The following is a 70,931-nucleotide window of genomic DNA, read 5'->3' as shown; positions in this document are numbered from 1 at the left end:
TGGATGGATGGAGGGAGGGATGAGGGATGGATGGATGGATGGATGGAGGGATGGAGGGATGGATGGAGGGATTGGGGGTGGCAGCCCTACCCTGCCCACGCCAGCCCTCAGTCCTGCTGCTCCTGCTGCCAGGGTCCCAAATCCAGGCTGGGCTAGTCCCAGCCCCAATCCCAACATTGATCTGGGTCCTTTATGAGGGGAAGCTCACAATTTAACCACTCCAGAACTCAGGGGTTGGACTTTGATGATCCTTGTAGGACCCACATGCAGATGTCGGTTCTTGCAATATTGGGTGGGGATTGAAAATGCAGGGCTGGATCTGCGGAGAGGGACAGACAGACAGACTCCACTGCCCAGGGCAGGCCGGATATGGGGCTGCCCCTCCACCTCCAGCATCAGCTCCTTGGAGCAACGTGCTGCTCCCTTTTCCTCTGCCAAGAAAATAGCACCTATTTAGGAAGGCCTTTAAAGTTTCCTGGCAGCAAACCCAAACCAAGAAGAAAGCAAAATCCTCAGATCTTAAATATAAATGATCAAAAACCCTCCTAAAAAAAAAAAAAAAATCCTGAAAAATTAAAGAAAAAAAATCGAAAAGTACACAGCTGACTTTTAACCTCGATGCTCTAAAGTCCACGAAGAAACCTCTGTTGCTATTGATTTCCATGGAAAATGCTCTGATATGCTCTGGATGGGTGGTGGGATGAAACATGAGGATCCAGGCGGGGATCGCGACCCCGCGGCCTCCCACGTTCCACCCACGCCCCGCCAACGCCAGGGAGCAGGAGCTGCTTTGAAATTCATTTCGGTCTCAAACAAGGCTGGACACAGGATGCTCCTTCCCGTGGTTTCTTTGAATCCAAATGTTTTGCAGCTGGAGCTGGGGATGGGCAGAGGAGGAGCTGTGGCTGCTGCAGCCGGCGGAGCTCCCTGGGCTCCGGCTGACAGAGCTGGCCGAGTGTAGATACTGCAAGTTCCCAAAAAACCCCTCACTTATCTGGCTGGGGAGGAAGTGCTGCCTTAAATGCTGTGTGTTCAAACAGCAAACACTTGTCTGAGCCTCTGAAGGGCTTTGCACACAGCACAGCCTCGTTTTTAATTCAGGGATTTCCCCCCTCGCAATAAAAAGCATCCTCTACCAATATTCTTTTAGGATTTTCTTTCCTCAGTGCAGACACATTTTCCTCTTTCTTTCTCTCCTCTGGCTGTGCCATTGCCAAGGCTTGGAGCTTTGGGCTGTGTTTTCACAAAGAGTTTAGGGGAGGAAAAAATTCCACTGCTGTAAAACCACCAGGGTTAAAAACCCAATTTCCTTCCCAGCTCTATCACTGAGTTAAGAGGAGAATCCAGTCATTAGTGACTTGCAAAAGTTTGTGGTGAGAATGGCTAGAGCTGAGAGGGATCAAAGCCTGGGTCTCCAGTGAAACCCACTTTCACTCCCTTCCTTTGGCTCCAGACGCTGGGAATGGCCTGCACTCCTGCACTGAGTGAGCAGGGAATAAGGACTGACCCTCCTTTACTTGGCTAAATTAAAGAATATCTGAAAATGTCAAAACTTGCATCAAAATGAATGGGACTTAGATGCCAAAATAGCTTTGTGTGTGTGGCCCTTTAGGTCTTTATCTTGATTCAATATTCTTGGGAAGTCAGTGTGGAGTGAAGGATGGGTTTTCATCTCAGATTTTGCTGACTAAAAGTCATGGGCTGTAGGTAAATCTCACCTGGTAATATCTTACCCGTCAGAGCCCTTTCAAAAATCTAGGTAACACAGGCATCCATCAGGGCTGACACATTAATTCAAACAGTCTTATTTTCACATCATTTAAGGCCTCTCTTCCCACTTTTGTTTTGCAATTGGAAATATTTTCGAGGCATAACACAACTGCCATCCTCACACTGCTGCCTGCAACCACGGGGCCCGCAGGGACTGTTTGCATTCCAGTCAGAATTCACCATTTGAAGGGGGTTAGATTTAATCCCATCCAAATATGCATTTTGCTTAGGATAAAGGGAAAAATAATATTCTCTTGCTGAGACAGATGGAGCCCAGGTGATGCTGAGGGTGGTGGGGGTTTCTCTGCACCTCATCCCATCTGCAGGGGACAAAGATCAGTCACAGGAGCTGGGAGCTCTGGGTACAACCTCAGCTGCCACAGCAGGATTGATGCATCCACTGAACAGAGACCACAGCGTGTGTTCAGACACCAGATCATCCCAGGGAGAGGGGGCTGGGGAGAGGCAGGATCTGCTCTCACTGGGAGGAGATTCACTCTGCAGGCATGGGAGACCTACGGGCAAATCAGTGGCCAACATGACAAGCCCCAAACATCCCGGGTGGTCCTGCTGGGTCCCAGCAAGGTTTGTGTAGGTGACAGGGGACTTTCCTGTCCCTCCAGTGGGAGCAGAGAGGATGCCAAGGCTTGGGGCAGGGGGTGAGCAGAGTGGGAGAGGCTGGTGCTGTTCACAGAATCCCAATTTGGGTTGGAAGGGAACTTAAAGTCCATCTCGTTCCAACCCCCTACCATGGGCAAGTTCAGCTGCTGCTTCCAGGCAGAGACAATTCCTGGCTGCCACTCCAAGGCTATGCTCGTGGGAATGCCCCTCCCAACAGCGCTGCCTGCCAGGACACAGCACTGCTCCCCCAAAATCGCAGACCAGAGGCACCACAAACCTCAGCTGGTGGTGGTGTGGGGGGCAAAGTGTGGCTCTGGAGTCACTCACCCTCTCTCTGCCAGGTTTAATTCAGTTTTCCTCATTTTCAGCCAGATTTGGAATACCTAAAAACCAAATTGCCTTTGAGGATCTCCTTCCCTTTCCCACCTTCAGGCTCTCAGACACAAAATAGGTCCCAGATGGAAAATCAGGGACTGGCCATGAAAAAATCTGCTTTGCTCATGGGGAGAAGACCTGGGGCTCCAACAGTTGTGGACTGAGGTTTTCTCATTCTCTTCCTGCTGCAGCTTGGGAACAGCCTGCTCTGGAGCTGCTACATCGCCCCTAAGCAGCGGGAGAGACTGACACCAGCACGGGCTCCCCAGTAGGGAGTCTCATCCGGCTTGTTCGTGACAGGCAGAAAAGTCAAATTGCTGAAAATGAAATCTGGAAGTTAAAAAACCGGGGACATACCCAATGAAAAATGAAACATTTATTTCCCTAACATTGATTTTTTCATCAGTTTAAAAAACGTTCATTTGGAACACTTTCTTTTTCCCATCAGTAAAAAGAAATAAAATCACAGTATATAATAAACATTTCCCTGCTAAAAAAGTTGATTTTGATGCAGCTCCATAGTTCATTTGTTCAGCAGTAACTGCTCCGCTGGATATTTGGATGAACATTTAGGGATGAAATTTAAGGAAAAATAGTTTGCTGAGATTTTTCTTCTCCTGGGTCATATCCAGTCTGTATTTAGGGACCAATTTGCCTTAATGGAAAGTCAGCATTCCTCTTCCAACCAGCCCAACCAGCTGGATGTGGACACTGCTGCATCCGCTCATCCCCCGGGATCAGACACGACCCAGAGCTGCCCTGGTCACACCAGCTACAAACGACCTCCCGGCCAAAATGCCTCTGCTCTGCGCTCATTATAAAATTAACTTAAACAAGCATAAAATGAAGTCTATGGAGCTGAACTGTTGGACAAACAGGAGATGGAATTAAGTCCCAGGCAATGCGCTGCAGCCTGGAAGACTGGGATTGTTCAGCCTGGAGAAAGCCTGGGAGGATTTAATTGTGGCCTTCCAGGACCTAAAGGAGCTGTAAGAAAGATGGTGTGAGACTATTTACAAGGGATGGAGTGACAGGACAAGGGGGAATGGCTTCAAACTGGAAAAGGGGAGATTTGAGTGGGATATTGGGGAGAAATTACTTCCTGTGAGGGGGGTGAGGCCCTGGCACAGGGTGCCCAGAGCAGCTGTGGCTGCCCCTGGATTTCTGGAAGTGCCCAAGGCCAGGTTGGACGGGGCTTGGAGCATCCTGGGACAGTGGAAGGTGTCCCTGCCCGTGGCAAGGGTGGCACTGGGTGGGATTTAAGGTCCCTTCCAACCCGAACCGTTCTGGGATTCTCTGATGAGTGACCTTGTGCCCACACACATTTAGTGTGGGGAAATTCCCTGGATGTGACTCAGTTTCTCCTTGGCCACGAACCAGCCTGAGCCACTTCCCAGGGGCTGAAGGCAGTGAAAAAGACAGAGCAGAGAGGTCCCTCCGGGCTCCTGTCCTGCCCCACTCCCACTCCTGCTCCTGGAAGGGCCCACGCGTTGCTCCCGACAAACACAGCCCTGCAAACAGACACTTGATTAAGGGTTCTTTGCTCCTACACTGGAATTGAATACAAAGCTTTTTTTTCCTTTTCTTCTGTCCTAAGAAGCAGAAAGGAGCTCTCGGATCCACTCCTTTTCTCATCCCTTTGTGTGATCAATCATGGCAGCATTATTCTGGCCTCAAATGCTTCCAATGAGAGGGGATATCAAAGTGGGGTTTCCTGGGTGAGCTTTTAAATGTCTTGTGGTTTCTCAGCCCATTTTCTTCTCTTTGTGTGGTGCATCTCCCTCCCTCCTCTTCTTTTCTTCACTCCAGGAAAGCTGAGATTTCTTTTTAAGCAAAGAAAAAGTGGGGTTTTTTTTACTCTTCTTCGTTCTGCTGCTACTTCCTCAGTGATTCCTCCTTCCTCTCCCAGGCCCCTGTTCACCTTGCCCTGAAGCACCATGAAGGGTGAAATTCTGGAGAGTTTCAGGGCTCATGGGGTACTTCCCATAGGCTGTGGATGGAAATGGGTTGAAGAAAGGCCTGGCACAGACTGAGGTGAGCACAGCACAGGGGCATCCATGGGCAGAAATTGGGGAAATCAGCTGGGAGGCAATGGCAGGGGTTCCCTGGCTCTGCACTGGTGGCAGAAGGGCTGGAGCTCCCAGGTGAGCCCACACAAACACATCTCTCCTGGTCCTGAATGTCTCCAGAGAGGAGACTCCACATCCTCCCTGGGCAGCCTTCCCAGGGCTCTGACACCCTCATGGAAAGGAGCTCTCCCCGAGTTCCTCCTGCTCCTCCATCAGCTCTGCCACACCCTGTCACCCAGCACAGCAGGGCTGTGACCTCCAGCAGCTCCTCTAAAGCAATTAAGCACTCATTTCTGAGCCCAGTGTCATGAGCATCTCACCCTTGGTAACCCCAGCAGCAAATCCAGGTTTAGGGCAGCGTCTCCAGTCAGGATGATTTATTCTGGCAGTGATCAAATGATCTTAACAATTTTCCAGACAGCCATCATAGATCCAAATGTGTTTATGATGAGGACCAGGAAGAAAAAGCGATTTGTTTAGTTTGTTTTTATCAGGTTGGGCCCAGACACCCCTGAGTTGTTAAGAGAAGAAAAGTCAGCTCCAAAAAGCCAGAGCTGCTTGATTACAACAGGCACCACAAGTGGGCTTCCTCCAGCACAGCAAAAGACTTTCAAAGGGCATAAATCAAAAACCGCAGCAGCGTGAAATTCGACCAAAGCAAGTCAAATGAGGTGTCCAAAGCCCTGGGCACGAGGGGCTTTCTTTAATAGCTTTGGTGACCTTTAGGGGTGGGCAACCTCTCATGAAATGAGAATTTCTCTGTTTGCATGGTTTCTCTGTAGGTAAGCTGAATGCGTAAGCTGGGAGAAAGGGAATGAGGGAATGCTAGGAATGGGAATCAAGCTTTGAATGAGAACACCTGGGAGAGCTGGAGTGCCATGGGCACACATCAGCTGGAAGACCTGATGGCCTTAAACCACCCTGCAGGTCCTGTGCGACCTTGGGAAGTCAGAGTGAGGGCAGAGGTGGTGGTTAAGGAGGAAGCGGAGGGCAGCAGAGTTGGAAGACTTTGGAACACCCCATTCCAAAGGTGCCAAGATCCAGCTCTGCTCCTGCTCACAGCGCCCTGGGAATTGAATCAGCATCATCGCCAAAGCCTCAGGGCTCTGCTTTTCCCAGCCTGGCGCTGTCACATGGACGCATCAGACACCACACACACCATGTGCAGAAGAAGCTTTGGTGTCCCATCCCCAGGAACAAAGCCCTGTCGAACAAACCCGCGCATCCCGCAGAAGCTCGGCTTTGCCGGAGTACTCCCAGCCAGCTCCGGGAGTGCAAAAGCACTTTGCAAATCCACACCTCATCTTCTATTCCATTTAAATGATCTACCATCTTTAGCAGGGCTGAGCCTCTCCAGAGCCTGTATCCAAGGCAACGAGAGCTACCGGGGAAAAAATGGATCCAAGAAGTTATTAAAATCACAATATCCTCTCTGAGCAAGGTAGAGATAATGAGCGTGTTCCGCCGGCTCTGGCACCATGGGCTGGCTCCCAGCTCCTGCTGGGTGCAGCTCCTGGCTGCTGACCAAACTCCAGCTTGGGGGAGGCATTTAAGGTCCTAAAGTCACCGAGCAGCATGTCCACACCTCCAAACCTCAGCCCAAACCCATACAGCCCCGGATTTTATTCACTGCCTGAGGAATTGCTCTCCAGCGTGGGACAGCAGCGTTTCTAAGCGTTAGGAAGGGGCCTGGATTTCAAATTTACAGATATTTGGGGAATTTTAAGATGCTGAGGAATCAGTAGGTTGCAAAGAGGAAAATGCAATACTGTCCTTGTGGCGCCCCAGATTTGTGTGCCATAGATGAGGCTGGGACCCCAGGATTGTTCCCGGGTCCATTCCTTGGCACATTCTTCCCTTTTCCACACTGCAAGAGTGAGCACGGAATGTGGCGAGCCCAGACCCGGAGGCACCGATGGTCCTGATGTTTCTGATCCCAGAAATTCCCCAGACTGGGGAGCCTTTGCTGGGAGAGGTGAGGGGCCCTGGCTGGCGGCCTCTGTGTGCTGCTCCGCGACTCCAGGGCTGTGCTGCAGGAATGAATCACCTCCGTGTGAGCTGCCAAGTGCTTTTATAAATCCCAGGATTAGGGGAACATGTTCAAACGCTCGCGCTCCGTGTGCGCCGGGCACAGGGCAGCACCTCCCGGAGTCAGGCTGAGGGAGCGATCATGGTGTGATTTGTTTTGATGTCTCAGGACCCTGGAGCCTCTGGTTCCATCCCAGAAACTCCCGTGGGAGTTGAAGACAAGCTCCCACTGATTCTACAATGAAGGGCAGCTTTGCCTTGCAAGCTCAAAGTCGAAATCTGGGATTATCTTTCCTCCCCACCTCTCCAGAGCGACGCACGACGTTAAAGATTTGATTTGCAAAGAGATTGTGCAAACATTTCCCTTTATCCTCCCTCTGTTTGAGCTCAGAGGTTTTGAAGCAAAATGCTGATCTCTCCTGGGATTTATGCTGAAACCAAGAGAGTCGGCTGAGCATCAGTTCCATAAACTGCATCCATATTTGCTAAAAAAGGGAGTGGATTCTCCTCAGAATAAACCCAGGAGCAGCCAGAGAGCGGAGGTGACCATTGGAAGGGCTGCCAGTGCCTCCAGCAAACCCACAGCAAGTCTTAGGGCTGAGTTCCCAAGAATAAAGAGATTTTTGTGGATGCTGAATTTTGCCACAAATATTTACAGAGTCTCAGTAAGTGGGTTCCAAACAGACCCAGGTAATTATTAGCAATTAATGCCTGGTATTAACATGCAGGCTGACACCTAAACCACCTCCCTGGGCAAAACTGTGGCAGCTCCACCAAAGCCACCCCCCCACATCTGCATTTCCTGGCTCCACTGTGGGCACCAGAGCAATTTGTACCAACACCACTGCATCTGCACAGTCTGTCTTGTGTAATTACAGCAGCAAAACAACTGGAACACTTTATGATATTCCTCAGCTTGCAAAATTCTACCAGGATTGCTTTTAAAATGATGATCAGCCAGAATTCACAGCCTCAATCACTGAATCATTAATTCAGTGTTTTTAGTGTATTTTTCAAATGAAATGTTCAGCAAAGAGTATTTATTCATCCTTCATTGCTTTGTCGCTGTAAAAATAATCAAATTAAATTCCACTCTCAAATTCAAACAAGACTTTAGAGGCAGAAACAGCCAAAACACGTGTACGAGAACGGCACAAATGTTCATGGCATTTGCCCACCCATTTCGGATCAAAACTCCAGGCTTTGATCACTGGGTTAGTTTGGCAAATCCTGCTGGAATAATAGGAGCAAAATCCCCTCATTAGAAAAGTTTGGACCTTTTTCCTTGGTTTTCCCTCAGTCCAAAACCAAAATTGGTGGCAGTGCTTGTCAGACAATGCGTCAGCAGCTTCCCCGTCGCGCCGCAGCACCAAGTACCAGCACAACCTCTGTTTCTCTGAAGAGATGATCACAGCAATGCCCCAAAGGCCCAAACCCATATTTGTTTGTCTTCCTTTCATCCTCCCTGAGCTAAAATATTTATGAGGTTTCTCTAAACTGCAGGCCTGGAGCATTTATATCTGCCGGGTTAAACACCCACACACCTGCTCTGAGCTGGGCTTTGGGCTTTGCTGCCCCTCCAGCCTCGCTGTCTGCTCTGGAATGTCCCTGTGCTTCCCCCTTCTGCTTCCTGTGGTCCCTTCCCGGTGCCCAGCACCTCGGGACAGGCTCTGCACTGCTCTGGCACAAGGAGCATCACCCCAGCACCACCCCAGAGTGCCCTGGCTGTGTCCTGGGCAGGTTGGTGCAGTGACAGGGGGTAAAGCTGGCAAAGGAAAATGCAAAGATGCTGCCATCGAGGGAATCTTCCAAGAAGTCTCTGGGTCTCTTGTTGCTAGCCTGACTCGATGCTGAGTTTACTGGAAAGAGAAAAAAGAGGAACAAAGTGAAGGGACACGTCCCTCCACTGCCCCCAGTTTGTCACTGCCCAGGGGAGCAGTGTCTGCAGCCCAAGTTTTGAGGGGGAGATGGACAGTTTTGGGGTGCTCAGCCCTGTGTCAGTGATTGAAGAAATTTCCTCTGCCCTCAGACAGCGACAGGGCTTGCAAGGAACCAGGAGGGATCTCCTCTGCAAGGGGCAGGAGGGAGATTTTCGTGTTCCTTTTCCTTTTCTTAAAGGAATGCAAATAAGGGAAGCAGCAGCAATCAGGCTGCCGGCCCCAGGACAGATTCTCTGGAGCTTATTCCCCTCACCGTGGGGGTTTGATGAAGGCAAACTTTCCCAACTCGCTGCAGCACATGCAGAAAGAGCTCCTCTCCAAGGAAACAGCGATCTTTTGCATGTCCAGCATGTGGTCAGAGAAGGAGAAAGGTTGTGAAGACAGAGCCTGCCTTCCTACATGGCTGCTGCTGCCTTCCTTCCCTCCCTCCTTTGCAGGCAGGCACAGAGCATTCCCAGCTTCCCTGCACTATCGGGGTGCTTGTTTTAATTTGGAGCAGATGGACAGAGTTCGTCTCTGCATCACCTGTAAATTTTGGGGACCACAGCATCCCCCAAAAAAGCAACACCTGGAGCCATAAGGAGGCTGAAAGACCAGGCAGGACTGGGTTTGTCATTCTGTGTCCTGCCTGGCCAGAGCAAATTGCTCCAAACCAGGAGCCAACCCCCAGGTTTTGCCACCTCTCCAGCCAGGAATGGGGAACAGGAGCATTTTACTGGCCTGGCACTGAGGTGAGGAAGGTGTCACGCTCAGCCCTCTGCCAGGTGGAGGCTGCAGCAGCCAGAGACGTGTGACACCACAGCATCACCTACCCCAGCCTGCTCTGAACTGGGGAGATGCCAATTACCTGCTGTGAGGATACCCCGAGACCCTGCATAGTGAGGTGTTTACAGGGGCACAGGTTGGTTTTGGTCACCTTTTGGGGCCACCCTGGGCAGACACTGCCAGGACTGAGTGGCTTTGCCCACGGAGGGGCTGCAGCAGATGTGATCCAAACTCTCTCCTGCTGGGAAGCTCCTGGCTCCGAGCTGTGCGTGGCTCTGAACCCGGCTGCATCTGCAGCTCCGCGTTTTCAGACACTGTCTGTGTCTATAATTAATTAATGTTTGTACAGTGCTTTTAAGATAAAGTGGCATATAAGTACCAACTATCATTATTATTAGGCCCATCATGATTCAAAGCCATCAAAAGGCAGGAAATTGGGGGTTTAAGAGCCTGGCAGCCTGGTCACACGGCGCTGCTGCAACTCACGGCTTTGTGCTCGGGGTTTTACTCGGCGGAGTGAGTTAAGTCACGAACGTCATCTGGAGATTTGCAGACTGAGCCCGGAATTTACTGACTTTTGTGTCTTGAGGGGAGAAATCTCTGACGAAAGGGACCTTCGTCACGGAGTCAGGAAATAAAAATCTCCTTAATGCATCAATCCAAGGGACCTTCAAGGCCCCTTCCCAGGCATGTGCACCCAGGCTGGGTGGCAGCAGTGCCTGCCCTGCTCGGTGGCAGCTGGCACCTGACACCTCCTCCACGGGCCGCCACTAAGGCAGGGGTTTGTCCCCTCCATGTTCCCATTATCGGCACTGAAAATCAACTACAAAAGTACTAATTTCAGCTGAGTTCATTTTAAACGTCAGCCTCTAAGAATCGGAGAGGACTAATTAGGAAGTGGGAATGGGAACGGGGATGTTGGGAACTTTAATTTCACTCAGTGCAGCCAACCCTGAAGGGAATCCGGAGCTCATTATTAGCGACACACCTTTAATTTGACTCCAAATTTGAGTCACTAACATTGACAAAGGTGTGCTAATGCCAGGCCAAGGTGTTTTGGGGCCAGGTGCTAACTGGGGGCTGCAGTGGGTGAGGCTGGGGATGAACAAACCACCCCGATGACTGGATTCACTGGCTGAGCCCCCACCGGAGCAGGGAACAACAGAGGGGTGTCAGAAATTTCACTTAACTGCTCTTGCACTCAATCTATCCAAATTCTGTGCCAAGAAAGGAGAGAAAGAAAGGAGAGAAGGAGAGGAAGAGATAGAAGGGAGAGCTGAAAGGGCAGAGGCTGCCGCATCCTTCCCCCAAGGCAAGGCTGGCACACTGGTGCTATGAGCTCTGCCAGGTCCCCACCTTGTGCCTCACCTGCTGCTCTCCACCTGGTCACCAGCAAAAAGAGAACAATTTATTTCTTTTGCTTCCAGAACTGCTTTTATCCTGTTTCAAACCTTTTCATTTCCTGCAGGATGCTGGATTGGCACAGGCTTGGGAACATCTCCCCTCCCTGTCTACAAATTGCAGGTCTGGAGCTCAAATGGACACAATCAAGTCCTGCCAGCAACCCCTGCAGTCCCTTCCTCCATCTGTCCCACAACTCAGAGTGTTTCCAGCCTCTGGTCCATAAACCTTGTTCTGTCTCTCCAGTACCAGCATCCACGTGGGATTGCAAATGCACCAAAGGTTTGGACAAGGTGAGAACCTTCCCATGCACCCCCGTCCTGTAGGATCCTGGACATCCCAGCTGAGCAACTGGTGGTTCTCATAACCCAGCTGATGTGGCCCTCCTGATTCTGGGCAGATACCAGTGGGCAGTGGGACTGAGAAGGGAAAGGCAAGTGGTGGTGGGTCCTGGGGCTTCCTCCGTGTCTCAGGTTTTCCTTTCACCAAACACCTTCTAGAAGGTGATCCAAAAAGTTCTCGGATTTCTTGGATTTCTGGATGCTGTGGGACTTTGTGACACTGAACTCCTCAGGGATCCAGAGCCCTTTTGGAGTTCTGTGATCTCAAAAGCAGCCAGAGCCCCTCACCCCAGCTGTGCATCCGAAGAGCTTTGCTGGATTATTCCCAAAGCCTTTGTTCCTCTTCAAAACATTCCCAGGGATGGAGGGATCAATTTCTGAAGTCTCCACTAGTTAATTGCCTTCCCTGTTTAAAAAGTCGCCACTATGACTGGCTCGGATCAGTTGAATTTCCCTGTTCATTATTTTAACCTTTCTCTGACACATTTTCACACCCCGCTGGGTTCTCCTGGTGCAGGTGCCTGCTGGGCCCTGGAAAGGCTCCACAGAGCCCACTCACAGCTGGGGGTCTGCAGTGGGGTCCTCCCCTTGCCCCCAGGGCGAGGATGAAGGCTGGATCCTGCTGACACACCCACCCATCCCAGCTTTCATCTGCCAGGGCCAGGCCGTGGTTGCAGAAGCTGCCTGTGAAAACTGTTCTGAAATTTCAATGCTATAATTTTATCTCCCCGCAGAACTGACAGGCGTATTTCAACAGTGCTATATTATCAATTATAAGCCTAACAGAGCATGTTCTCCCATCTGATTGTTGGAAAAATCACTTGTCAAGGGCTGGTAAAGACCACAGCTGTCTCCTTGGTACAGACAGCCCGTATGTGTATCCTGTGGTACAATGCTTTCCCTTTTGCTTCCTTTCTTCCTTTATTCCCTCTCTGCTCTAATAGGGGAGAAATGAATAAGGTGATTTCTATAGTGTCTTTACCCCGACAACGTTTCTCACAGCAAAGCCTTAGATGCTGGCAGTGCAGCGACAACGTTAATCGAACACCGCCGTGGGCACAGGGACGGCTCCGGAGCCTCCGGGGGGAAGAGCCGAGACAGCCCCGTGAAGGACTCTCCCCTTCCTCCCAAAACAGGGTTTTTGCTGTTTCCACAGCAGTCTCTTACACCAGAGGCCATATCCAGGGCCCTCCAGTTCCTTCTGGGAGTGGAGCTGGAGCCCCATCCCTGTTTCACCTCCATCGGCCACCTCAGCTGTCATCTCCTGGAGCACCCAGGGGCTCATCCCTGGGACATCACCTCTCTCTCCCAACCCTGGGATGATCCTCCCAGAGCACAGGCCATGGGTCTCCCTCAGAGATGAGGAGTGACAACACTTCCCACCATGTTTTTGTGCTCTGGTGCGTCACCATCCATGAGGACACGATGCCAATTAGAGCTCCTTACAGGCAGGGTGATGCCAATTATAACCACTTACAAACAGGATGGGGGGATTTCTAATTATTAAAAAGCTTTAGTGCCTTAAAAAGCTACAAGAAGAGAGCGAGAAAGAAAAGACTTAATCAGTTTTTCTTTGGAGATGCCTCAAATTTGTAATTCAATCAAACCTCCCATAGCAGGAAGGATGTCTTTCTGATATTCACAGGAGCTTTCCAGGGGCTATAATCTCTGAGAGATTTATTCATACTTTCTGCATTAGCTTAAGACTGTTTTGGAAGAAACATCTCTCCCTCCCTCGCATCAGCAGAGCTCGAGAGAAGACATTAATATTAAAACAATTCAATTACTGTGACTTGGGGAGAACACGGGGCCTGGGGAAGGGCTGCTCGTGCCAGGCCAGCCCTCTGCTCTGTCCCGATTCCCCCTGCTCCTTGTTCTCAAAGAGTTCCCTGAAAAATGGAACAGAGCTCCTGAAGACTGAGAGGCGAGAGCCCAGCTCCCTCTCCTTACACACAGCTCAGGGTGTGGCACTGCTGTTTGTGAGCCCTGGGGTCCTGGGGAGACCCCAGGTGACACTGGGGCTTCCCAGCACTGCTTTGGGCTCCATGGCATCCTCCCAGCCCATGCTCTGCCCCCTGCTCCATCAACCCCAAACTAAGTCCCATAATCCCAAAATCCAAGACTGGTTTGGGCTGGGAGGGACCTTAAAGCTCACCCCATTCCACCCCTGCCATGGCCAGGGACACCTCCCACTACCCCAGGTTACTCCAAGCCCTGTCCAGCCTGGCCTGGGACAGGAAGCACCCCAGGATTCCAGGACTGTCTGTGCATGGCTTTGAGGTGTTTAAAAAAGCCAGTCCTGACATTTTGCTTCCAAGCTCCCTCGTGCAGCCCCCAGGAGGACTGGTCCAGCCCCTCGGCCATCAGCAGCACCTGGCAGGAAGCAGCTGGACTGAGGCTGGGATGAGGAGGAGGCGACTTTGTGGGGGGAGAAGGATAGGAAGTACTTTACACTTCAAAAGACACATCATCTCCTTGCTTCACAAGATCACAAGGAAGAAGGAATAGCAAGGCTGGAGGATAGATTAACCTTCTTTCTCCCTGCTGCTTCCTTGTTCCATCCAATCCATCCTTCATGCACCAGCTAATTAAACATGAAACAAGGAGAGGGGGTGCTGAGCCTCATCAGCTCAGCTCGACGTGCAGCACTCCTGCTCCTTCAGCCTTGCAGCACGGAATGCTCTGGTGGGGATGGTGCTGCAGGAGAGCCACAGCGCGGCCCAGAGAGGGACACGCCTGCACGTGCACCTTCACAGGCAGCCCTGCCCAGCCCTAACCACTCTGCTGTGCCTTCCTGTCACAGAATCACAGAATCCCAGGATGGTTTGGGCTGAGAAGGACCTCAAAGCTCATCCAGTGCCACTCCCTGCCATGGGCAGGGACATCTTCCACTATCCCAGGGTGCTCCAAGCCCTGTCCAGCCTGGCCTTGGACACTTCCAGGGATCCAGGGGCAGCCACAGCTTCTCTGGGCACCCTGTGCCAGGGCCTCACCACCCTCACAGGGAAGAATTTCTTCCCAATATCCATCTAGCCCTGCCCTCCTTCACTTAAGGCCATTCCCCCTTGTCCTGTCACTCCAGGCCCTTTCATGACACCGAGCTGAGAATCCCTCCCATTGTTGCTGTAATTTCTGACTGTAAGAACACAGCCTCAGCAATCGAATTAAACCCCACTGCTCCTGAGTTACAGCAGTACAAGAGATGGATGCTGAGCTGCCTCTGGAGAAGAAGATTCTCACGACCTGAGCTGGGTCCCAGCGGGGTCTCTGTGCTGCACGACACGGTTTGTTCTCGGCGAGATAAACCCAACACACGACCCTGCATGGCCAAGGGGAAAAGCCTTTGCAGAGGGAGGGCAGCTCAGACACGACACCTCTGCAATCAGGGGATGTCCACCAGTGCTGATTTTGCTAATGAGTTCACTGCTGAGGGCTGAGACCTGACAAGCTCATTAGAAATGGAGCCTCGAGTTCCACACAGCTCCCAGCTCTGCTGACGAACAAGTCAGGACGGGCATGAAAACCAGCTGATGGCAGAGAAGAGGGATCAGATTTTGCAATGGAAAGGAGTCAGACGCCCGGCTGTCACACTCATCTGCACATCTCTATCCATAAATCCGGAGCAGTGACATCTACAGCCCTCGCTATCAACATCCACATATGAAAACGCGAGAGGACTTTGAGAGGGAAATAACATCGCTGTGATGAGACTGTTTTATCTCCCTCCCTGGCTCTCAGGGGCAGCAGCCTGAGAGCTGGAGATGTGCAGAGCAACTGCCAGCAGAGGGGAGGAAGGTACCAACGTGGGAGCCTCTCTTTTCCCCGAGGACGCTGTTATTTTTCCAGCTTGCCAGTTCCACGAGTGCCTGCTGCATGTGTGTGCATATGCCAGCACTCTGCCCAGGAGGAAATGTGCCTCTGGAATCACCCAGCAGAGGCACAAACCCATCCTACCCACACAGCCAGGCTGAGGCTGCCCCAAACACAGCTTGGGGTGGGCACAGGCAAGAAGAGGAGCTGGGAAGTTGCTCCCTGCCGTGGGCATGGGTGCCTTCCTCCCATCAGGACACACCTCTCACCCTCCCAGGTGAGACCTGGAATTCTGCTGTGCCAGAGGGATGGGAAAAGGGGAGACTTCTTCATCTGTGCAGGCAGCAACAGCAGCTCCAGGCGTGGGAAAGGGCCAGGACCCGATTCACTGCCAGGTACCACAGACTTTGTGACTGTGAGCTTCTGTTTTCAACCTAATGATGGGCCCATCCTGTTCCCTTCGCTGGTGTGACCTCACCAGGGGAGTTATTACAGCAAATTCCAACCCAACACCCACCACTGGGATGAGGTGGCCAGGGATGCAATTGGGATTCTCTGCAGCCCACAAGGCCTGACCTCCCCCCTCACTTTGTGACTCAGAAAAAGGGGAGTGAAGAGACTTTGCAAAGTGGGAGGAGACCTTCAGGAGAATGACAGGTTTCTTTTGAGCATGTGTGAAGCACAGTGTATTCTTACTTACCAGAGGGTCTGGAACACAACTTGCTGCTCCCCACATCGACACCTCAACATGTTTGTCGTCAGAGAGGCAGCTCTGCAGAAGGGAGCCGCCTCTGCCACTCCAGATTTGGTTGCTTGTAAGAAAAGCACTAAGTTTTTTTCTGTTACTGCCACCCAGCCCATTTTCTCCAGTTCCAAGCCTTGCTCTCCCTCCCTCAAACACCAATGATTCACCTCAGAAGTATCCTCTCTAAGAGTTTCCAGCTTTTGTCCGCTTCACCAGAACAACCAACCAGATTTTTACTTTTTTTGTGTGCTAAAGACGTATTTACCTTGTTATAATCCTGAATGGGGCATTCTGAGGACTATCTAGACCTAAGGATTACATAAATCAAGCCAGCCCACACTGTCTGAGACCGAGCCTGGTTGTGCCCAGAGCAGCAGGACTGGCAGCTGATCAAGGGATGGAAATACCCTTTCAGGTCTGCTCTCACCTGGCTGTGGCAGCCTGGCTCAGCAGCTCCTCAGAGAGGGCTCTTCATTCTCAGGCTTTGCAAACACAGAGGTGTGGGTACTGCAAGGCAGCACAATGACCTCGGAAAAGACAACAGGAATGATTTGACTGGAATGGAATCAAGGGACTGAGCTGCATTAACAACAGGAAATTGCTCAGAGAAAGAGCTTGCAAAAACAGGCAGTTCTCCTGTCCCATGGCAACTGGGGATTAAGTGTGCATGTAGATAGGGGATAAACATGCAGATCTGATCTGGAAAGCAGAAATTTACCTAAAAACAGTTTCACTGTCTTCAATCCTCCCTTATCTGCGCTGTTTTTCGCAGCCCACCTGCTGTTCTCTCCAAGGGGCTGGCTGGTTCCACACGGGAGGGATTCACTAAGGAGGAAGGGCCGCTCCTGCTTATCCAGCGTCTTCTGTCTGCCCCAGAGGTGTAGCACATCTGGGAAGGAGCACTGGCACCCTCTGGGAGCTGCTCAGGCTCCCAAAAGAGCGTCCTTAGGAGCAAAGCATTTTGTACTTTCCCAGCAAGTTCAAGCCCCCTCCCTGCCCTTGTCTCCCAAAGGATTGGGCTATTTCCAGAGAATACCCCAAACTGTGGAAAACAAACTCCAGGATCGCACCCAATGATCCCCTGAAGAGGAAGAGGAGCCCTGGATGAACCACAGGCCCAGCTGTACTCCTGAAAAATGTCCTGTTTGGCACAAAATGGCTGCTGTCAGCCTTGACCATCTGTGAGGCCTCCCGAGTTCACAAAGTCCTCTCCCTGTTTACATTAAAACTTTGTCTTGAAAAGCCTGATACTGTTCTGAGGCTGATCTTGACCTTCATGGGCCTTGGAGGTAAATTGCCCCTGCTTGGTTCTGGCTTTACAACACAATTATCGGCCCATTCTGATGAAATTCACCCCAAGCAGAGAGGCAGCCTGAGGCTCCTCATCCTCAGCCAGGTTCTGTGCAGGGGCCATGAATGAAATTCAGCCTTTTGTTCATGTCAAGGCTCAATTCCAGCTCTTTCAGGTCTGGATGTGAAATCCTTTTTTAAACAATTGCCTGCCTAATCAGACAACTCTGGGATCATCCCGTGCTCTCAGGGCAGCAAAGTTTCCTGCAGCAGCTAAGGAAGAGTTCACTTCACTTTTTCCACACCTCTGGTGGCTAAAGCCTCCCTGGGCAAGGAACAACCCAAAATTATGGGCAGAGGGCTCTCGTTTCTGAAAGTCCTGGCTCTTGACAGCTCTCCACTCTCTACTGTCACATTGCTTCGGTCTTTGGTGATGTTTTCCCTCCTTTTCCAAGTGATCAAAACTGTGATCAGACAATAGTTTGAAAAGGTGTCCCCCACATTCTAAACTTCTCTTGAGATGGGGATTTTCTAAAAACCATCTCTTGTCTACATTTGGAGATGTAACTTGTCCCTTGCTGTCCTGTGATGCCCTGAAATGCCCAAGCATTGGTTCTGGGCTGGAAGGAAAGAATTAACGAGATAAGTGACACATTTGGGGGGTGCTCCTGCAGGGTGCCCCTGCAGTACCACCCTTCCCTGCCCTTGCACCTGTGGCTGGTACCAGTGAGGGACTCATGGAAGCAAGGAGGTTGGAAGGGGTCAGGAATCAGCAGTGAGACAAAACTGGCTGGGTTGAGCAAGAACAGCTCCCAGATGCTGCAGCCTCGTGCTGAGGAATGATGTCTGAGTGAGTCCCGCGGCAGCCACGTCTCCATTTCACTCAGTGCCTCTCCATCCAGCCCATTTTGCTTGGACAGTGTGGGGAGACAAGCAATTAGAGCCCTAATCAATAACATCCACAGCCCTCCCTGCTTCGAGCTCCTTAATTGGCATCCCAGCGTCAGGGGAAGGTCAGGCCGGGGCTGTGAAAGCAAACGGGAAGAATTCTCAGTGCAAAGTGCAAACAAATCCCAGAGCAGGAGGTTCTTCTTCAAACCAGGTTTTGTTCAATATCAGCGGAGAGGGGAGTGATGGGAGGAGATGTGGGTTTGGTGCTTCTGGAGAGGATAAACCCAACCCACAGCTGGCCAGGTGTGCCCTGTGCAAATCCCCTGCCCCCCATGGATCCCCACAAACCCCATTTTGTAGCATTCCCTGGGGGTGTTGCCAGGCCCCACAGCCTAAACAGCACCTCCTGCCAAGGGGCTGCAGCCTTGGCCCCTGTGCAAGCCCAGGATGTCTGTCTGAGGAAGCAGCTGGAGCCACAACTGGCCACGTGTGACCCCACCACAGCCTCCCCCGGGGCCGGGCACCCCCAACACCTCCGGACCACCATTGCAGAGGGGTCACATCACATCCCCTCCACATTCATGTGGACAAGCAGTGTTCAGGCTCCTTCCCTCAGCTGCTGACATTGGGAAAGGCTCCAGGCAGGACTGGACCTGCACCGTTCCCAGAGCTGTCACCAGAAAACACAGCTGGGGAATTCCCAGCCAAGCCAGCTCTCCCACATCCAAATGCTCCTCAGCTCCTCCCAGCCCCAGATAATCCTGATCAATTTTCTGAAATAGTCCACATGAAATGGGAAACAAGTCTGGAAGGTTTTGTCGCTGAGGTTATTTACTAAATAATCCATAAATGTCTAATTTAACAGGAGCCATCCTGCCTGGAAATCACTACCTGGAGAGTTCAGGAGCATATTTCTTTTTCTTGATGGAAGGGATAGAAAAAGAAATCCAGCAACCCCCTAAAACTGATGACTTTGTTTAAATTCCTTCCAGAACTGTGTTTTCATACCAAGAGACCCAGGCCTGCTACCAGGACATCTTTTTTCCGAGAAGATGACAATTTAATTGAGCCAGCATTCTCTGTGCAGAAAAAAGGGCACGGGGATATGTGAACTGACACAAGGAGTATTTCTGTAAAACACTCACACGCTTAATCCTGAGTGTGTGCTTAGCCCTGCTCCGGCTCCACGTGTCAGGAATGCGATGCCAGCCTGCAAACTCAAGCGCAGCTTAACAGATGAGCTTGAAGACCTCAAATGACCAACAGGCCAGACCCCATCCCTCACAAACTGCCTGGTTTCCACTGAACGTGAGGCCAGCCCGTCCCAGCTGAGGATCCATCCTAAGATTTCCTACTGAAGCATTAAATTGGAGCAGTGTCCTCAGCCACCCCTGAAGGAAGGGGTGCTCCTTCCAGCAGCAGCAGAGGGGTGGAGGTGCCACATTCACCAGAGATCTGCTTTGCCCTTTCCCTCCACTTCAAATGTCCCATCCTGAGTGCCAAGGGTGACATTAAGGAAAGCTTAATCCCTGCCCTTCCCCCTGGCTATGCTGGAATCTCGAGGCAGCGCTGAGTGAGGCCGTGATGTGTCAGTGTCACAGATGTGTCGCTCTTGTCACTGCAGGCTCCACCTGGGAGAGAAATAGGCAGAAATTAGTGGCAGATAGGAAAAGGTATCTTAACATATCCAGTTGCAAGAGGGGGGCAGCTCCAGAGGACCTGTGAGACAGAGCAGCAGCAGCAGCCCCTGGGTAAAATCAAGTTTTGCATGGCTGAGAGCCTCTGTGGGCTGAGCATAGCTGGAAGAGGCACCTCAGGAGCTGGGGCTGATGTGGCTGCACAAAATCCCTCAGGATGGGGGTGATGGGGTCTGCACGAGGAGCTTTGGTGTCGCTGGGCTGAACACAGGGGTGAAGAACCCTGGTGATGCCTTAGATTTTAACTTCCATATTTTTCAAATCCTGCACTGCCCAGTGTGTCACTCTGAAGTTTCTTGTGGCCTGTTCATTTCTGCTCTCTGTGCTGGGCAGACATAACAAAGCCTCTCCGGGCCTGCTCTCCAGGGACACCCAGACCGTCCTAGGCCCAAAATGTGTAAACAAAAAGTTTCTAAAGGGGGGGGGCAAGCTTGGGGAAACTACATAATTAACTGAAGCTTTAATTGGAGAATTCACCCTGCTATGCAAATGAACCAAACCTATGAAAGTGTGAAGAACTCGTGCCCTGCCGTCCACCTTGGGGTCCATCTCGGCAGTGGCCTCTGGCTCCCCAGGGGTACCTCTGAAGGCCTTTCAAACAAATCCCTGCCTTTATTCCCTTACTCCCGTCGAGTCTCTCTTTTAAGTGGCCTCTTCAGGCATCACCGGGGTACCACAGTGCTCAGTGTGGGATGTGGGCACCTCAACACAAAGCTCTGGTTCCTTCACCCAGGCTGTAAAGAGGGCCTGAGGCAATCAGTGGGGTTTTTAACAGAATATGGGAGCACCACAAGGTTAATCCATGTCCTGTTACAGTCCCACAGTGAGGTGTTGGCAGACTGGGAAGAGAACAAAGTTCATAAAATCCTCCTAGAACCATGAATTCCTGAAATGGTTTGGGTTGAAGGGATGTTAAAACTCATGCCATCCCACCCCTCTGACATGGGCAGGGACACCTTCCACTAGACCAGGTTGCTCAGGGCCTAATCCAGCCTGGGCTTGGTCTCTGGTTTTCCCAAATCCATAAAGCACAATCCCAGCGAAACGGGCACCACAAACCCTGCCTATCCCCAGCTCTTCCCCTCCTGCAACACTTCCCATTTCAAGAGAAGAGATTATTGATTGTTGAGCTTGTTGTACAGGCTGGCATGATTTATTTAAGCATGTGCCAATAAACACCAGGATGGGAGGCTGTTTTTCCAGCATTCCCACAGTGGAGCACTAGAGGAAACAATAACCAGCCCCGTGATTGTTACTGTGGGACTTCTCCTGCCAATTACATTGAGTTACAAGTTTCAGTTATGCGATATAAAATAATTAACTTCATAAGGTCCAAGAAGAATTGCTTGCTCTCTATGAAGGATCTTCTTCCTCTGCTTTTTTATGCCAACAAAATGTATAATGACTGGAGTTTAAAAAAACACCCTGCAGACTCCACAGAACTCAGGATTTCATCACTTCTGCTGCTCACCACGATTTTAATAACAAAAACAGGTTGTCAGGGTCATAAACCCCAGGTGAACATTCCTTTCCTGCCCACATTCCCGTGGGCAGGAACAGGACTTTCAGCCAGAAGAGCACTGCATGAAAACAAAGTGCATTTAGCAACAGCTCTGGGAGATTTGTCATATAAGTTTGAGCTTAATGAAAATAAAAATCAAATTAAAGATCTTGCAAAGTCTTCCTTGGGATTTTTCAAGTGATGAGACTTAATTAAAAGTAAGCAGGGAAAAAGGGAAGCATTGCATGGACTAAGAGGAACAACCCAGAAGCTGAATTGCATTCGGGAGTGTGAGCGGAGACTGGGAGGAAAAATGAGGAGCAGTGAGCCCTGGTGGGGAAGGATTTTTCTCAGGGATGGTTTCACCTGAGAGCCTGGTTGGAACAGTCTGAGGGATCGCTGCAGACTGGAGGAGTCCCCTCCTGCCCCTCAGGTTTAACTGGGATGGTGTCTTGGTTTTGAAAGACAGGTGTCTGCTAAGGAAGGCAGAAGCCCCCCTTGAAGTGGCAGATATAACCCCTTTTCCCTCCAAGTTATTATATTTTGAAATCAAGGGCCTTTAGGCAAAGATGTGGGAAATAGGAATAACAGTTCTTTACTATATATATATATATATATGTATATAACCAGTCAAACAAACAGCAATAACTCTGGCAGTAACAGCAATCACAAACCCAGTCCCAGCCTTCTCGGCTGTCGGGCCCTTTCCCCTCGGGTGCAGTTCCGCTCGCAGCCGGCAGGGGCGCTGGCGGCTCCCGGTGAGCAGGGCAGGTGCGATGGTTCCCCCACGGCTGCAGGGGGCGCTCTGGAGCGAGCTCGGGGAGCACGCGGCACCGGTGCCCTGGGATCCCGGGAAGGGATGGAACAAAGGCTTCACAAACCCCTGGGCAGCCGATGCCGGACTCTCAGGAACGGTAGGCTGGAGCGGCAGGCTGGAGCTGCAGGGATGAACACAAATCCCGGGTGGCAGACGAGATGTATCCAGATGGGAAAACCCCACGGAGGCCCAGGCAGGCAGGGTGAGCAGGGCTACAGCGTAGCGAAAGCTCGAAGCAGCAGCGGAGCGGGGCAGCCACAGCCCGGTCTCCAGCAGGGCAGGGAAAGTGGCCTTTTAGGGTCCCGGCGTTGTTTCCAGCAGGAAGAAAGGATGGCCAAAAGAAAGCAGCAGCTCCTTTCTCTGCAGCTTCTCTCTCCGGAGGCTTAGAGCGAACTGACCCCACACCCAGGTGTAGACAAAGGAGTAGCCAGGCCCGCCCCACTCCCCTTTTTGTCTTTCTTAAGTACAGCTATTTGTCCCCTAGCAACATGCATATGGGAGAAAATTCCTTTAACAGGAAAAAAACTAAGACTAAACTAAAACCCCAACAGATGGAAAGGGGTGAGGGCTGGGACACAGAGCAAAAGGGGTCCTGGCACCCTGGTGCTGAAGATTGTTTGTAGATACAAAAATGCTGCTAGCAAGGATTTTCTTGCTATTTTCTAAGTCCGTGAGAGACTTTTCTCTCTCCCAGAAGAGGTAGCAGAGTATGTAAACAACCAAGCCACCTGCAACCTTGAAAAGTCTTGTTTATGGTACAGTAGAAAAATATTTTGACAATGGATGTTTTAGGATTTTAGCCAATCACCCCCCAAGGGGTGGCTGATCCTTTGTCCAATTAGACCATGAAGAAAAAAAGTCTATAAAAGAGTTTGTAAAATAATTAAATAAATCAATCTTGCTGCACAATTCCTGCCTGCTGGATCTTCTCTCCTCCGCCTCCCTATGGCTGCGGGACACGGTGATATACCCTAGGGCCCAGGCCTGCGGTAATATTTGGTGACCCCGACGTGATCTGCACTCTCTGACGTGTCCTGCTGCTGAGAGTCAAGCCGAATTTCTCTAGACGTACGCTGTTCCCTTTTTCCCCCCCCGGGAGGTCCGACAAGACTGAGAAATGGGGAACAGCGGTTCACAAACCGATGCTGTGGTCATGGTCTGGAAAGGTATGTTTAGCATACTGCAAACCTCAATTTCTGAAAACTCAGTGCGGGAATTATTAGATTGGGCTACCTTAGAAGGGATTTCCATGGACAGAGATACTGCCCTCGACTTTGCCTTATGGCAGGAACTTGGCTGTGCTGTCCGACACGAGCTCCCGTCCGGGGACCCAGCAGCGTTAGAATTATTCCGAACCTGGCATTCGTTATTTATTCTGCTGACCAACCTTGACTGTAGCAGCCGAGCTGGCTCACCTATTTTGGTGATGAGTGACGGAGGAATGTCCAAGGGGGCAAGTGATGGTGAATCCGAAAAAACACCCTCAGCTCCACAGGCAGAGCCTGCGCCGACTCACCCTGCACAATCACAGGACTCCGCGGCCCCCAGGTACCCCGCGCCGGCAGAGGCAGGGGTGTTGGGGCAGCAGGAGGGCACACAGCCTGCCTTGCCGCTCAGCTCGGCGGCGGCCATGGCTTATCCAGGACCGCAAATTAGTGGCTTAGTGAATTGGACCCCCATGGCGGCTCCTAGCCCGTTTGTGTATGCACCAGCGGAGCAAAAGCGGCCCGGATGTCCCTTCTTAGCTGGCGTTGCTCGGGGCGAGACTGCGCCGAGACTGCCTGGGTGTGGTCCGCTGCCCTCCTTGGCGCTGGACTGTTCTGCACCCCTGCAGAACCGAGCCATCGACCTTTTAATACAGCATCTGCCTTTGCTGACAGAGTTACCGAACATATCCCGAAAGCTGGAGGACCTGCTCAGCTTGCAAAAACAGCTGCTGCAGATAACAGAGGCACCCTGCCGTGCGGGGTGCGCCGGGCCTGCGCCGCCAGCACCACCTGTGCTGCCCGCGGGAGCCGCGGCTCCAAACCTAGGAGCGGCGTGGCCGGTGGCGAACCCAGAAGTAGCGCTGCTGCGGGAAAACCCCTGCAGAGTGGCGGCTGGGGGCAGCAGTGCTGAACGCGGCCGGGGAGCGAGAAGCAGCAGCTGTTTCGGCAGCGGCGCTGAACGCGGCCGTAGAGTAAGGGCCAGCGGTGGCACCAGGTGTGGCTGCAGTGCAAGGACCAGAGATGGCGCCGAACGCTGCCGCAGAGTAAGAGACAAGCGCGGCGCTGAGTGCGGCTGTAGCCCCAGAGATGGCGGCAGCAGCTCCAGTACCGGTTCGGTTGGGACTGGCCGAGACAGCACCCTGTCCAAACTGCTGTCCAAACTGCAGCGCAGCCAACCGCAGTCTGTGCTGTCTGTTCTGGCTCTAGCGAACTTAGCCAAAGTGCCCCTCCCCGTCCACCTCTGTTCGCTCCCAGCACCTCAGAGTTGCCTTTGCCTGATGACTCGTCATCGGGAAGTGAGGCAGATGAGGTTCTGGCCCCAGGTCGTCAGGCGGCTGTAGCCGCGCAGCGAAGGAAAAGGCTGCGCTGGTCTCGCCCCTGGACCTTTCAGTACTGCACGGTAACAGTGCGTCCAACCAACTACAGGCGCTTCTTAGTTAAAATGCGAGCATTGTAGGAGGGTGACTGGAGGTTATTGGAAACACTTGGAATGCCAAATAGATTTGAGGATTCTGGGGGCAATCAGGAAGCTGTTACACTCCATCCACAGGCTGTGCCAGAAGTTCAGGATGGTAGTGACTCCCCAAAAGGGGAGATCCAAGCTTTCCCAGTGTTTAAGGCTCTCCCAAACTCAGGGGAGAGTGATAAGCATGAGGTAATTGATTGGAAGGTTGCCCAGGACCTGCAATCCAAGGTGGCACAATATGGGCTAGGTTCTGCTGAGGTTATGCAGATAATAAAGGTGATAAATACAGATTTACTTGCTCCATTTGATATCAGACACTTAGGTCAAATTCTATTTCAACCTGTACAATTTACAGTTTTTGAGAAAACCTGGAGAAAGCTGGCTGGCAAGGCTGCATTAGGGAATATGCAGCTCCCTGCTGCCGATCGTAGACGGACAGCAGGAATGGATGCTTTGATGGGGACTGGTCCCTTCTCTGATCCCAGTCTACAGGGTACTTTGTCCTCTAGCGTCCTGCAGCAAGCTCAACAGGTCGGCATGGCTGCCCTGTTGAAAACCATAGAGTTGTCTGCGCCTAGAAAGCGATATACTGAAATAGTTCGAGGGAAATCAGAGTCATTCCTCTCTTTTGTAGAGAAAGTTGCTGCTTCTCTCGAGAAGCAGGTTGAGGATGACAGGTTAAGGCAGATGTTGTTAAGGCAGTTAGTGAGAGATAATGCAAACGAGGAGTGCAGAAAAATCATAGATGCCTTACCAGGGGACCCTGAGGTAACAGACATGGTGGAAGCCTGCGCTAAGGTGGGATCTGGGAACCAGAGAAGGTCTGCTTTGGCTGCGTTCCTGCAGCCTGTTCACACATCTTCTGATAGTGAACCAAAGCAACCCAAACAGGAGAAATGGAAGCGGCCTAAGCCGAGCCAAAAAGACAAACACAGCGATCCCCCAGTGCAAGAGGTGTGTCAGGCCAGAGCATTGCTCAGACTATTGTAGATCCCTGACTCATGCCGATGGTCAGCCATTGTTGGGAAACTTCCGCCGGGGTGCAAGGAGGGGGAATTGCTCTCCGATGCAGTCGCTCCCCCAGAGAGTGGCACAGGTACAGGCACAGGCCTACCCAGCCACCCTAGAGACAGCACCCAGGGATCAGACAGCACCCAGAGATCAGACGGGTTTGACGTCCATGCCTCAGCCGCAGTCGTCTGCAGACTCTAGCGGTATTTATAAGGTTCCCTTGGACACATATGGACCCTTAGCCCAGGGATCCAGTGCGATGCTGGTGGGAAAACCTGACATTGCCCATCAAGGAATCTTAGTGCACTCAGGAGTTACTGATGTTGACTTTAAAGGGCAGATTTGTGCTATGGTCTCCACGCAAAAACCCCCTGTCACTATTCCTGAAAAGACCTGCCTTGCTAAATTAGTGCCTTTTAAGTCTTGTGTCCCCAGGATAGAACAACAAACTCACGAAGATAACGGCAGTGGATCTATGGGACTTCCACAGACCTTCTGGACTGCAGACATCTCTGACCAAAGGCTGCAGATGACATATACCCTGATCCTGCCGAACACCCGTCTGCCCCGGACTCAGCTTCAAGGTTTGATTGATAGTACACGGGTGTGTACTAGTTTGAAAACAAACCAGTGGGAGGCACCAAGTCAGAATAACAATTTAATGGGGAAATTAAAGAAAAGGAAAAAAATGAAAAGAAAACACTGGTTCAAACTGACAGTCAAGATACAACCTCACTCCCTGTTAGTCAGGGTGGTGGTAGCAGTCTGGTAGAATGGTGGCTGCAGTCCTCTGAAGCGGTGATCCTGTAGAAAAGGGTCTGCTCTTCCTCAGAAGGTCCAGTGGTGGCTGTGTAGCTCCTGTCCTCTGGAAATCCAGTGGAAGGGTTGTCTCTGGTGTTCAGAATCTCAGATTATATCCACGATGGAATGCTTGGTTCCTCCCTCTGGGTGGAGCATCTCACAATGGGGTAATGAGTCATGAGGCCAAGTGTTGATTAGGCTCATTAACAGAAGATAGTCCGGAGGGAGTTATCTCTGAGTCGTGCAGCAGGACAATGATGGGCCATTAACAGAAAGATAGTCTGGGGGGAAGGAAGCAAGGAAACACTGCCCCACCTGATTTCAACAGCTCATGAGGATGGTAATAGAATACACTGCAACCCAGGACAGGGTGCTGATGTAACGATCATCTCCTTCTCTGCATGGCCTCCCTCATGGCCTTTACCCCCAGTGGGATCGGCCATCGCAGGAGTAGGAGGAACCACACAGAGCTATTTAAGCGAACGGCCTGTGGTGGTGAGGGACCCAGAGGGACACACAGCTACAATTAGGCCTTATGTTACTACCACTTCCCTTAACCTTTGGGGACGGGATGTGTTGGCAGCTTGGGGATACAGATTGAGACAAATTTTTAGCAGGGGTCACTGTGCATAAGGGCGCACAGTATCCCACACTGCCTTTGCAGTGGTTGATTAACACACCAATCAGAGTCAGGCTCTGCTCAGTTAGTTGAATTAAGGGCTGTTATCATGGCTTTTCAATGATTCTCACAGGAACCTTTGAATTTGGTTACTGAAGCTGACTAGAAAAAGCTTTGTATACAATTAATCACTTTACAGTACCACAAAATTCAAATAATCCTGTTATTCTGAATCATTTTCTCTCATTGCAGTCTTCAGGTGAGACACAAGTGCCCTGGGCAAAAGTCTGGGTACGGAATTTACTCACTAACCAGTGGGAAGGCCTGCATGAGCTTATCGTTTGGGGTCGTGGGTATGCTTGCGTTTCCACAGATACTGGGGTACGGTGGCTACCTTCAAAATGTGTTCGCCCTGCCCTACAGCACCAGAGGCAGAACAGGCAACCTCCAAATGATGACCAGAATGCCAACCATCCAAATGGCCACCAGAATGTAGATCATCAGCCTAATGACTCTTCTGATGATGACCAAGATGTCGACCATCAGGCAGATGGGCCTTCTACAAGCAGAGACTGGGATGTCCTTCCACAAGCAGAGACTGAACTTTAAATTTCTTGTTATGGAGTCAGATAGTTAAAGCCTTAAGGACATATTTAGAACTAATAACTGATGTAAATTTCTATTTAGGATTAATAGTAGAGTTGTTATCTTATCAAACAAAAAGGGGGAATTGTAGATACAAAAATGCTGCTTGCAAGGATTTTCTTGCTATTTTCTAAGTCCATGAGAGACTTTTTTCTCTCACAGAAGAGGCAGCAGAGTATGTAAACAACCAAGCCACCTGCAACCTTGAAAAGTCTTGTTTATGGTATAGTAGAAAAATAGTTTGACAACGGATGTTTTAGGATTTTAGCCAATCACCCCAAGGGGTGGCTGATCCTTTGTCCAATTAGAAGAAAAAGGTCTATAAAAGAGTTTGTAAAATAATTAAATAAATCAATCTTGCTACACAATTCCTGCCTGCTGGATCTTCTCTCCTCCTCCTCCTTATGGCTGCGGGATATGGTGATATACCCTAGGGCCCAGGCCTGCGGTAATAATTATTGAGTTATATAAAATCATGGAACGGTTTGGCTTGGAAGGAACCTTAAATCTCATCCCATTCCACCCCCTGCCATGGACACAGACACCTTCCACTGTCCCAGAGTGCTCCAAGCCCCAATGTCCAACCTGGCCTTGGATCCCAGGGATCCAGGGGCAGCCACAGCTGCTCTGGAGTGCCAGGGCCTCCCCACCCTCACAGGGAAGGGTTTCTCCCTAATCTCCAACCTAAACTTCCCCTCTCTAAGTTTGACTCATCTATTCACGTACATTTATTGACTACTTTCAGCCCTAATAAATATCCAAGATGTGTCGCTGAAGGTTCAGATTACATTTTGGATCCAAACTAGGTCACATTTGCTTCCAAAGCCAAAAATAAGCTCTTATTCCAAACCCACAGGATAAACAGAAGCCTTTCCATCATCATGGAGCATTCTTCAGCCTGATGTTCCTTTCAGAGCACAGACCCTCTCATGCATAAATGCCATGGTAGGACAAGGATTCAGGAGTGGCGGGTTAATGTAATAATGTTTTGCAAAATGAGAAAAATAATCAAATAAGCCCTCAAATGGAAATGTTGGCATTCACTCCCAACAGTGCAGTGTCAAAAAAAGGAGATTATAATTACCTCTAAGGCTCACAACAGCAAATGCAGTTTCCCACAGGAGTTTTACCTCCATAAATTAAAAAATATCCTAATTCACAGGTATTGGCTCCATTAAGCCCTATGGAAATCCTGCCACAGTCCCACAAACTCTAAAGCTCATAATCCCCCCCTCAGACCTTGCGGCACTTGGGAGGTCTCCCGAGCTGAGGAGCAGGGAAAGCTCTGTATCCAGGTGTAATTCCCTCACTTTCAGCCCAGGACGTGCTAAGCAGGAATGACAGATGCCTGTGGACCCTCTGGGAATCCTCAGCTGCAGGGTCTCAGAGCACATTTCAGCTATCACAGAACACAGGGTGATAATCCCTCCTGCAACACCCACAGTCCTGACTAAACACGAGAGGAGAGACCTGAATTTCCAGGGATGGGGCCTGGGCTCGGCTCAGGTGCTGGTTTTGCTCCTTAGTGAGACTCCATGAAGCAGTACCAGTATCAATCAATGCCGTTTTTTGGTTACTTCATTCGTGTTGTGCAACCCAAGGTGAAGGATCCCACCCTGCCCCTTTATCCCCACGGTATTTTCTAGCAACTGGACATAACCGGGGATGGGGTTGGACTCAGGAATCTCATGGGACTGCTGGTTCTCTGCTTTCACTCTGAGATATAGCTGATGGGTTCAGAATCTTTTCGAACAAGTCCCTCGTGCACCTTGATCCAGAGACCAGTTTTGGTGCTGTGGCTTCCCAGTAACCCCTCATGTTCTGCAGTTGCTCCCAAATTGGCAATCCCCTTTTAAAACCCCCCCAGTTTTATCATTTGCCTTTAAGATCAGGGCTGTGGAATTAAACAAAACCCACAGCAAAACAGAAGCATCTCCCTGTTCCTTGCCCTTTCCCTGCTGACCTGTGGAATTTGCAGGTAATTGTGTGGCTTCTTCTCCTTTGCCTCAGCTCCAACCACAGCCACAGCACTAATAAATGTATTTACAAGTGTTTTTTGCTCACTCCATTGAATCACCATGCCCGGGGTGTGCTTCCAGGTCCTGACTTCCCCTTGGGATTTTGGGAAAGGGTTGGCTGCTGGCCACGGTCTCTTATTTAACCACCCAGCCTTACCCTGCTCTTTCATTTGCAAACCCACAAGGGTGTGTGAAGAGTTTGAGTCATCTCTGAGTCAGCCCCTCTCAGCACACAAAACCGGAGGCCAGCAGCTGGAGAAAGGGAATTATTCTGGATGATGGAGAGTAAATTGTCCTGGCACGAAGGCCTGAGGCTCCAGGCACGATCAGTCCTTGCAGAGGTTACTTTATTTAAGGGGAGACTGAATTTAAAGGGGGAAACATGAAGAGAGGGGAAATGATGGATCTTTGCTCACTACAGACCCCGAGGAACAGCCACCATACTGCAGCCTCCCCCTCTGGAAGCCCCAGCGATGGTGTCAGGCAGCTGAGGGAGCAGCAGGACCTGAAGGGATCCCTCCTGGTGCTGCTGAGCCAGAAAACATCCCAGATACCTTAGAAACAGGGAATGGTTTGGGCTGGGAGGGACCTTAAAGATGGTCTCATTCCAAACACCGCCATGGGGGGTTGATTTGATCTTAACGTGATCAGAGAGGTTGTGAGAGCAGTGAGCTCATGGGGAAGGGCAAAATGGTGGAGCAGGAAAGATCCACAAGCTTTTGGGCTAAAAGCCTCTCGGGGGTGGCTACGGGAAGATGCTGCAGGTGGAAGGAATGACGGAGCAGAAGGGTCTCTGCAATGGGGAGCGAGTGGGAACCAGTGCTGGAGAGCCACTGGAGCCAAGAGCACAGCACAGGCTTCGTTGCTGGCATTGATTTTCCATGGAAAGCATTTAGCCCTGATTGCAGCAGGTGTCAGAGCAAACCCCTTCAATTAGATCAAGAGAGAGAGACTCGATGGGGAGGATGAGAAAATCAAGAGAAGCCATTTCATGCCAGACCCGCTTGGATCTGGCTCTGCTGGGCCTCAGGCCCTGACAGATCCCAGCTCATCCCACTGGAGTGTTTGATTCCAGGTCAACGTCCTTGTTCCTCCTGCTCTTCTCCTCTGCTGCAGATTTCTGATACTTAGGAAATAACCAGCTGGAGCAAAACTTCCATTTTGTCAGCTTTCCTCATTACTGCTTCTTGGGATTTTAAGTCTTCAGGCATCTGATAAATAAAAATCCTGCCTTTCCCACACAGCTCTGTGTCCTACACCCACCAACAAGCGAAAATAATCATTTTCTTATATGAAAACAAAAGTATAATCAAATAGTGTTTTTCTAGATGCCTGCTCACACTCCATGGTAGGAAATTAATTCCAGAGAGAATCTTGCTGAACTCCAAGGCCTGACAAACTTTTCATCCTGTAATCATTTTTCAGAGGAAGGGAAAACAAAATACATAAAACAGACAAATGGAAATATCACTAATCCCATCATGGCCGCAGAGGAAAGGGTAATAAAGAGAAAGATGACAGAGTGGAATTGTTCCACAGTGAATTTTCAGCTCAAGTTCTTTATCTCCTGAGCTTTCCAGCCCACTGCCTCACCTGGAGCTCTGCTGATGGCAGCCAAAGGTCTGCTTCCACTTCCAGGAGCTTTTGCCATCCCTGAGAGATTGTGCTGGAGCAGCAGAACAGCACAAAGTGGGGAGAAACAGCTGGAGATGCCACCACCATTCAGAACACAGGAAGATTTTGGGGTTCAGACTGAAAGAAGGGGATTTTGGTTGGATAAATAGAAGAAATTGCTCCCTGTGAGGGTGGTGAGGCCCTGGCACAGGATGCCCAGAGCAGCTGCAGCTGCCCCATGATCCCCGGGAGTGTCCAAGGCCAGGCTGGACGGGGCTTGGAACATTCTGGGACAGTGGAAGGTGTCCCTGCCCATGGCAGGCGGTGGAATGGGATGAGCTTTAAGGTCTCTCCTAACCCAAACCATTCCATGATTCTGTGATTTGTGGATTTTTGTTGAGTTGTTGAGTTTGTTAATACAGGATCTCAGAATCATTAAGGTTGGAGAAGGCCTCCAGGATCAAGTCCCACCACGCCCACTAAACCTCATTGTGACATAAGGAAGACAATTCCCAGCTTCCATAGAGGAAGGAAATCCCCAACTTTGGTGGCATTGGAAAATTTTAGGAGCATTAAAAGCCTCCACAGTGAGCATTAGACACTCACCCCATTTACACTGTGCACAGTAGAACTGGACTTAAACCCTGGCTTTACTGTGAGTAAAATGCTGAAATGCTTAGATGGACTGAGGTTCTTCACAAGGAACAGAATCTCTCCTTTCGTACCACAGCCTCAATAAAACATCACTGATTCAGCTCCAGCCACGAGCCACCATTCAGGCAGTCCTGCAATTGAGCTTGTGGCCATCTCGTCTTCCTCTCTGGAGTCTGTGGCTGGCAGAGGAGCTGAGCTGCAAAGAAATTACCCCTCCTCCCAAACCCCTCAAATCAACCCCCAAAAACTAATTTTGTGATAGTCAGCAACCAACCCTGTCAGCAAACTTTTCACATCCACCAATTATAGCTCAGCCCCCCCTCACTGTCACTCAAGTATCACCTACAAGATCAACCAGACCTTTATCCAAGTGTTTGGCATCTTTCTTGCAGAAGGATTCAAGGGATCTCGTAGAGGAAAGCTGGGTTTAGTTTTATTTTTCTGTTTTAAGTCTTGCTTATTTAAGAATATTTCTCTCAGTAGTTAAACCCTCAGTGTTTTACCTGTTGCAAGGCAGAAAAAGCAGCACCGCTTGCTCAGGAAAGTAGCTAAAAAAACTCCCAGGGGTCCAGATGATTTATTCTCTCTTTGGTCCTTCAGACTCCTATTAAAAAATGGGTGAAGTTTAGCACTCTGAAAATTAATTGCTGACAACTTCCTGCTATGATGTATCTCTCCAGAGGTTTTGCTGGCAACTGAGAGTTGCTGCTCTGCACATCTGTACTAAACACTGTCTGCTGGCCATAAATCCCACCCGCTCCCCCTAGCCATGTGTGCCTCATGTCCCATATATATTCTAAATGGGAGTGAGAGCCAGCTGGAGAGGCAGGGGGAGAGGGGAATTAGCCAGGCAGGCGCTTCCCAGCCAGCCACAGAGCCCCAGCACTGGGCAGTGGCTCCAGCTAACAAGGAGGGCGAGGCAGAGACAGCCAGAGCTTTATTGATGATTTGGGACGACCGTCAGAAAGCCCAAACAATAAAATCACTGGAGTTGCTGCTTCATGCATGCAGGCTAAACCTCCTCCAGCTTTCCCCATCATTTCATTTCCCCCCCCTCGCCTTCAGGTAAAAGGGAAAAGCTGTTTTTGAAATAAATCTTATTTTGAAATAAAAAACCAGTGATGCCACCACCAAGCGCAACCTGTCAAACTCCAGGCTCAGAGAGCTCAGAACTCCTTTTGTTCTTTTGAATGGGGCAGGAAAAGAGGTAATGCATGAAAAATGGAACAAGGTGTCAGTATTTATATCCACAAAGCCAAGGCAAAGGAACAGCTCCTTGATAATGGCTTTCCTGCCGCCAGCCTGGGAGTCCTCAAAGGGAGGGATAAAAGCAGAGCATGATCCAAGCAGCTCAGCTCGTGCAGAGGAAGAAGCTCATCTGAGACGCGTTATTTGCCAAGCATGACCTTTGTTGGCTTGATGGGAATCTCATGAGCTAGAGGTCTAAAGGTCTTTGGCACCTGGGAGGGGGAGCAGCACCCTTCACACGTGTGGATTGTCAGCCACACCACAACCATTGTTTCAGTTTTCTCTCTCATTAAGAGCCGATCCTTTTGCAGGTGAGGAGAAATGAGCAGAAAAACGTGGATATACCTCGGATTGATGTTTTTGACTTGGCTACTCGGAGTTATTTCGATTTCCTCATCCCACCTCTGGCAGAGCTGGCACTGCAGTTCCAGGAGGGAATCACTGCTCCCACTCAACTGCCAAAACCTGAGCGCTCTCTTCCTCATCCGCCGTGTTAAAATCCTTTCTCAACAGCTCGGGACCCACAGCTTGGTGCAGTTGGGAGTGGAGCCTCAGGGAAGCATCACCCACCCCCTGCAGAGGCAAAGCAGGGCTCCAAAGTCTCCATTGCTGAGTTTATTTTAAGGATAAGATCTTGCTCTCCCTTGCAGAAAGCAGACGCAATGAGGACATCAACCAGCAGGGAGGAAGGGTTGTTTAGTGTGTAAACAGGAATAATGATATTAAAACGAGTGATGGAGAGTTCAAGCGGAATATTGGGGGAAATATCCACCACGGAGAATCACTGAGCTCTGCCAGTCTCTGATGGGGAAAACACTCCTTGGCACGGCGAAAGCATCAGCCCTCTATGCTCCAAAGCTTGCCCCAAAGACAGAATTTTTGGTCAAGCCAAGCGCCACGAGCCCTCCCAGCCTGTGCCATCCCTGTTTCCAGGGCTGAGGAGACAAGGGGAGTCTGGATCTCCTTCTCCTGCTCTCTTGGTGTTTTCTTTAAGGTGAACAGCTCCTGCCTTTCCTACCTGCCAACTCTGCAGTGTTTTCCAGCAAGAGCTGCCCCAGGAATATAAACCAGGCAGATTCGTGCAGAAAGAATGACAGGATTAAGTTTTGTTTTGTGTTTCCTTCCTCTCAGGTGCTCTCGATGCCAAGAAGAGATGCAGATCCAGAAGGAGCGGGATATGACTCCACAATAAAACAACAATAGGTTGTATTGAACCATTTTAGGATCGAGAGTAAATTTACAAAGAAAAAAAGAACCAACTTAAAATATAAATAGTTATAGCAGGAGCACATCCCAAGGAAGCAGATGGTACAGCCTGTTTCACTCATTAGTTTTCAGACCCAGATGTAGAAATTAGAAGTGATAAACAGTGTTTCTCCTTCAGGATTCAAAAGTGTTTGAAACACTGGTACAGAGTTGAGTAATTGCAGGGGAACATTCACAGAGGCATCTGAAGTCACTATTTCCGCACAGCGTGGTTTTTGTCTTTTCAAGTGAGTAGTGATAGGCCACGTTCCTTCATATGAGAAGGAAAATAGAATCAGGAGATCATGGAATGGTTTGGGTTGGAAGGGAATGTAAAGGTCATCCATTTCCATCCCCCTGCCATGGGCAGGGATACCTTCCACCAGACCAGGGTGCTCCAAGCCCTGTCCAACCTGGCCTGGGACACTTCCAGGGATGGGACAGCCACAGCTTCTCTGGAAATTCCATGCCAACCCCTTACCACCCTCACAGGGAAGAATTCCTTCCCAATATCCCATCTAACCCTGCCCTCTGGCAGTGGGAGCCCACTGCCCCTTGTCCTGCCACTCCAGTTCCTGACATGGAGTCAGTTAGAATCCATCTCATTCTGATTTTCAGTTAGCATTTTTTATTATCTGCTTATTTATTCCTTTCCTTTGTCCCCACACACTGCCCAGGCTCTCTGAAGGATGCTGTCACACTGGACAGGCTGAAGCTTGGGAGATCCACAGGCATCCCATCACCCCCAGACAGAGCCCCAGTTCCTGATCCCCTCTATCTGCAGCACATTCCCCCAGCTCTCTGATCAGCTCACAAGAATTAATCAATCTCCAGCTCCTGTTTTGTAGAGCAGACAAAACAAAACATTGCTATTCCCATTTCTCTCTTGGCTCACAGATGGTCTGTGACTCCACAGGAGCATTAACAACCCCACCAGGCCCCCCAACCATCCATTATTCAGGGAGGGGAAGTGAGAGGCAGGGTTTAAACTTTCCCCAAATTCATGGCTGTGCCTGCAATAATGACTTTGCAAAGGCAAGAGGAAGCAGAATTGTTCAGAACAATCTTCTCCCAGCCCAAATGCACAGAGATGGAATCACAGAATCGTTAAGGTTGGAAAAAACCTCCAAGATCATCAAGTCCAACCTTTGAAAATATTTAAAATCTGCACAGCCTTAGTGCTAACCAAGAGAACTTTCTGCAGCCTTTCAAAAACTATCACAACAGCACTTTTGGGGCAAAAAGTTGCAGTTTGGCATGGAAAGAATTTGTTTCCTTTTGTGTTGGAACAGGCAGTGCAGAAAGAATGGTCTGACATGAACAAAGAAAGGCATTCAGGGTAAGTCAGAAACAAAGAATGGGTTTCCTTCCTGGTGGACTGTGAAGCACTGCAGGGAAAACAGCACTGCCATGAGGAGAAACGCTAAATCCAAAGATTCTCTGGGAAAATGGCACCTCCAGCTCCAGCATTCAACCATCCCCTGCCCCTCCTGGCTGCAAACCTCCCAGCACAGCTCCCCACATCACAGCAGCCTCTGTGCTCAGGGCACCAGGGAGGAATGGCCTTGGATCCCTGGGAAACCAGGTGCTTCAGGCAATTTATTCTATTTCAAGGAGAAGAGATTCTATGAGAAAAAAAAAAAAATACAGAAATCAATGCTTCTCACTTGAAAAATGGTCACAAGTCATAAATTCCATTTTGCACCAGCACAGCTGGGCTCGGTCTCTGCTCCCTCCCACTCTCCCTGGTTACAGGAGTGTTGAGCTCCTTGATTTCAAACATATTTTAAGGAAGAGCAGACCAGGCTGATGCCAGCACACTGCACACTGCTTTGGCTGGGCTGAAGACTTGGAAAAGAGCTCAGGACTTCCACCTCCTCTCTCCAGAGCCTCGGGCAGGGCACCCTCAGCAGGGCCTGTGGCAGCAGCACAGCCCAGGCGTGCTCTGGCTCAGACTGGAACTACACCAGAGACAGAATCACAGGGTTGTGAAGGCTGGAAATGCCCTCCAGAATCATCACGTAATTGATGATTTGACCAAACTGTGCCCTCCAAACCACGCTGTGAGGACTTTGGACACAGGCTGTGCCTCACGGCCACAGCTCTCAGCCCAGCCATTCTGCATCCCCCCACTCAGAGACTCATTCCCCGCAGCAGCATCCCCTGGCCTAGGAGCAACATCTGCCAAAATATTTCCACAGCCCTTCCAGCAGGCATTCACGAGCCTTTCTGGCACAAATGCACACCTGGAGCCATTTCTGTGAAACCATTTCTTTTTAAACCCAGCAGGAGAGAACAGCTGTATTTTATAGGGTTTAGGCTTTATGGGGAGCAGTGAATTTATTTAATTGCGATGTGGCAAGAGCACAGTTCTGCTCCTCCACTCCAAGGAAAGGCTGGAAAAGTGTCCGAGTGTTGCAGGGCAAATTCCCCAGTGCGTGGGCAGAGCTGGTGACATTACACACGTTCCCTCCTTTATTAAAAGCCTACATTAAACAGGGATTTAATTCCATCTACTGCTCTCAGTCCCCTCCCTGGAGTGCTCCTGTGCAGGTTAAGGTGGGAGGCAGAGCTTGGTTGTGGCACCCAGCCAGGGTGCTGGGCGTGCTCCAATACTGAGGGACCCAAAAGGACCCGAATGTCACGTCTTGAGTTAAAAATTTCAACACTGCAGCTCTGGAGCAATAAAAGAGCAGATGGAAGCAGGAGATCAAAGAGGTTGTGCTGCAGAGAGCTGCTTCCAGGAGAAGTTACTCAGCACCTTTCGACTTGCAAAGTACCTCATTGTGGCAGGAGGGCTGGAACAGAATCCCGGAATCCCAAACTGGGTCAGGTTTATGGGACCATAGAGGGTCACCTGCTCCAGCAGGGCCATCCCAGAGCACAGGGCACTGGAGTGTGTCCAGAGGGCTCTGGAATATCCCAGTGAGGAGACTCCAGCCCCTCTCTGGGCTCTGTTCCAGTGCCCACAGTAAAGTTCTTCCTCGTGTCCAGGTGGAGCTCCCTGGGCTCAGGCCCTGCCCGTGGCTCTGGTGCCACTGCTGGGCCCCTGGAGCAGAGCCTGGGCCCTGCTCTGACCCTCCCTGCACCCAGGGACACCCAGGGACACCCAGGGACTGAGGGCCCCTCTCAGCTGGGGCTCCTCTCGAGGCTGAGCAGCCCCAGCTCCCTCAGCCTTCCCTGGGCAGGGAGATGCTCCAGGCCCTTCCTCATCTCCCCAGCGCTCCAGGAGCTCCCTGTCCCTGCTGTGCTGAGGGGCCCAGGAATGGACACAGCAGCCTGAGGACAGCACTGGCCAGGAGATGGGACACTGCAGCTGGGATTTGAGGTGGTTCGGGATCATCCCCAAGGATTTCAGTCCCAGCACCTGCTGGTGTTCCCATTGCCTTTGGTCTTGCAGCAAATTTAGCTCCAACCTGAGGCCTCACTGACCCCTCAAACCCCCAGCAGAAAACACCCAAACCAAACCCCTGCCCCATCCCTGGAGAGGCCAGCGGGGCTATTTACAGAATATCTGATTGCATCTCTCTTTGCACCCCCCCTCCCCCATTACCTCATGTCTAGGGCTTGATTTCAATCACAGCCCTATTTTCACATACAGCCCCAGCTATTTTTAGGGCTAAATAAGTAAATGGCTCATAAATAGCTTCTTGATTCCTACCAGTTCATGTTGCTCTTACATGTCCTACTTCTCTCCTCTGAAACTTTTGTCCCTCCCTGGTGACAACGTGTCACAGGGAGCTGTGCCCTTAAGTGTTTTCTAATGAGGGAAGTCAGGGAGGGAGAGGAACCAGGTTCCTGTAATTGCCTCAGCAAAGAGCCCAACATGCACTTAGACACGAGGATTAGGGGGCCTGGGTGACAACTTAATTTCACACCGCTCATGATTAGACCTGGTAGGAAAATTGATTTCTCTCCCTGCACTGCCCACATTCCAGCTCGGAACAAGCCACCCAAACTTTTCACAAAGGATAAATTGATAGAGGGAAATTAATTTCAATTGACACAGCTTGGGTTTTCTTCAGCTAATCAAAGGCAGCCTCCTAATTAAAGCAGTGTGTAAACAGCAGAGGGAAAATGCAACTGCTGTCCTCTCCTGATGCTTCCCACCTGGATGGATTTGCCACACTGCTCAGGCTGCAGGAGGAGGACGTTCTGCTCCGTAAAAGAGTGTGGAATGTTCTGCTGCGGGGTTCTGAATGGAGAGCTGCACCAATAGGGGTGGAGAAAGGAAGGAGCTGTGTGGTTCCTCCTGGGCAGCCCCCAGAAATGTGAATCAAAGTCACAAAGCCAGCCTGGGTACCAGAAGTTGGGGCAAGGGTTGGCTGGGAGTCGGAATATTTGACACTGCACAGGTTTCCAGCTGGGAAATAGGGACAAGCCCCCTTCCCTGCCAGTGCTGCTGGGAAATCTGCCCTGGCAGATGTGTGGCACTCAGGGACAGTTCTGCCACTCTAGGCTGGACCATTTTAGCCCCTCAGCATTGAGCATCTCCCACAATGTCCATCCCAACCACCCAGCTGCAGCAGCAAGTTTCTAACCCCATATCCAAAGTTCTGTGATCCCATTGCTTATTTTAGGTCAACCTTCTTTAAAGAAGCCCAGCCTGACCCCCAAAACAGGGTGAGAGCAGCCTCCCCTACCCCTGAGACCTTCAGTGAACTTTAAAAACTTCAAACACTGAAAAATACACCAAGCAGCAGCCAGGCCAGGAGAAGAAACGTGTTAATAATGATGACAGCAATAAAGCTGCAGCACGATCTGCTGCTCGGTGCCACGCATTTGGTTGGAGTTAATCTTATTTGCTTTCGGAGGGTTTCTCGGGTTTTCAATAAGCAGAACATGAAAGCAGTGACAGGTTCAGCAGGTGCCTCGTTCCAGCAGGGAAATCCTGCTCTGGCAGTGAGGTGCTCAAACCACAAGAATATTCTGTGTAGACTCCCCAGCACAGGCTGTTCCCACCTTTCCCTGTGCTTCCATCCCATCCCTAGGGGAGGGTCCCCGGGGTCACCCCAGCTCTGTTTTGAGGTGGGCTGAGCAATCCCCACTGCAATTCTCTGCTGACCCAGAACCCCTCAGCTGCCCCAGGGCTCCCCCAAATCACAGTGACACAGTTTCACAAGTTCTGGCACTGTGCACAATGGAGAAAAAAAACCAAACAACTCACGGCCATGGAGTCTCCAGAAACATTTTGGGGACTGCAGGAAGTACAGGCAGCTGCTGTTACGTCTCATCTGAGCTCCCTGTCCCAGAAAAGGGTTATCAACAACTTTTCAGGTGACAACTTGATTTGTATATTTATTCTTAAATACAGAGAGCTCTCCTAGAGAGGTGCCAAGTGACATTTGAAGTGGCGTCCTTCTTAAGCTGAGAAGGACTGCTCTATAGTTTGCAACTTACTGTAGATGTTTGCTTGTCAGGGAAGGCTACAAACCTATTTTAATTAAAAGTGGGGCTGGGGACTGGCAGCTGAGCTGAGCTGTTTTGAAAAGAAGTGCTGAGATGAGTCTGGAATGAATTTTAAGTTTCTAAAATAGCCCCATGTTTTATATCAAAGGGAAGAAGGAACATCCCTCAATGGCATTTTACACAGTCACTGCAGGACAATGGACTGAAAGCCGAAGGTTCAGAATAATTCCACTGGGAATTAACCCTCCTGTGGGATGTTTGTTTTATCAGCCTGATGCCCAAGGCTCCTTACACTCACATCGTGTCTCCAACAGGCACAAATCCCCTTCCTCCCCCCAGCCATCAGAACCACGGGGCAGGGAGAGGGAGAAGAAAATTGGTTTGATTTGATACACTTAAACTGAATTTGGCATTTTAAGGAACAGCTGCACTTTTCCATGGACAATGAGTTGAAAGTGAAGCCCTGGGCTTCCCTGAGCAGCATCCTAAGGGGAAAGGGAGGAATGTCATCTCTTGCTGTCCTTTGATGACCCCAAAACCAGGGCTGTGGGCCACCAGTGACTCTGTGCCTGTCACAGTTTGGCCACAGCTGCTCCTACAAAAACATCTTGCACCAGCTCTCCAAGCACCACCTAATTGAAACATAAAAACACACTCCAGATTTTTTATAGCAGATACAAATACTGCTTCTCCTCCTGGAACATTTGAACGTTCAGGAGGAGAGCGTGGATCAATAATTCTTCTATTAGATAATTGAAACCTGCCTCTTGATTTACACTAATGCACTTGTTAAGCAATAAGTGATGTGGCTGTGGGGAGGCCCGCAGTGCTGGAGCTGGGCTTTGATTCATGGGCTGGGAGCAAGTGAGGGGCTGGCCCAGCTCAGCTCAGCCAAGCCCAGCTTTGCTTTTTAGAGGGCTTTACCCACCCAACATCTGCCTGGGCAGCTGGAGCCATCAGGGCTCCTCAGGGCAATAAGCTCTGACTCTTGGATTTACTGCGTCATTCTTTCTACTTAAATAAAAAGCATTTTTAAACCTCTGCCAGCGACCAAAGAGCCCAAAGGAGGCTCCTTCAGGCAGCCCTGGTGCTGATTCCCCTTTCACAGCCCCTGCTGACCTTTCACAGCCCCAGGACAGGGCAGGTCCCACATTCAGCTCTTCGATCCAGGAACCCCTTTCCCGAGCTCCTCACCCCAAATCCAGAGCAGGAGGGCAGCCCCATGCCCGGCAGGAAGGACAGCCTTGGGAAGTCCTTCCACTGACACACACCAGGCCGTGCCAAGGACCAGCACTCAGCCAAGCAGTTAGGTTCATCAAAGATAAACACTTTGGCACTGCCTGGAGGGAGGTGGGAATGCCGGGATCACTACGGGACACTGCAGCAGCTCAGCCCTGGCTCGGGGCTCGCTCAAGGCAGAGCTCTTGGTGCAGTTCTCATTGACTGCATCACTCCTGGCTCGAACTCTGTGAAAAGTTCAGCTCAATTGTACTTTGTGGAAAGTTAAGCCATAATCAATGCATGAGCAGGCAGCCTGGTTCTGCTCCAGCACAAGCACGATTAATTCCCATCGGATGGGAAGCAGCAGGATCTGTCTTGCACTCATTAGCGCGTTACTCAGCTCCTCAAGGAGCAAACACTTCATGTGCCATTTTTGGTCAGAACTGCCTGATCAGTCATCCCCAGTGCCTCAGGGGAAGTCATGAATGTAGGACTTTTGCTCGCTAGAAGGGGTGGTTGGAAACCTGATGCTCCAAGGTCTGCCCACAACAGGAAACAAAAGCTGCCAGAAAGGTTCACCTCGAGCTGGCTCATGAATCACCTGCAGCAGGAAAGGACCTTCAAAGGCTGTGCCCAGAGGCACTGGCAAGCACAGCTACACAAACAAGGCTGAGAAGAGCAGCTCCAAAGAGCCACCTGAGCTGTGTGGCTTCACCCCAGCCTTGCCTTTGCCTTGTTTACCCAGCAGCTTGTCTGTAATCAGAGTGGATAACGGAGTAAATCCCTTCAATTACACTTGTTGGGGCAGAGGAATGGTGACCTGTGGAGCACAGCTCACCCTCTGCCTGCCAGCACAGCCTCCAGCTCCTCCAGAGGGTCCCACCACCCTGGATTCACTGGGGGACAACGGGAGGACAATGCCATTATTTTACTGCCCTCTGATAACAACATGCAAATGCGCTCAAGCGTTAAGTGAAGCTGCCAGGCAGCCATGGGAGGTGTAATTAATCCCTTGCTTATTAAAGCCTCTGGCATCTTAAAGAAATGCTGACAGCATTCCACGAGCAGTCATTCCCTAAGTGTGGGTCCTTCTCCAGCCCCTCCTCACGGCTTACCCCAAGTAGGAGGCATCCAAGGGCCTGGCTTGGGAGATGTGGGCTTTTAATTAAAGCAAGGTGGGTTTGGGACACATGGCAGAAATGTCACCAGCTCAGGGCCCACCCATTCCACCTGAGGGGAAGGATTCAAATATGGGCCCCTCAGATTATTTGGCCCGGGTTTGTTTAAAGGCTTTTCAGTATTTCGTATTTTCTTCCCTTCCTTTTCTTTCTGAAAAAGGAAAGGACAAAAGGGGAAAAAGTCACCTTTTTCCCCTTTGTAGGACCCCAGTGCTCCCCTCCCACTCCCGCCCAGCCAGGAGATAACCCAGGGATGTTTTCAGATCTCCTCCCACTCCCCTGCTTGTCCAGCAGCAGCTGAAGAAGCGCCCACGTGCTCACAGCTCAGGACAAGAAGGTGCAAGGAAATACCCCAAGGAAAGTTGGATAAATGGAGCCAGTGGAGAGTCTGTGCTGGGCTCCCCTCACAGCACCCAAGCCCTCCCAGCACGGCAGGCACCAGCGATTGCACCAGCCTGGAGAGTTTCCAGCTGGTGCCGAAGCCCAGCTGGACACAGTTATCTCAGTCTAAGCCTAATTGTGCACAAAAAAATAAATCTGAAAAGCAAAAATCTGCATGTGCTTCAGTGACCAACTACTGTGAGCAGACAGGGCCAGGGGATCTCTTCATGTTCTTTGCTTCAGCAACTGCAAGTAAATGCATCAACATCTCCTCAAGAACAGAGCAGGAGTCAGGACAAGTCCCTGCAGCTGCAGAAAGATGTGGGAAGATCCCAGCAGACTGTGCAGGCTTTATGTCTCAGCAAGGAATGAGGGAGGTTATAGTGACAATTAAAAACTGAGAGAGCTGGCAGAGCTGCACTTCCCTTCAACAAGGCACAGATCCTGGAGTTAAACAGAGGTATTTTAATGAGAAACCTGCGTTAAGTGAGGTCTGGGCAGCACACAAACAACTGCTGATAAGAACTGAGAACACTGAGGATCCCAGGATGGTTTGGGTTGGGAGGGACTGTGAAGATCATCGTGTTCCACCCCCTGCCATGGGCAAGGACACCTTCCACTATCCCAGATTGTTCCAAGCCCCATCCAGCCTGGCCTTGGACACTTCCAGGGATGGGGGTTCAGTCATTGGCATGGTCAGCCCCAGCCTTCCTGGGAGCATCCTGAGCCAGTGCCCTGCCAGCAGCTGCTGGACAGGGAAGAAGACACCAAAGTCCTTTCCCCTGCTGTGTGGCAGCACAGCTCTGGGCTTTAAAGGGCCACAGGGACACCAGGGAGGCTGCAGAAGTGGCTTTGTGCCAGGCACGGGGCTCCAGTGCCTGCTCTGCTCTCCCTGAGCCCCCGCCCACACGGAGGAGTTCACAAAAACACCCCCAGGCCTTGCAGACACAATCTGGTCTCCCTTTTTTTTGGATATCCCAGGAGTATCCCTTCCCTGTCACTTTGCTGGATCGGCTTCTGAAGTGATACTTACAGGAGTTATTCATAAAGTGAACAAGGGGTTTCAGAGTCGAACATGAAATTGCTTTTATCCACTGCACAAAATGACAAATCAGGCAGCAGTGCTGATGACTTCCTGGGAAAATCCACCTCCAGGAGGGCTCCATGAAGTTTCCTAATGCAGTCAGAGAAAGCTGCTGGGAAGGAGGGAGGCGAGAAGGGGGTCAGGAAGAGCTGCCTGATCTCAAACACGCTCCAGAGCAAGTGTTCTCAGCTTGTTTGCTAATCTCTTGTGACTGATCGCTGAACCAAATCCTCCTTCCTAGACAGAGAAGAAAAAAACCCACAAGGGCAACACTTCAACAATAAATAGGATGTCAATTAAACACGAGAGCATTCACCTGCACAACCAGCTCGAGGATGAGCCATTGATTCTCCCACCTGAGCCTGGACTCATCCACACCTCTGGTTGCTGTGATGATGTGTCTGAAACCCCCAGCAGGCAGAGAACAGCTTACACAATGAGGTCACGGTGCATCTCCTCTTAGCTAATTGTTTCTTTTTATTTAGATAAATAAATAACAACTGTCACTGTGGCCTGCAAATGGATTTGATGAGAAAAATCTATGGGATGAGTTAATTCACAGAGCAGATCCCAAGGCTCCATCCCTGCCCCACCGTGTCTGGCTGAGCAAAGGCAGCTCAGATCACCTGGACATTTTACAACTCTCCTATGGGAGGAGTGTAACTCCTCAGATTTTTGTTGAAAGCCAGGACTCAGGACTTTCTTAAAAGGAAGTCCCTTGTACAAATGGAGGCTCTGTCCCTTCAGCCTTGAGCAGGGACCCCATCCAGCCCTGGCCAGTTTGCATTGCCCAGAGGTGGGGCTGGGATTCCCTGCTCCAGAGCTCCTTCTCCTACCTCCAGCTGAGTAAAAACTCATCCATCTTGGAGCGTGGGCTTTCAGAGCTTCACCAGGAGAGACTGACAGAGCTTCACTGAAAGGAAGTGCCTGGCTGCAGACAGAGCCTTGCTGGAGCCTTCAGCAGATTGATGCCAGGCTCTGCTCTGATCTGTTGGGCACCTTCATTCTGGGCCGTAAAGCGCTTTGGGACGACACTGTCCCTCTGCATGTGCCTGCAGCAACACCCCCGGCCCCTGTCATCCGCCTGGGGATGGTGAGCTGAGCAGACAGATGCACACATGGATTCAAATTGTAGCTCCTGGGCGAGTTGCAAAACACAGGTGGTGATTTCTGGACACTGGATATGTTATCTGCTGAAAAGCAAAAATTACAGTGATCAACCAGAAAGGAGCATTATCGTCCTTCCATCATTCCCCCTCTGGAAACCCTCAACAGGTCAGCTGCTTCTGAGCCTGCCCCGATCAATCACTGCAAGCACTAAAAGCGGGGAGATGTCCTCCTTCCAGCCATTTGTCAAGTGGAACCTGGCAGGTTTTAGTCCTTTTATTAGTTCTGCTTGTGAGAGAAATTCACTTGAAGCCAATGCTTAATGCAGTGAGGACACAGTACATATTTCTGTGGGAGAGAGAGCTGTTACCCAGCCGAATGCAGGGTGGGAAGGGGATTCACAAAGCCCTGGGCTGGAAGAGAGAGGAAGAGAGAAGAAGAGAAATGTGTCCCTTGCCTCAACCTGCTGTTCTGGACACACATTCCTTTATGCTGCACTTCAGCCTCTTCCTGAAATGTATTACAAGTGGGGGAAATTAAGAGTAGGTGTGTGCTGGTGGAAGGAAACAGAGCGAGCCCAGCACAGGCTGTGTGAGCTGCACCTGCTGATTCATCCAGGAGAAATCCTGGATGGAGAGAGAGGACACAGAGGTGCAGCAGGGATGGTGTCACAGGCATCCCACCAGCTTTTCATCCGTCCAAGTCCACGCAGACTGCCTGGCATGGATCATTAAAGCTCGAAAAGACTTCCAGGATCATCAAGCCCAACCTCTGACCTAATACCCCATGGCCACTAAACCGCATCATGAAGTGCCACATCCCTGTGTCCCTCCAATGTGGCTTTTCCCAGTGTTACACGTGGCCCCAGAGCAGGATCGGCTGTACCTAAACCCCCTCTAATATTCTTTAAGCCTGGAGAACTCAGGCACAAAGAGATTATCAGAACTGCCCAGAGACCACACAGAGGAGAGCATGTCAAATTTGGGAATGGAGCTTTTATCTCCTAAAAACCTCTCTGGATCAGTGCTCAGTGGTTTATGTCAAACCTTTTTCGGCTGCACAGCAGCTGCTGGAGGGGTTTGGGCTTTCCCCTCCCAGGCATTTACACGGCGCCCGGCACTGCTGCTGCAAACCCAGCACTTTTATAACCTCAAAATGAGCAGTGCTGGATGAACGCTGGGAGAGGAGGAACACAAACGGGACACAGCCCGCCTGGGACTGCTCTCTGCTCCCTCCTTGCTCGCAGCTCTCATTATTTGCCAGCAAGGGCAGCCGTGTTTTCCTCTCTCTCGCTTGTCAGCACGAGCTGACATTTGAGCTGTGCTGATGAGACCTACCAGGATGAGACACATGTTTGTGGTCGCTTTGGGCGACCAGCTGCCAAGGCCTTTAACTGCTCCTTTTTGATTTTCCTGCCCAGCCGAGCTCTGCGCTTCCCTGGCAGTTGGAGCTGCGCTGCCTCCCGGGGATTTGTGCAGAAGCAGGGGCTGCTCTCACCTCAGCCAGGCTCTGCTCTGCTCTGGGAAGGGGCTGATACTTTGTTTGGGGGGGCAGGGATGCTGGCTGAACCCAGGGGTGGCTGTGTCCTGCTGCACACTCAGTTTTTGGGGAGCACAGCCATGCTCAGCTGGCTCTGTCCCAGCGGCTCCATCTCCTGCAATCCCGGTTAGTGCCGTCCCTTTCTGCCCTGAGGCACATGAGAACATTGTCAGGATAAGCTCCAGCAGAAGCTGTGATCGTGATGACACTCTTGGCACAATGTCACTCTCCCACTTGTCCCAGTGGCGCTCTCCCAGTGGGAAACTGGCCGGTCCCCTGGGACTGACTGGGCAGGGAGAGGACTCTGCACAGGGACAAGGCTCCAAACCCCATCCCCTGGCTCTGGTGCAGCACTTGGACAATGTTTGACATCAAACTCTGTCTGAGCTGCCATCAGTCACCAAATTCACAGTGCCTGAGTGAGCCATGTGTCACATCCCGGACCCTGTCACATCCCAGATCCTGTCACATCCCGGACTCTGTCACATTTGGGATCCTGTCACATTCCGGACCCTGTCACATTTTGGATCCTGTCACGTTCCAGATCCTGTCACAGACAGGATCCTGTCACATCCCAGATCCTGTCACATCCTGGACCCTGTCACATCCCGGATCCTGTCACATCCTGGACCCTGTCACATTTTGGACCCTGTCACATTTTGGATCCTGTTGCAACCTGGTTCCTGTCACATTCTGGACCCTGTCACATCCCGGATCCTGTCACATTTTGGATCCCGTCACAACCCGGATCCTGTCACATCCCAGATCAGTGGTGCTGCTGCCCTAACAGGGGTTTGCAGCCACAAACAATTTGGGCCTCGCTTGATTCTGCTTTGCACATTCCCTGACAATTTATATCAGTGCATAAACCAGAAATAAAGCAGAAATACTCATTTCTCTTTCATGGACAGGTTTCATATTCATTTTGCAGGAGTAAAAATGAAACACAAGATGTGAGATGAAGGTGGTTTTAAGGCAGACATCCCAGATCATTTAATCCAGTGGAAGTGTGACCAGCTGCCACCTGTGTTGAAGGAAGTCCCACACCTTGTGACCCAAGAGAGAGTGGAACATCCAAATGAAAAAGATAAACCCACAGCATCCCCAGACCATCTTCCTTATGTCCATCCTGCTCTGATACTCCCAGAAAAGGCAAATAAACATAACAGTAAAATCCAATGTGCCCTGTGTGGACACTGATGTGTGTCACAGAGCGAGGACAGCTTGTTTTTCCCAGTATAAAGCGCTACTTGGAGCTGTGAACGATTTCTGAACTGGAGCTGTTCTAATTAGTGAGGAACATTTAGGTCAATTACAACAGCGTGCTGGCCACTACAATTACTGTTATTAATTGTATTCGATTACACATTTGCAGCTATTAAGTACAGTATCTCTCGAGTACCTGTGTGGGGTTTGAACTCAGCAGAAAACAGGGAAAAGTATTTAACACAGAGAAATGGCCAGGTAATGCCAGGCTAAATCCACCCCAGCCCCATGCATCATTTATCTCCTCTCTGCGTGTGCCTGGCTGATCCAGCACATGAGAGACTCAAAGGATTTGTTTTCCTTCATCCTCTTTTCTCTCTGGACCAAAGCCCTCTTTCCTCAGCTGTCCTGAACACGCTGAGGCTGCTCGACTGCCCGGGCACATGGGCAGCTCCTCACAAGGGCAGGACAGGTGATTTATCTCTCTCACAGGTGCCCATGATGCCTTTTCCTGGTCTTAAAATCAAGAGTCAAACATGGTTAGAAGGGGAAAAGGGATTTTACCTTGGGATTTATTTTAAGGATCCTCAGGTGCACACGTCCAGGTCGAATGCACTGAAATGCACCCCACCGAGTGTGTCCCCAAAGATCAGGTATCATTATAGGTGTTACTAATTAGCAGATCTATCAAAGATTCCCCAAGGAGAGGCTCGAGTGAGCCCCCCTCCCCAAGGAGCCTTCCCCTGGATGGTTCTATCTGAGTTTACAGAATGTGTTCTGGAGAGGACCTTGGGCTCTGGGGCACACTGATCCCTGGCTACGAAGCTTCTAAAATGTTGAGTCTCCTGGCTGAACGAACAAGTCCAAGAATGTAGGCAAGGAGCACTAAGAATACAGGAGTTGTAGAAAGGTATAACAGGGGTATAAAAGAAAGGGAAAAAAAAATCTTCATGGCATCACCCAGAGCAGGAAATCGCTGCTTTGTGGAGGTTCTGGCCCATCTTTCCCATGGCTACAAAGGCTCTTGCATTCCCTCCCCCACAGCCAGGACTTTACACTACTTAAAACAGAAATTCACTTTGAAGAAGTGTTTCTGTGTCCTACGATGTTAAACTGCTAATGGGAAAGGAAATGTATTCATGATTCACTGTATTAAAGCAGCCTTGGAGGAATGCAGATTGTATTTTCCCTCTGCAAACATTTGATCATCCCAATAAAGGAGCAGCCCCACCTTTCCCACCAGCTCCGTAAATCACAGGGAATGGAAACAACAGGTTTATGGTTGTCACGACGGTCGTTACTGCGGGGTTTTATGGGTTCTGGAGAGAGGGGGAGCCTGTTTATGGGCACGAGGTGCCTCCTGAAGGACTGCGGGACTCTCTCGAAGTCATCCTGCTGCTCGAGTCTCTGGTTTAATATGGAAATGATCCTCCTGATTCAGCCAGCCCCTGGGCTGTGATCGCATTCCCCGGAGCTCCAGGCTCGCCTTCCCAGGCAGTCCCGCACAGGCAGGGTATGAGCAGAGCCTCAGTGGGTCCCGCTGGTTTTCCAGCCCTCATGCAAATCCCTGCTCTGGGATCTCATGGCCTAGGGCTGCTGAAGCACCCACACACCTGAGCCCCTTCAGGGTACAGCTCTGAGCTGCTTCTGTTACCATTAATTAATTCCATTGATTGGGGTTTGAGCTTACAGCAAGGATCAAGGCCATGTTCCACAGCTGGAGTAGAAGGCAGCTTCAGTCCAGGAGTGGTTTTTATCACCATGTCCCATTCCCTGGGGAGCTGGACACTCATCAGCCACATGCTCTGTATCCCCAGGAATCATAAAATATCCTGAATTGGAAGGGACCCACCAGGATCCTCGAATTCCACCTCTTGGGACCAGCAGAACTCAGGACTTAATTCCTGGGGCCACTCTCAAGGCCGCCTGAGACACCAACAACCCTTTGGGGTTCCCAGGCAGCTTCAGAGGGAGCTGGCAGCGACCACCCCTGGCTTTTCCATCCCCTAAAATGTGCTGCACCCTTTTGTACCTGCAGTTTACTCTCAGCTTCCAAACCTCCAAGGAGACGCTGTCTGCTGCCTGGGCTATAAATAAGGCCAACCAGTGCTGAGCCAGAACGTGTGGCAGTAATTTGGGTGATGATTTAAGGTCTGAACGCTCCTCCCAAAGCCTGGTCACCCCGAGTGACGCTGACACAGCCAGGAGCCCATGGGACAGCACTGCAGGGACCTGTCCCACTGCAGCCCTGGGCTCACACTGCCCTCTCCACCATCCCTCCCCTCCATCCCTCTGGCTGTAGGAGCTCTTTATTCCTCTACCAGAACATCTTTCCCCCTTTCTCCACAGGATTTCACCCTCTGGAATGACTCTGTACAGTGAAATATCTGTATCGTAACCCTTGGAAATGGTTTCATTTTATTGGAATCTCCTGCCTGTTTTACGGCCAGCTCTGCAGATGAGCTGACAATAAAAGAGGAGGAAGAGGAGCGTTTGAGAGGGGCTGAGCAGCTCCAACCCCTGCCAGCTCAGTGCTTCCCAAGGAAGCACCCAGCATCTGGCAGGATTGAGGTTTTGCACATTTTTTTAAAACGCTCCCCCTGTTTTTTTTGCGGTATAAATTCAGTTTAACAGCGGAGCGAGGGTGCAGTGGTGCTCAGGGCAGGATGTGCTGATGAGCTGAGCCTCGTGCTGCAAGAGCAGCCTCCCTGTCCACCTTGCCTCCTGCCTTTTTTGTGTTTTAATACTTAGGCTTTTCTAAAAATAGCGCCAGTTCTTAGTCCTTGTAACATGGTCTTCATAAAAAGTAGTTCTTAAAGATCTCTTAAAGCTTCGCTTTAGATTTAATAAGCTGGACAAAGTGGCCATCCCAGGAAATGGGAGAAGAAACCCCCAGCTCCTGGTGCAGGGCTGACCTCAGAGATTGAATACAAACATTCCCCACAGGGTAATGCCAAATGCAGCTGCTTCAGTAAAGTAATGAAGACAATAAATCAGGCACCCATTTAGCACCTTTTCCCCAGTAGCTGCTCTCCATCTTCCACCAGGAAGGGAAGGAATGACAGATGGAAGTCGAGCTGACCCATGGGAACAGTGAAAAGCGCTCCAAACCAGGCTGTGTGAGGAGCTCTCTGCCTGCTTTCCCCAGGCTCAGTGACACCAGCTTTGCATCAGGAAGGTGTTGCTGCACCTGAAATTTGGGTTCCAATCCCACAGCCGCTTCTGAAAGGTTTCCCCCCCATAAGCAGGTGCAGGTATTGGGTTCTCTGACCAGTTCCTCACTGGTGTGACGTCCCAGGCTTGTTCCTGCCCCACTGGAGCCAGGATGAAGAACGAGGACAGGACCTGACCCAACCTCCTGGGCTATTCCTGAGCTCAGTTTAATGGCACTGCCCCTATTTGCAGTGTCTGTGCATCCTTGCAAGTCACAGATCTGGAGAGGGGGTGCTGAGCAGACCTGTGAGGGACTCAGGCTCGTAGAAATAAATGGCTTCGGAATGAAGACTGTGAAAAGATTAATCTCTTTAAACTTATCAGGAAGGAATTCAAAAGGTAATTTGATTATAGTGCACAACCACTTTCACAGGAGGAAACTATCAGATACTGAGGGCTCTTTAATCTGGCAGAGATGAGCACAGAGAGAATCTCTTAGTGGAAATTAAAGGCAGGCAAATTTGAATTCAAAATAATGGGTGGGTTTTTTTTCAATGGGGTAGTGAATCACTGAACAACCCGGGAGCGTGGACTCGCTGTCAGCTGGGCTTGGATCTCTTTGCAAGACACTTCTTGTAGGGAGAAACTCAGAGAAATCAGCTCAGGGATCTCCAGTCCACAGCCAGAGCAGTGGGGATGACTTTACCCTCTGTGTGAGGGGCTTTGGGCCCCCCCGGGATCGTGTAGGGTAGATGAGGAGATGTTCATCCACTGATTTGTGTTCTCAGAGCTAAAGGAAACCAATGGCAGCTGAGGAGCAGAGCCAAGGAACCCACAGGCTGGGACAATGCTCACTCCAGAAGAGGAAAATAAATGGGAAGAGGGACCCCCAGCAGCCAGCCCAGCACTGAGCACAAATCCCAGCAGCACTGGGATGCACCATCCCAGATGTCCTGTAAGTGATGCTCCTGTTTGGCAGGATCTCACTCAGGAACGGAGGCACTTTAGAATTGATTATTTCCCTCCACAGCAAATTAGCAACAGAGTTTGGATGTTCATTGACAGGAAAATCTTCACATCCTTTATATACTCCTGGGTGGCTTCCCCCTGAATCCAGATATCACATCATTTATTTAACTTAGAGAGTAAAGTAATTAATACCAGGGAGTTCTGACTGCTTGGCAGGATATGCTGTTACAGCTAACAAATTTTATGTCTTTAGGCTTCAGAGCAGAACTTGATTTAATTTGTCCCAAGGTTAAGAAAGACGGGGAGGAAATTTGATGGTTCCAGATCACAAGTTCACTACAATTTATCACCTTCACCACGTGGTGTGGACATACACCACTTCCAGGTGGAGATGGCAGAAGTTTACTCAATCATCTTTGCTTTAATCCTGTGTTCATCCATTATCTGCCACCATATGTCCCAAATATTCCGTGTCTCCCTGGGAGCTGCCTCCAGCCATCCCCAGCACCAGCCTGCCTGCTTCACCCTTGGGATGAGGATCCCCAAAATGTTGGGATTATCTAATTAAGGATAACACAACCCCGAGGAAAGGTAGGGAAGCATCTTAACTAGACTTTCCCCTAAAAGTTCTGTTTCAACTTTTTAAAGAGCCAGGAAATTCAACAAAATGTTCTGAATTGTGGAGCTGCTTTTAATTTTATTGAGAGAAGAGAAAGTGTTACACAGGAGCTGTTTCTTAGTCACATCCAGGTTGCTGGATTAATTTCTGTGGCTGGATTTCCTTACTTAAAAACCAGAAAAATGGAATAATTCCTCCATTTCATTATGATGTTTTCTCCAGAGGAAATCCAGGCATAGAAAGGAGCTGCCCCCAGTACCCAATGTCAGCTTTGCAGAGCACCAAGTGCTTGACCTCACCACAGAATTCTCTTTAGGACCCACCCAGGGCACTTCCCTCCCTCAGCAGGGAATTTGGGAGCAATGAGGCTTTTAGAGCCTCCAGATCCAGTGGCCTTGGCTGGAATCTCACGGAGCAAAGGGAAGGAACGCAGAGTTTCCCTCTCAGAGCTGAACACCTGGCCAGGAGGTCACGCTCAATTTGCAGAGCAGGGGCCACAACATCCCAACAGCTTCCGAGGGGCTGTGCACGGGGCTGCAGCTCGTGAGCAGCATTAGCCAGCAATTATGTACCAAAAGAGCTCCCAGATGTGCAGTGAATGTGATAACAAAATGTCCCAGTTTATGGCATTTTCTCCCTCCCTCTCGCTCTCCCTCTCTCTTCCGTCATTGTCCTTTAGAAAGTGAACATGAGGAATAAAGCTCTATTTTTAGAAACTAGTCCAGGTCCTAAAAGGCTGGAAAATTAAGCGCAGAGATTTCCATGGCATAAGGGAATCACACACCAGGCCAACTCAAGGCTCCCTGTTGGGGACTCTCAGTGGGGCCAGAGCTGTTCCCACTGAAGCAGCACCGAGGTGAAATCCAGGGAAGTCAACAAGGTGGGAAGGCAGAACTTCCACAGGTTCTTCCATGGGGAGAGGTTCCTCTCCCTGCACACTGAGAACTGAATTTGACTCTTCCTTGTCCATGTGACAAATGCTTCAAGCAGCAAAGTCACATTGTCAGAGCTTCAGAGTGCCTTGAAGGGAACAAACCACTTCCTTAGGAGCTCTTCCTAAAGGTTAATCTGATTTTGAGTGCTGGGTTTGCACTGTGGTTCTCCAAACAGCTCCATACATGAATCCCTGGGTCAGACACGGCATTTATCAGTGTTCCAGCAAAAAGAAAAACAAGAAACTTGTTGGGCAAGAAAACAAGAGGAAAGAAATGTTGTATTTATGGCAAAGTCGTGTGAAGCTGTTTTGGATTAGAGTGATCACAAATTCAAATGGAAAATCCAGATGAGTGTCTTTAAAACCACGTCTTCTCAGACACGGGGCTTCACTCCTGACACTCTGCTTTCCCCTGGAAAACTGTTTGGGAGTCACTTGGACCTGGATGCCCTTAAAGAGATACCAAACCACCACAACTGGATGACCATCAGCCTTCTCACAACCAGACCACTCCAGATTTTCCAAGAGAAGAACAAACATCCCACCAAGAAGAGCTGCCCTGGAACTCCCAGGCCGTGCTGCAGCCAGCCAGGGCACGTGTCCAGGGGCTGGCTCGAATTCCTGCTGCCCTGCTCAGGCAGCTCCTTACATGATTTATCTTACAGATGACACAAAATTATTATTGCTGATCACTTCAAATGACTTCCTTTGGGAGCACCTGGTGGATGAAATCTAAGAGCACACCAGGGACAGAGCAGGCCCTTGTGAAACACCAGCCCTTGCGTGAGGTGGTTCTTTTGGGACACAGTGGGACCGTTTCCTGGGTCTCATTAATTCTCATTGATCTGTGGGTCAGATTGTCCAGCAGGAGCCTCTGTGCCACCTCCTCCATGCACAGGAACCTGCCACAAATCCTTGGCAATGTTTCTCCATCGCAGCCCAAGGCTGGCGCTTGCTGTGGCTGCTCGTGCTGTTCCCCAGCACCTCCTACACAAACCACCTCGCTGCTGCTTGCACTTTTTATCTCACTTAGTTCTTGTCTCTCATAATATTTAGAGGCTCTTTGGGACACAAATAGTATTGATTTGTATGTACAACCACCTAGAACAAGGAGGGCTCGGGTCCTCAGCCCAAATAATAAATAATAGTTAATATAGTTCAGACATGACCAGCCAGTTTCTACCTAAAAATGTCAATAAAGCAGGACCATATTGATGCAAAGAGACATAAAATGTGAACTCCTTCAATACAGGCACTTATTTGTCTCTGTTTGTGAGGCCAGGAAGGAAAGAGCTGTTAGCAGTGAATAGTATTTTATTAGCATCATAAACCCCAAGAGCAAAGTTTGTGTCACAGAGAACTGCACATGCCTTTGAAGGCTTAATTTATGTTCCTGACTCCTCTTTTTTCTTTTTCCCCCATCTCTTTTTTTTTTTTCCAAACAGGGACATAATTTGAAACAAAGCCCGGTAGAGTCTGAAGACACCTTTGGGTGAAGGCGATGTTCATGCAAAACCAAACCTACACCCTACAGAAATCCTGTCAGAGAGAGCTCAGTGGAATTAGTACATGAATCCGTTCTGCAGAGGTCCAGGGAAACTTCAGGAAAACCAGTTTTATGTGTACCAGGAGCACCAGCACTGGGGAATGCCAACAACCCTGAGAGGCAAAGCCCAGAAGGAAGAGCCAGATGGGGAAGAAGTGACTTCCTGAGGAACTCCAGCAAATGGTGAGGATAGAAAAGCCAGCATGGCTTTGGTGGATTTCCATGAGTTTGATCTCAGCACATTTTTTCAGCTGGTGCAAAGCTGATGGGAGACACAGCAACCACACCAGCACAGCCCCACTCCACCAAAACCAATCCAACACGAGGGGTCAAATCTCCTCCAGCTCCTGGTCATTCTCCTGCATTCACAGCATTTTCCTCTCATCTGGCCCCTCTGGAGAGGGGTCAGGTTTCTGGGGATGCTTGGGAATGGATATCACAATACAACCACAATCAAGCCCTGGTAATCAGCAAATTACAGCTTTCCATACATCCCAAAGCTTTTAACTCCCAGCTGCTTATTGTGGTCTCTTTACACAGTGACAATTCTGCAGAGCAGATTCTGTGCCTGTTCCAGAGCTGTAAACATGGCTTTAATGACCAACCGGCATTTATTTAACATTCTGCGTGCTTTGGAGAGGGAAATCAGACAAGGTGAGTGCTGGAGGCACAGAATTAGGGGTTTATGACAAAGAAAAAGGCTGCATGAGGAACTGTGGAAAGCTGTTTGCAGGGCAGGGATAAAGCTGAGCAGCGTGGGGCAGGTTCTTCAGGAGCCTGGGACTTGCTGCCCACAGAGCAGGGAAGGTATTTGTGGCTCTGAACAGCAAGGTGAGGTAAATCTCCTCTGTCACTGCATAAACACAAAGGTCTGGGAGTTCAGGAGGGAGCAGCCTTTGTTGGTAAAAATATTCCCATGCTCTCTGCTCAGGCAAGGTCTGTGAACTCCCACACCACTCCAGCTCTGCATCTGTGAGGGAAGGGAAGTGCGGAATGAGAGCTGAGTCCAGTTCTGGCCCCTCATGGCCAGAGAGACCTTGAGGGGCTGGAGCGTGTCCAGGGAAGGGAACGGAGCTGGGAAGGGGCTGGAGCCCCAGGAGCAGCTGAGGGAGCTGGGAAAGGGGCTCAGGCTGGAGCAAAGGAGGCTCAGGGGGGACCTTGTGGCTCTGCACAAGTCCCTGACAGGAGGGGGCAGCCGGGGGGGTCGGGCTCTGCTCCCAGGGAACAGGGACAGGAGGAGAGGGAACGGCCTCAGGCTGGGCCAGGGGAGGCTCAGGGTGGACATCAGCAGGAATTTCTTTGTGGAAAGGGTGCTCAGGCCTTGGCAGGGGGTGCTCAGAGAGGTTTGGAGTGCCAAGCCCTGCAGGTGTACAAGGAAAGCCTGGACGTGGCACTCTGTGCTCTGGGCTGGGGACAAGGAGGGGATGGTTCAGCACACCCAGCACAGCTTTGTCACTGCCTTTGCCTTCGGGGTTCTCTCGGCACAGCCAAGTGATCGCTGTCTGCAGGGGTAAAACCACCCTGCAGAAAAGGCTGAAGCCCCCATTAAGAGTTTATGATGTTCTTAATTACTCGCTCTATGCTGGTGCCTCGGGAATCCCCTGCCCTTTCCATCAGGCTCAGAAATCCCATGTGCTGGGCCCTTTGCTGTTCAGCCACAACACAAATGGGGTTTGCTGCCACACCGATTTGACTTTTTAGGGCAGCAGAACATGGAAGAGCTTCAGGATGTGATTTGCAGAACACTGCAAAGGTTGCTGGTGTATTTCTTCCAGCCACAGTGAGTCAAACCATTGCATGGCCACCAAACTGGGCTGAAACAAAACCAGCAGGGTCACCAGTTCCTATCTGTCCTTCTGAAGGAAAAAAGAGCAATTTCATTGTCCTGGAATGGTTGCGGGAAAAGGAAATGAGAAAGGATCATTCTACTTGTCTTCCACTGCAACTGCAGATATTGGTGCATATAAAACCACACTATGGAACAGTATCTTTCTCCTTCCCCCCCTTTTAGCAATTTTAACTTCTTATTTTTCCCCCTCTTTTCTTTCACGGCTTTTAACCTTGCCCAATTGTCCCTCTTAAATAATAATTAACTCCCTGGTTCAGCCAGGGAAGTGCTCTAAGGCTCCAGCAATTTTATTCTCTGTGTGATGCTGTGGGAGAGGATGGGAGGGAAAAATGAAATCAGGAGTTCCTCAAGAGTTGCCCCTCTAGAAAAACCATTCCATGCCTGTCCCTGGTGAAGGGATCCTGCCAGATCCCAGAGGAACCATCAGAGTGCTCAGTAATTAACGGGGAGAGACGAGAAAGAAGGAAATACATGAGCAGGCAACCCTGTTGACTGCACTCTCCAAAATGTTCTCTCCCAACAGAGCCATGTCTTGAGTCATGATTCCAAACAACAAAATGATACCTGGCCCTGGGTGACCCAGGAAAATGAGGAGTAATGAGTTGTCTCCCTCGTGCTTTGGGGCTGAACACAGCACTGAGCAATTTGGGGCTGCTCTGCAGCACGACATGGGTGGAAAAACCCAACCACGATGAGTGGGAGAGCACTTCCTTTAATCACAAACTGGACCAAACAAATTATAAATTCAATTACAGCGCCACTCACCGACAAGGAACTCAAGACACTCAGGCTCTGAGTTCCATGAACTAACTGTAGGAGATAACAGGATTTGAGGGGAGCTGTCCTGTACCCTCGTTATAGTGAAAATGTTGAGGTCTGAAGTGAGGCAGAGTGCGCTGGGTACAGTCTGAGGCACTCACTGACAGCCAGAGAAGTAGCAAAGCGTTCACTCAGAGCATTTTTCTCCTGCAAAATTGCTCATTCAGATACCTGGGTTTTGGACAGGGGAGACCTGCTCTGCTGTAGAAGTATCTCTGTGGTTACAGCAGTATTGACAGCAAACAAAACAGCCTCACCTCCAACAGCCCGGGGGCTACAGCGTGTTCCAGGCACTGCATCCCCAGGGACGCCGGGTTCTGCCCAGCCACACGGATGCACAACCCCGGGCGAGAAAAGGCTACCTCAGGTTTGCCATGACTGAAACCGAGAGCGAACTCTGAGCTCCTGAGTTTCCCCTGGTTCCCAGCTCGCTGCCTCGAGCAGATAACCCCAGGAGCCAGGGATTATTAAATCACATCCCTCCGTCGGGTCGATATCCCGAGCTCTCTCCTCTTCCTGACCTATCCCATCATGAATAATGCACGAGCGATCGGTGGGGCAGTTCTGGCTGGAGCGTGGCCAGCCAAAGGGCTCTCTCAGCAGATCAAAAGCCAATCAAGTTCATTTCAATATTTATGTTTAATCCTTCATTCTGAAATGATAAATATTTCATGCTACACCCTTACAGGAAAGCAAAGCCAAGCAAAAGCAGAGGAGACACTGGCCCAGACAGAGCGGCTCTTTCATGCTAATTCCTGTCCAGGCAGACACAGCTCCTGATGCCATTAATATTCCTCAATCAACATGGATTATTTATTTGAGTCTTTCCAGAGCCTACAAGGACAGAGGTCAGAGCCAAGGAGCACAACAGGCATGAAGGCAGGTTTGATTCCTGGAGCCTGGTTTCATTCCTGGGAGCTTTCACCAAGGTTTCCTTTTCTGGCCTGGTGCGAATATTCCGTGGCAGCATCATAGTGCTGGCAGTGCCCAAATACCCTGACACCTCCCCATCCCACCCTGGCCTTCCCCAGAGTTATCCCAACTCACAGATCCCCTCAATACACCCCTCAAACAGGGTTTTCCCAGCAGCTCCTGCCTGTCAGAGCCCTATCAAAGGTTTGGGTATTTTGATATTTGGTATTTTTAGATCCATTTATTGCAGCAGATGAACCCCTCAGCCTTCTTTGCTGATCATCTCCCCTCACCTGTCCATTCTTCAGACACCTGAGGATGAGAGATGGGAACAAAGCCAAGTGTGGATGCACAAGGAGGCACTGTGGATGCACCGCGGGGCTGCACAGCCCCGTGGGTTTTGTTGGCAATCATACCCTGCCTACCTGGGAAGCAGTGAGGAGAAGAATCGTGGATTAAAGAGATGTAAATGAACTGAGGATGTAGGAGAAGGGACTGAGAGGTACCTCAGAGTTTTCTCAGAACCCACCTGCTGGCTTCTCTAATCATGACTTAAAGACAGCACCCAATTCCTAACCAGCAGTGTGAGGAACAAAGCCTTTTTGATGGGGATTCTGTTTTCCAGGGAGAACCATTTAATAAGTTTCACTCAGGAAGTCTCTGTTCCCAATAAAGACTTAACAAAGTTAATTAGACTAAACAGTAATTATCATGTCTCTTCATTGTTCAATTATCTTGCTGAACTAGTGTTTCCTGATTAATTTTCTGATTAAAATGTATTAAATTGAAAAGCACTTGCAAACATGAGATGACAGGCTCTCTCCCATGCAGCAGGATTTCTGGAGGTCAGGGAGGCAGGGATGGTTGGCACCCACCCCCAAAACGGGCTGGCTCCACACCCTGCACGGCCAGGAGCCCAACTCAGAGCCTTCACCGATGTGCTCTCCAGCTTGAGATCCACCAACACGTCCCTGATGTGTTCCTCCTCTGCACAGCTCCTGGGTGTCTCTTCCAGCCCCTCCTGTTCCCTGCACTGGCACAGAGAAGCTGTGGCTGCCCCACCCCTGGCAGTGTCCAAGGCCAGCTTGGACGGGGCTTGGAGCAACCTGGGATAGTGGGAGATGTCCCTGCCCATGGCAGGGGGTGGCACTGGATGGGCTTTAAGGTCTCTTCCAACCCAGTCCACTCTGGGATTCTCTGATTCCTACTTCTCCACAATTTTACCTTTCTCGGAGGTTTTTCGTGCACAAGCACAGTGCACTACAAGTCCCTGTGCTTGGAGCAGCCCTGCAGCACAGGAGGGAGGTCCTGGAGCCAGGTAACCCTGTTTCCAAGCCCAGTTCCTCCCTCCCACTGGATCCTGGAGTCTGGGCTCCCTAAGCTCCCATCCGGCTGTGCCTTCCATCTGCCAAACACCACGGAGGCACCCTCTGCTCCCCCACCTCCCACCCACGACAGCAGCCAGTGCAGAGGAGGAATTCCCACAGCTGAACTCACACATGGAATCTCTCCAGCCCAGCAAACATCTTTGGGTGTGGTACTGCATCTCCTGCTGCTTTCAGCATCGTTCTGCACTTCTCCCAGGAGCTCAGCTCCCTTCTGATTGTGTTTAACACCCCAGCTTGCCTAAGGTGGCCTGACCACAGCCACCCCCTGCATCCCTCAGTCAGATTCTTCTGGTGGGATCAACAGACCTCCATGGATGACCTCATGGATCATTCCAACCTGCAGCATTTTGGTATCAAAGAGCAGAGACACCCCTGGCACTCCTGAGCCACCACAGCCTCGCTTTCCAAGGCCCTGCTTTAGTATTCACCCGTGGCAATCCAGCAGTCACCGGCATTTTGAGCAGCCCCTCACACCATTTGCATATCTTTTATAAGACAAATCAGAAAAGGGGATTAATTTTCCTTCACTTTAATATCACCTGTGGCTGGGAGGAAACAAACAAATTCATCGCCTCCTTCCCCAAATCCTTGCGATTAGGTTATTAGAGCCCCAGACTTATTATAAATTGATGAAAGGACACAGCTGAGCCCAAATCCCACAGCGGGCTCTCTTTGTCTTCCACAAGGCTGGCAATTCTTGATTAACTCCCATCCAGCACGAGGCAGGAGGGATGAGCAGCATCCCAGACATTCCGCGGTGACGAGCGCCGGCGTGGCTCCGCTCTGAGCGGAGCGCTCAGCTCCACACACGGCTGTGCAGGGAATCTGGGCTCCCAGCAGACAGCCCGGGAGCTACAAAGGAATTTTCTTCCCTTTCTGCTCACCCTCTTGGAAATTCAACACCAGCCTTGCTGCTGCTGCTGCTGCTGCTGGGACCAACCCAGGCTGGGGGGCTCTGAAAGGCAGAGAGCTGCCTGTCCCTTTTGGATATCCGTCCTCACTCCTAAAAGGACTATTCCATAGTTTCAGCTCTGAGGGAGTTATTCCATGTTCTCATACACTCCAGATATGTGAATGTGGAATGGCAGCAGCAGCGTTTCAGGTTTCTCCTGCTCAGTGCCTTGTTTTGCCCTGTTTTAAGTCACACTGATAAAAGCAGAAGAGGTTCTGATAAGGAGTTAACTTTGTTTGTGATGTACGAAGTCTCCAAAGAGAGTTGCAGCTCTGCTAAGAATAAGTCTCTGTCTATGAGCTGAGAGCTCACACCTCCAGATAAGATAGAGAACCAGCATTTACAGCAGCTCTATCAAACACACTTAGGCTGAAACTGTTGTTACAAACATCTACCACTGGTTTAGACTCATTCCAGAGGCCAAGCCAAAAAAATTGAAGTCTAATAACCCAAGCAGTTTTCATTTTCTTTTTTTAATAATCATATAATCATAAGTAGTGAATCCAAGGGCTTCCTGGCTCCTGAGCTATCATTTGGCAAACAGCTCCAATTATAAACCCCAAACCTAATGACTGCGCTTTCCCCGTGTCCCTCTGTGCTCACAGGAACATTTCTCCTGCACCAGGCTGAAAGGAGACGTCCATGGGGAATTCGCTGTGAAATGCTGGATTTCAAAAGCCTGCGGCAAGTTGATTCATGTCTATTTAATTTTTCCAGGCAGTTTCACTGGAATGCTGTATATAAATCAAATACAAGGCCAGCAGCAGAGACGGACCAAGCTGTGGAAGGACTGTATGATTTTAATTAAACTACACACACAAATCAGGCAGGAGTGAAGGTGGAAGAGGAGAGAGAGAGAGAATTCTATCACTGGGGATAAGCCAATATTTTTGAGCAGGAAAACAAATAACCATTTACTGTGAAAAGTCTGATTTCAAAAGCAGCGTTTTGTCATTGTGCTGATTTTCATAATCAATTTAAATCTGGAAGAAACCAGGCTTGAGCACAGCAAACAAAGAGCCTGAACGGAAGTTAATTAGACTGTATCAGCTCAGCCTTCTCATCCTTTACTTACTGTCAAGCTTTATGGGCTCCAGCAGGCACTTCACTGCCAATCCTGCTTTGGAGACAGCAGAGCCAGCTCTGCTGGGGCTACAAGGCCATCATCTCCTGCAGTGTCCTGTGCAAAATCCCAGAATCCCAGACTGGGTCAGGCTGGATGGACCACAGAGGCTCATCTAGTGCCACCTCCCTGCTCCAGCAGGGCCATCCCAGAGCACAGGGCACTGGAGTGTGTCCAGAGGGCTCTGGAATATCCCAGTGAGGAGACTCCAGCCCCTCTCTGGGCTCTGTTCAGGGCTGGGCACTGCCCAGGGCAGAAGTTCTGCCTCCTGTCCAGGTGGAGCTCCCTGGGCTCAGGCCCTGCCCGTGGCTCTGGTGCCACTGCTGGGCCCCTGGAGCAGAGCCTGGGCCCTGCTCTGACCCTCCCTGCACCCAGGGACACCCAGGGACACCCAGGGACACCCTGGGCTGAGGGCCCCTCTCAGCTGGGGCTCCTCTCGAGGCTGAGCAGCCCCAGCTCCCTCAGCCTTCCCTGGGCAGGGAGATGCTCCAGGCCTCTCATCTTTCACCCTTTGCTGGACCCGCACCAGGAGCTCCAGGTCTCTCCTGTCCTGAGGAACCCAGAGCTGGAAAACTGAAGATTCCTCATCAGAGAACTGATCCACCCATGGCCACCTCTGCATTTGTGGGGTGTCACACCAAAATTGGTGTCAGCCAGGCTGGCAAATGGGAAAATAGCAGGGAAGCCATAGAGTGGCCCTTACAGGGCAGGACTTCTGGCAAAAAGCCTCAGGACTACTTCTGTTCTTTGAGATCATGGGACTTGCACCTGAAGATTCAGTAGTTCCACAACGATTCCCATACAGGAGGAGGAGGATTCAGTATCCAGAGAGCTCTGGAAGATGCAGGAATGCGGCTCCACCATAAAGTCCTCATTAAGAAGCCTCTAAAGAGTCTGCACTGAGTCTCCCCTCTCCCTACATCCTGCAAAGCAGAAAAACAGCAGTGCTTAATAACCAATAGGCAGTGCAAGGATAAACACATGGGATAGCAGGTCCCATGATAATGGAGCCTATGAATTCCTGGGATAGATTGGCATCTCCTTCCCTATCTGCAGACCAGGGAAACACCCAAGGAACACTCCAAACCCCATCCAACAGCGGGATTGCGCTTGTCCTGTGTCCCTGCTAAGCCAGCTTACAGCAATTTCTGCCTGAAGGATTGCAGCAGCCGCTGCTGGCAGGGCCGAAACGTGCCAGGCCCTGCAGGAAAACCTCTGTCCCACGCTCTGTGTCCTCACCAGACAAGACACAACAAGTGTGAAGTGACAGCGAGCGCTGTGTCACAGCCAGAGCTCGCTCCCAGGGCTCCTCCCGTGACTCACCTGTGCCAGGGACATCGGATCCTGACCTGCCCAGCGCAGGAGCCGCAGCCCTTCCATCCTCTCCAAGCCATCCCTGAAGCAGCAGGGACCCATTAGCTCCGATTAAAGCCACAATATCCCAAATCCCGCGAGGGTCCGTGGCGTTGAAGCCGGAATGAATTTTGCAGGGTTTTTCTCCTCCCTTTCCCCACCTCAATCACTCTCAACTACGGGGCATGAATAATACAACGATGTGTTGCCTGGTGATTGCTGTTGTGTTTTCCTTTACTAACAAAGCCAGGGAAGGCAGCAGGCCCGAAACTGCCTGGAGGAATTGGTTGTTTAAAGACGGCTACCAAGGGGCTGAGGTGCTGCAGATGCAAGGTGATCCAGAGGCTGATGGCTGCCTCTCCTCGGGATGAGTTTTTGGGAGCCCACCAGCTCTATCCCATGGCAGAACTCTCCTCCCAGCCCCAGGGCACAGCTCCCGAAGTACTGTGGCACTGGAAGGGAGCAGAGGGCTTGGCTGAACCCAGTGTGTGGAACTAACACTGCTGTGCCAGGTGCTGCACCAGCTTTTACAGCAAAAACAAACAGGGCTGTAAAAAAGGAAGAGGCTCTCAATAAAAAACAGGATATTTGGAGCTGAAGGGTTGTTTTCCTACTCCAAGTGAAACTCCCAGAAGGCTTCGAGTTGGTGATATGGACTGGAATTGTGAAGCTCTGTTAGGGGAGGGTTAGGCTGGATTTAGGGAAAGGTTGTTTCCCCAGAGGGTGCTGGGCACTGCCCAGGCTCCCCAGGGAATGGGCACGGCCTGAGGCTGCCAGAGCTCCAGGAGCATTTGGACAGCACTGCCAGGCACAGGGTGGGGTTTTTGGGGTGTCTGTGCAGGGCCAGGAGCTGCACTGGATGATCCCTGTGGGTCCCTCCAGCTCAGGACATTCCGTGATTCTGTGATTATCTTCCAGGACAGGGTTGCTCCTGTAAGAGAGAAAAGCTCATCCAGCTTTTTTTTCCTGCAGGTTGGCATTTTTAAAAGAACACTGGACAAGTTCCCACCCACTCTCTGAAAGCCTCTTGGAGTCCTGTCCCGTGGACACACAGAGGCCCAGAAAATGCAAGTTCAATTCAGAACCCAGGGCAGGGGTGTTTCTGGAGCAAATTCTCCCTTGGAGTGAGTGCTGTGCTGCCTGAAAGCAGCAGCTCCAGCCCAGCTGCTCCAGCCCTGCAGCTGAGGTGATCAGCAAGAAAATGGGCCTGGGCTCCATCCCTGGTGCTTCCTGAAGCGAGTCCAGCTGTGACCTGGACATGGTCTCGGTTTGTGCCCTGCCTTGGAGCTGTGCCCTGACACCGGGGCCTGATTGCCTGCTCAGGCTGCAAGCTGCACTTTGGGGGGCTGCTCCTGCACAGAACAATCCCAGCTGCAGCCTTCAGATAATGCAGCACTACAGAGAAACATCAGCACTAAATGGTCCCAGAAGGTGTTTACTCCTCCGGGCCAATGGTGCTGCTCTGTACGAGCATGTTGGGCTTAAATGGAGACACTGGGACACCTCTGCTGTGCTGTGGGGAGGGAAAACCACGAGCTGCAATCGGGTCCAGCCTGATCCCAAGCAGAGGAATCATTAAGAACTGGAATATTTCAATAAACCCCAAAACCTCAAGGAATAAATGTTCCCGGTGTATTTAACGACACAGCAGCCTCCGGTGAGTGTAAAGAGCAAGGCAATTAATAAGGTATATTTAGCACGCCAGGCTGAGGTGTGCAGCTCCCACAGCAGCTGAAACACAGCGATTTAAATCACATTTATCATAAAGATCAGCCTGGCTGAGCTGGGGCTGCTGCTCCTCTCACCTGGGAGCGCCTGCTCACTGCCTCGTCCATCCTGCTGGGACCCCCAGGTCAGGGCTCTGCTGGTGGCTGCAGCACAGCCAGGAGGCTTTGGGTGCTGTTGGACACCCCAGGCGCCCTGGGAGACCCCACTGAGACCTCATGGGCTGTGCAGGAAACATGGAATGAGCAGCTGGTGCTTTTCCCCCACTGCTCAGTCCCCACCCAGGTTCAAACCAAGGGAAGTGATGCCTTTTCCTGGTCTTAAAATCAAGAGTCAAACACGGTTAGAAGGGGAAAAGGGATTTTACCTTGGTATTTATTTTAAGGATCCTCAGGTGCACACGTCCAGGTCATACGCACTGAGATGCACCCTGCAATGCACCCCCAAAAGATCAGGTATCATTATAGGTTTTTCTAATTAGCAGATCTATCAAAGATTCCCCAAGGAGAGGCTCAAGTGAGCCCCCCCTCCCCAAGGAACCTTCCCCTGGATGGTTCTATCTGAGTTTACAGAATATGTTCTGGAGAGGACCTTGGGGTCTGGGGCACGCTGATCCCTAACTAAAAAGCTTCTAAAATGTTGAGTCTCTCAGCTTGACAAACAAGTCCAAGAATGTAGGCAAAAGCACTAGGAATACAGAAGTTGTAAAAAGGTATAATAGGGGTATAAAAGAAAAGGCAAAAAAATCTTCATGGCATCAGAAGGAGAGGCCTTTTCCAAAATAAACAGGAAAAAAGAAGTAGAAATTAAGTTCTCCAAGGTGTAGGATGCCATGGGTGCAAAAGTTTTCATGGTCTCATGAACCAACTTGCTCAATTTGTGGAACAGAAGTCCTACCAAGAAAACAGACTCACAAAGCTGGTTGTAATCCCAGTGTTCAAGGCCAGATACCTGAATAGACAATAAAAACCACAACACCTTTAAACAGCTGTGAAACCTGCCTAAATCCTTGTATCCCACACTAGCTGTGCCATGACATCCCAGAAAACATCGGCCACCCTGTCCAGCAGAATGCAAAATCCTGTCTCCCAGCAGAATGTGACTTTTCCAAGGGTGAATAGATTTAAATGGTGTTGAATGTTTGTGCAGAGAACAAGGACAGCCAGAGTTTCTGACCATAACAATACGTGCTTGGGATGGCATGGAAAACTTCAGATGTCAGTGTTGAAAAGAAGTTCTGGTTACAAAGGGAGAAAGCAAGGCCTCCTTGAGTGAGTTACCCCCCTGCCCTGGGCTGGGGTCAGTGGGAACACTTAGATGAGCATCTTTTTCCCCGGAAAATCCCACTTTTTCCCTTACAAGTAATGATGCCAATTGTCCCACAAAGACAGAAACACCCCTGCTCCGAGTCAGGCAGAAACAAACACCACAACCCTGGCATTCCCAGTGCCACCTACCAGGGAGGGGACACAGCAACCCCCACCCCAACAACCTGAGCCCAAACCCCTTCCAGTGCCGATTATAACACAGTTATTTTTTTAACTTTTGGTAATTAAATATCCTCAGTTTTGATGAGAGCCACTCAAAAGCGCAGCAGTCGGGACTGCAGCTGGCTTTGAACAGATGAAATGTTTTCCCTGCCTTTGAACACACTCGCTGCCTGTTCCCAGCCTGTGGCCACCCAGTTTGCCCCGAGGTGCCTGGCACTCGAGTCTCCAGGATAAAAGGACCTGGTTGGAAGTGGAATTAGTATCCTGCATGGAAGGCTCTACTGCAGACAGAATCAAAGGAGGAAACAAAGACCTGAGCTAAGCAAAATCCCCACGCAGATAATTAGTTAAACTTCCAAGTCTTGACATTAAGCTTTTGGAAGCAAAACATTTGGGAGTCACGTAGAGAGCGTGACTTTGCAGCCAAGAAAAGATCTGGGGGACGTGTCTTGCGTGGGGTTGTTTTATTGTGATTTGAGAAGCGTCTGCAGGACCTTGGGTGTAACTGAGGGGTGACCTGTCCTTGAGGCAGCCCCAAAAGCAAAGCAAAGGAGGGGGACCTGCTCTTGGTGGAGAAGGTGGAAATCCCCCAGTCCTGTTTTTCCTGCTGCCACTTGCACATCCCAGCCCCTGCAGCAGGATTTGGTGAGCCTGGCACCCACTGGCACGCTCCAAAACACCGTCCCCAGCCACCCAGAGGGAGCCGTGGTCCCACCAGGGAGCCTCTTTCCAAGAAACTTCTGGGAACAAACATTTAATGCTCTCAGGATTCAGGAGTAGTTGACAAGAGAGCTGCAGACCCAGCCAAGCCCATGCTGGGCTGTCACCACTGGCCAACACTCACAAACGCTTCCCCTCCCCCCGGAAATATTTTCCCCAGCTCTCCCCTGCACTAACAAACACTCGTTTTCCTCACGATAAAATCAGTCCCGCAGCCCAGGCTGTGGCAGCTCCGAGCTGACCTCAGTGCTCTGCTCCCCAGCATCTGACAAAACTGTGAGAGCTCCTCAGAGTCTGTAACAAAACATCTGTTTCCTCTGGAGCAGCTGCCACCTGGACAACGCAGCCGGAGCCAGAGCTTTCCTGAGCGGAGCGTTACCTGCCTGTGGAGAATGCAGCCTCTCCAGCAGTGGCCACAAGGACACTTGGCACTTCCACAGCTCCCGGAGTGATTGCCAAACACCACAGCGGCCCCAGAGTGGGAGGAGGTGATTTTTGGAGGGAGGCAGGCTGCGGTGTGGGGATGGTTTCCCCTGGCAAGGTCAGGGAAGAGCCTGAGAACAGCCCAGCCTCCCTCTGCCGCTGTGGAAAGGGGCAGATGTGCTGCTGGCACACCGCGGTGCCACCCCTGCGGTGGGTGATGGTGATGGTGGCACCTCACCAGAGGGATTCATCCCGCTGCACCCCTTCATTCTGCTGCTCCTCACGCCCTTGGAGCCAGGACTCTGGCAGGATTCATCCCCGTCCCAGGTGCCCGTTGCTGCCCACAGGCATCTCGCTGAGGAGTTTAGTCAAGATGCGTCCCCATGAGCCAGCCAGACACTGACTCAGGGCTGAGTCACTCCAGGGAGGGTTTGTTCCCTGACTTTCAGTCCCCACTGATCCTGCTGCTGATGAGGAGCTGGGATGAGCCCTCACGGACACTCCCAGCCCAGCTGAGTGTCACATCTTCCACCTGAGAGAATTCACTCTGCCATGGATAACATTTACAAGGGCGTGTGGTGCCAGGACAAGGGGGAATGGCTAGACACTGAGAGGAGTGGTTGAGATGAGACACCAGGAAAAAATTCTTCCCTGTGAGGCTGTGGCTGCTCCTGGATCCCTGGCAGTGTCCAAGGCCAGGTTGGACAGGGCTTGGAGCAGCCTGGGATAGTGGAAGTTGTGCCTGCCCATCATGGCAGGGTTGGAATGGGATCATCTCTAAGGTCCCTCCCAACCCAAACCATTCCATGATTCTCTGGCTCTGTGATAACTGATCAGCAGCAATGAGAGGAGAGAGACCATTTGGATTATAGGAATTAAAGCTTTAGAAAGGGGTAAGATAAGAAAAAAAGGGAAAAAATTGAAAAGATATCGACTATTCTGAAGCAAACAAAAGCCACTATAGATTAAACAAACAATGCAGCCCAAACTTCTCCTTCCAGTGCTCTGACAGATAAACAGCAGCTTCCAATAATTAATTGTGTCCTGGCACAGCTGAATGAGCCACCATATGGGAGTGGTGACAAAACAACCTCTGTTTTTGGTGGCAAATTGTGCAAATCGTCGACTCAGTCTGAAGCTGAGAACTGACACACCTCACTCCTCCTGCTCTCATAACAGAGCAGACAAATCTGTGAGGGACACGGTTCTTTGGGGGCACTGAAAATCACTCCGTGCAGAATTTGGGGTTTGATGAAGATGAGAATTCACACACTGAGAGGATGCTGCTGGGGGAAGCCATGGTCACCTCCCTTGTCCTGACAGGGGCTGCAGCAATGGCTTTGTCACTCTCATGGCCAAGGAGGAGGTGGCAGCACGGCCACAGAGGAAGAGACTTGAAGGAGCACTGCAAAGGATCCTTGGGAATAGACTTTGCAGGGCTGGCGGCAGAGCAGGAGCTGCAGGAAGGAGAGGGAACGTCAGCCCAGCTCAATCCTTGCACTGACTTTCTGATTCTCCACAAGCACTGAGTTTATTCATTTTATTTTCTCTAGAGGTATCCATTAATTATTGCACTTGAAATGGCTGAAGAAAAATGATACAGCAAAGCCAAGGAAGCGTCTTGGAGAGGGTCCAGCCTGGCAGAGCTGAGATGCAAATGTGGAGCGACTCTTGCGGGGTTGGGTCAGACATAAATCCACAATATCTCAATTAAAGCTGCTCCCAGTTCACACCACAGACAGGGAGCTGTGCTCCAGTTCTGGGACTGATCCTGAATTTTACCCTGAGTAAAAGACAGGCCCTTGGAGAACAAAGTCCTCTGAATTCCTGGCACTCTGTCCCTCCGCTTCACGCTCACAGCTCTCCCCTCCTCTGCATTTTCATTTCAAATGAGACAAAGCACCACTGTCAATTTGGCAGCCAATGATGCCCTTAAAGCCACCTGCCCCTGGCTCCATCCCTCAGCCTCAGCCCCAGGCAAGACCACACACACCTGGAGCTGCAGTTATGGGATGATAGTGAGGGAAATGCTGGAGTGGGAGTGCTCATCCTGCCCCCAGAGCCTCCTTGGCTAAAGGTCCCTTGGGAGCAGAAGGAGGCTCTCACTGACCCCCAGCGATGCCATCCCCACTCTGAGGGCAGTGTAGGCCAGGTTTAATGGGCCCAGGCTGTGCAGGTGATTCACCGGTGCAGTCTCTCCCTCCATAATGAATTCCTTCTAACTCCCAGCCTCTTCCCTCCAGGAATCCCCCAAACACCTTTAATTTAGAAGTGCCATAATCTACTCGCCTTCTGCTGCCTCTTAAAGTTGATTTCCTCCTCAGTGCTCTGCAGCCATGACATTTTCACTGCACTGCCTGTTCCTTTTGCTTGGGTCACTTTGGGATGAGGAGCCACAGGCCTCTGTCTCTGCTCTGGTCCTCCTTCCTATCAAGGTCCTGACATGGATTGCTTTTGAATTTCCTGCCTTTTTTCCCCAACTGAAAGACACAGAAACTGCTGCCAGGGACTGGCACATTCCCATCTATCCCAAGCATCGTTGGAGTTTATGGGCTCACTGTACAGGAAGAAATTAGGTAATAATAAAAAATACACACCAAAAATACTCAGCTGTAACAAAAATTGATCCTGCCCTATGGGATATTTTAGTGCCTCATTATGGCACCCAGACCTCACAGAATGGCTTCAGTGACAGCAGAGGGTTTTTAAACAAACCAGTGGAGACTTGCTGGCTCCAGGCCCATAAATCCTGGTTCCCCCACTGACTTCCACCCCAGTTCCCACACCGTGCTCAGCAGCCCTTCCTTCTGCAAAGGTGTTTCCCATCCCACAGGAACTTCCAAGATCAGGGAAACAAAATGTTTTCTTTGGTCCTTCTTTTGAAAGGGTCAGGGAGAGGATGACAGAAGACAGAGCTGTGAATCCAGAGCCACTGGGAATGTCTAAACATGATTTAGGAACAGAAGTGGATGGGTTCAGGTCGTGGAGGAGGGACTACGCTGAATTTTTGCCCTTGTATTTGTTGGTCTTTCCATGCTGGTCAGTCACTGCCAGTGAAATCACGGCTCTTTTGGCACAGTCCCCTTGTCCTTCCTCACATCTTTAACGACAATGCCAGCACAGGACTCCTGGAAAACACAACCTCTGGCTCTCAGAGCACTCCAGACCTCCGGCTCTCCATCCCAGCCCAGGCCTCTTGTTCTGCTCAGATAATCCGAGGTGCCTACTCCAGCTCTACACCT

General features: G+C 50.6%; 1 protein-coding gene and 1 long non-coding RNA gene across 2 annotated transcripts; one reads left to right on the top strand and one right to left on the bottom strand.

Annotated features, from left to right (window-relative positions):
• Nucleotides 1–19,082: 19,082 nt before the first annotated feature.
• On the bottom strand, nt 19,083–64,114 carry LOC121658555. Its single transcript, XR_006014001.1, has 2 exons — nt 63,302–64,114; nt 19,083–19,677 (listed from the first exon to the last, which is right to left on the bottom strand). It is a non-coding gene; the product is annotated as an uncharacterized LOC121658555 (long non-coding RNA).
• On the top strand, nt 25,801–27,804 carry LOC121658537. The gene is made up of 2 exons (XM_042015596.1): nt 25,801–26,329; nt 27,539–27,804. Exons 1-2 carry the CDS (start codon nt 25,801–25,803, stop codon nt 27,772–27,774), a joined length of 765 nt encoding a protein of 254 aa, XP_041871530.1. The 3' UTR covers nt 27,775–27,804.
• Nucleotides 64,115–70,931: the final 6,817 nt, after the last annotated feature.

This window comes from Corvus kubaryi, unplaced genomic scaffold, assembly GCF_017639235.1.
Source record: "Corvus kubaryi isolate FWS band 111438036 unplaced genomic scaffold, C.kubaryi_AGA036_p1.0 split3-37304, whole genome shotgun sequence".
Taxonomy (NCBI): Eukaryota; Metazoa; Chordata; class Aves; order Passeriformes; family Corvidae; genus Corvus; species Corvus kubaryi.
Note: the sequence above shows the minus strand (reverse complement) of the source record. Positions and strands in the feature narration are given on the sequence as shown.

Bases quoted from the DNA above. Each gene is read 5' to 3' on its own strand.
- LOC121658537 (XM_042015596.1), top strand. From the start codon at position 25,801: ATGCAGTCGCTCCCCCAGAGAGTGGCACAGGTACAGGCACAGGCCTAC. The intron at 26,330-27,538 runs GTTTGATTGATA...GCGTTTCCACAG, and splicing joins GCCCCGGACTCAGCTTCAAG to ATACTGGGGTACGGTGGCTA.